General features: G+C 42.8%; 1 protein-coding gene across 1 annotated transcript; it reads right to left on the reverse strand.

Annotated features, from left to right (window-relative positions):
* Window positions 1-20,038: 20,038 nt before the first annotated feature.
* On the reverse strand, window positions 20,039-47,309 carry ATAD1 (ATPase family AAA domain containing 1). The gene is made up of 10 exons (XM_056530056.1): window positions 47,162-47,309; window positions 41,133-41,297; window positions 38,690-38,788; window positions 36,567-36,687; window positions 32,319-32,519; window positions 26,986-27,092; window positions 26,032-26,121; window positions 25,068-25,118; window positions 22,997-23,130; window positions 20,039-20,975 (listed from the first exon to the last, which is right to left on the reverse strand). The coding sequence occupies exons 2-10, from the start codon at window positions 41,292-41,294 to the stop codon at window positions 20,858-20,860; spliced, it is 1,083 nt and encodes a 360-aa protein (XP_056386031.1). The 5' UTR covers window positions 41,295-41,297; window positions 47,162-47,309; the 3' UTR covers window positions 20,039-20,857.
* Window positions 47,310-72,089: the final 24,780 nt, after the last annotated feature.

The raw sequence follows: 72,089 nt of genomic DNA on the forward strand, positions 1-72,089 counted from the left end.
TACAGCAGTTGAGTAATTGCCTTTGTGACAGAAATTATTTTTTACATCGTATTGAGGGACTTGAGATCACAGAAGACACATGACTTTGTACACTTGAAATTAAAAGAAGAATTACAAAAAGATTCTGCTCTCAGCAATTCTAAGATTAGGTTTATGAAGGGTCTGTTGGAGGTGGTGCTTACTAAAAATAATTTTCAATTTGGTGAGGATAATTTTTTACAGTTACAGAGGACATCGATGGGGTCCCCTGTTGCCCCACGTTTTGCAGATATATTCATGGCTAAATTTGAAGAGCTTTTCGTTTATTCTCTGCCACACAGTGTTTGTGTTAAGAAATGGGTAAAATGCGTGGATGGCGTGTTCATGTTATGGACTGGTCACGAGAAAAGCTGGAAGAATATATTGAATCATTAAATGGTTGCCATGAGTTAATAGAATTTACCCTGGAAGCCCACCTCCAACTGAGCCATTATTTGGATGTCGAGGTATATAAAGTGGAGGCTCAACTTGCATCTACTCTTTATAGGAAAAAGTCAGATAGAAACAATCTATTACTAAGACAGAGTTGCCATGCCCCACAGACCTTCAGGGGCCTCCCCAAAGGTCAATTTGTAAGAGCACGAAGAATAAGCAGTACAATAGAAGAATATGTGAAAAATAAAGAAATGTTGATCAAGAAATATGTGGAAAGAGGGTACAATGAGGAGATGGTTAGAAAAGTAGGGGAAGAGGTACAACAGATTCCAAGAGAAAAGTTGAGACAGAGTGGAACAAAAGATAAAAAGGACAAGAGAAGTGATGATATTACTTTTTTGTCTACTTATGATAGCCATGCACAAATGATTAAAAATAACTGTCAAGAAATATTGGGGTCTTTTGAGGGAAGACCCTAAATATAGAAAAATGTTCGAGAAGGCACCCTGATTAATTTACAAGAAAGGGAAGTCATTAGTTAATTGCCAGGTAAGGGCTGATATACAGAAGAAGAAAGTGTCTAAACAGAGATTTTTAAAATCTAAAAAGAAAGGGACATTTCCATACTTGTCCTGTCAGAACTGCAATAGTATTATTAAAAACGATAAGATAATGTTTCTCATCCATTGCGGGGAACGAAATTTCCGGTACATGGATGGTTTAGTTTTAATACTAAATGTAAATGTCCCTGTGGTAGGATTTATGTGGGACAGACGAAGAGGAATTTTTTAATCCGGATTAACGAGCACTGCTGCGCAATCCGGAATTTACTTGCTAAACCGGCAATAGTAAGAGAACAAATGGAGACTGCGACAAGTATGGGGAAACAGGAGTGGCCAAGCACTTTTCAGAATGTGGTCACCAGGTCAGCGAATTACACTGGATGGTAATTGAGAAGGTTCGGGGACTAACAGAAAAAAGGGTTAAGAGAAGACTTCTACAAAGAGAAGTCTATTAGATTGAAACTTTAAAGGGGTACTCCAGCCATAGACATCTTATCCCCCGTCATGCCCCCCTCCCATAGACTTGCATTGAGGGGGCAGGGCGTGACATCACGATCCTCTGGCCCCTGCATCGCCATCAGGCATGGAGCGAAGCTCGCTCTGTGGATCAGATGACAGGGGTGCTTCTGGAGAGATCATGGGGGTTCCCAGTGGTGGGAATCCCCGTGATCAGACATTTTATGCCCTATCCTAGCTGCTGAAAAACACCCTACAGCATGATGCTGCCACCACCATGCTTCACTGTTTTTGGTCAGGTGATGACTATTGGCCTGAAGGAGAAATAGCAAGTTTTTGCTATTGGAAGATGAGGAGGAAAAAAGCAAAAGTGCAAAAATAAAAAATGTCTTTAATGGGTATATCAATTTTATGGGGTATTGAGTGCAAAATAATAGGGAAATTTTTGTTCTTAACACATGGCCCCAACATAACAATATGTGAAAAATGAGAATGAGAAGTTTCTAATGGATAGACAAAGTGGACACCTGTTCTTAGTATATAGGACACTTCCTCTATAAGTTAGCCAGTTACAATTCTCCAACTGTAAAGTGTTGACATACAAACTCGATACAAGCACATGTCCAATGGTGATGGCTCTTCTGATGATAATTACTAGGGACCAATGGTGTTATTATTATATCTGATCATCATAGGTTTGGAGGTTGAAGGGTAAGAGGTTTGCAACCTCCAGAGAGCTAGGTTATCAGAGATATATGCTTGGAGACTGTTCCTGAACAACAGATTTATAAAACTACAAATTACACTAAAGGTGGATCATATACAGTGGGTGAAATAAGTATTAAAGACGTCACAATTGTTTTCACTGTTTCCATGAGACAACAGTACCTGCTAATTCCAAGTCTTTTTGAAACTCTTCACAAGTGTCCTTGGCTCTTGTCTGTCTTGAGACAGCTCTTTGCTTTTACCCATCATGAGATGCGTCTTGTATGACACCTTGGCAATGAGACCTTTTAGTAAGCCATTAGTTGTGACTGAACCAACTGATATTAATTTGCACTGATGTGGAGCTGGATTGCTTTTTATTTACTGACAGATTCCAGCAGTTGTTTTAGCTTTCTATGCCTTTTGCACCTCCCTTTTTCATGTGTTCAATACTTTTGTCTGTGTCATTTTACATTATTACACATACCTTAATTTCTTTGTATTCTTTGTATGCATGGATTACTTGGGTGATTACCAAAATCTGGTGAAAATTTGATGTCAATAGCACCTTTAAAAATATATTTTGAGAGAAAAATTGTGACATGATTCTAAAGAGCAAGGAAACAAACTTTCCTGGTCCAAGGGCCACATTGCCACATTGTACTAGTCCCATGGGCTGCAATAAGACCAACCTATGTTGTAGAGGTGGAATTTTATGTCTGGATGTGTCATAAAAGTCTCAGATGGGCTGTCATAGGGTAAAATGTATTTACCTTAATGAATATATAGTTTTAAACGAATCAAGCTTATTGAAACAAAACATAGCTTCAACCCAGCACAGGTGGAGAAAAAATACAAGGTATAACGGGAACCAAAAACAAGCAGCAGTTGCAGGTAGACAATGGATACAAGTAGGGCGAGTCAACCAAAAATAGAAGATGCTAAATTCTCGTCAGTTCAATAACAGAGAATATCTAAGGTTAGGACAGTGAAAGAAGACATCCAGGGAGCCCACAAATTGTCAAAATGGTCCACTACATCATCCCTCATGGCGTTCAGCTTTTGGAAAAGCATGATAAGATTAACTTTATCAATCACTCTATCGAGTGATAGGCTGGGGCGTTTCCAATTAGTAGCTATGTGTATCCCAGCAGCTAACAGGATAAAGTGGCTTAAGTGATATAATCTATTTGGCAGGATTTTTAGAACATGATGCATGCAAGTCTATTTTAGACGGAAATGCATTGGTGCTGAATTTATCAAGTGCGACTTTTGTGCGACAAGTCGCATCTGCCCAAAATACGCTGAAATGTCAGACCATGTTGGAGCAGGTCTAAATGCAGTTTAAGCTGTAGACCCTGAAGTCTGAGCACAGAATTTATCAAGGGCTGTGAGACCTTTGATAAATTAGGAGCACAATAGACAGGAGACTACCACATACGCTGGTCTATAAGCATACCCAGAATAGACTAGATTAGTAAATGTCCCCCGGTGAGTTTACAATCCGCCTGACCTATCCAAACACCCTACTCAACAGGACAGTTCTGGATGAGAGTTGCCAGGAGTTCCACTGCCAGGGCAAATAAGGTCAGGTATAGTAGACAACCCTGGCGAGTCCCCAGGAAATCCAAATTGGTTGCAGGTCATCAGTTGGAAGCTTCAGATATGCCGAGGGCTGAGAGTAGAGCAGATGAAACAGATATATGAATTCGCCCATAAAGCCCACACAAGACAGAACCCCAAAGAGGTAAGTCCAAGGGATCCTGTTGAATGCCTTTTTTTTTTTATATCAAGTGCAAGGGGTGGGTGGAGGAGATACAGCACCAAAGCATAATGTCAAGGACCTTTCTAATGTTGTCTGGGGCCTGACGACTGGGGATAAACCCCACTTGATCAGGATGGATGAGCTGGGGGTGGAGAGAGTATAACCGATGAGCAAGGATAGAGGTGAGCATTTTAGTGTCCATAAGGGATATTGGCCTGTAATTAGAAATCAGGGTATGATCTTTATTAGGCTTGGGGATGACAGCGATCAAAGCATCTAAGTATTCAAAGGGAAGAGAAGGAGAGGAAAACATATGATTTCTGAGGGAAGTGAGATAAGGGATTAAGAGGGATGATAATTTTTTGTAATACTGAGCAGATAAACCATCCAGGCCCAGGCCTTGCCAAGTTTCTGATGGGAAATTGTATCAGCTACCTCTTCAGAGGTAATAGGGCCATTCAGCATCTCCTTATCAGAGGGTGAAAGAGATGGAAGTGAGATAGAGTTGAGATAGTCAAAGAGCTGAGAAAGAAAATCTGATCAATGATCTGGCTCAGTATAGAGATGGGAGAAAAAATTATGAAAAGCTTTATACATACAATAAGGTTGGGAGGTAAGCAAACCAGATCACAACTAAATGCACATGATTAAGCATTTGTTTTTGTTTCAGCTGGCGAGGTAGTAAATTAGCAGGTTTATTCTCAAATCAATAATACATTGTGCCAGTCCAGCTCAAGGCCTTCTCGACCTGGTGGGAGAGCACAGCACCCAGTTGGATCCTCGTGTTCTGCATGGTTTTGTAGAGGGATTGCATTGGTGTGCAAGTGAAAGTTTTGTCAGTTTACTCTCTAAAGTAGCCTGGTATCATGTTCCTTCTTAAAGGGGTACTCCGGCCCTGAGACATCTTATCCCCTATCCAAAGGATCGGGGATAAGGTGTCTCACTGTATTCGCCACCCACCGCCAGCTCACAAACATGGCGACCATGAGACCGGAGTATCCTGATATCGTCGACTCCGCCCCCCAAGATTGCGGGGGTCCCCAGCGGCGGGACCCTCGCGATGAGACATCTTATCCCCTATCCAAAGGATGTCTCAGGACCGGAGTACCCCTTTAAGACCAGAAGTGACAGATATAAGACAGCCTGCCTTGTGGGCAGACCACACTCAAATCGGATCAGAATCCGGCTGCGTATTAAGGGTAAAATAGGAACGAAGGTAATCAGGAACCTGAGCCTTGATTTTGGGATTGGTAAGTAAAGATTTATTTAAGTGCCATTTAAACGGGGTCTGCCCACAAGGTCCAGCTCAGCCAGCACCATGCCGTTGTCCAATCTTGTCTAGCAGACAATAAAGATGGTAGAGAGGAGGAGTTAGTTGGGAGCCAGTTGATACCGATGTAATGTTGAGATGGGGAGTAATGAGAATATCCCCGGTTAGAACCGTTATGTTCCATCCCCATATCTACAAGGGTTTGAGAGCGGAATGGATCCTGTTATAAGCTCTGTTGCACTCTGGACCTCCTAAAAGGGGCGGTATTGGACTGGTCAAGCTTACTGTTCAGTACAAAATCACAGGCCCATAGAAGGATATCATAAGTAAAGGCTGAGACCCGAGCACTCATGGCACGAAAGAAAGATTAAAGGGTCAGATGTAGGGGTATATGAATTAACCACACACGTTTTACCATAAAGTGAGCCATGCAGGATTATAAACCTCCCATCTGGGTCACTAACTGTCTAGTGGGAATGCATTATTCAACAAACAACAAGTCCTTGACACTTAGATTTAAAGGAAGAGCGAAAAACCATTGAGAATCTAGGATGGATAGGGTAAGAACAGGGAGTAAAGTGAAACTCATGTATACAAATTATATCAGGACGGTGTCTAAGGTAGTTCCTGAAGGCCTTTTTACGTATAGAGGGGGGAATCAAATCGTCTAACGTTATAGGAAATTATCTGACACATAAACAAGGCAAGGGAATATGCAAAAGAAAAATACTGACAGAGCATAAGTGGTTACAACCCCCACCAGTATATCAAGAAAGAAGCAAAGAGGCCCATTGGCATAAGAAGGAGATAGACTCTTGGAGAAACACTGTGGGCCACATTTATCATTGTAGTGTAAGTGAAGCATTTTTTTTACACCTTTTTTTGTGTGCTGGTAATGTGTAGGAGCACCATTAAATGGTCAAAAAGCATTTGATAAATTTTGTGCAGGTCCCATTTTCTGAAATTTCACTCTTCACATACACCAAAAAGCTACACCATGTCTGGGCTGTTGTAGTTTTAGAGACTTTTCAGTGGCTTTTCGCCTTTTTTTGCTCCTTTTCACGCAGGCGCAGTTAATTAAAAAAAAAAAAAAAACTACATGAATAAGACCACAAGTACTAAATGGTATCACCCAGAATCGGGGGATATTGCTCCAAGCAATAAACAACCTGCAACACCAAAACCCCCTTTGGTATATGCAAAAATAATGTACACAAATTCATGAAAAAGTACTAATTTTATTGATAACACAAATTCATTATTCATGAAGAACAGCCCACTGGTTCCCAACCCATAAAAATATATCACATTAGACAGGTTAAAAAACAAACGGTGGAGGAACACCAGTAATATCTTAGTATATTATAATAAACACAATGGAACAACAACACCATATAAAATCATGGCTGACTAGTTCAGACAAATAGCTGCGATCACAAAATATGTGCGCAGTATGATATGCACCCTGCTAGGGAGGTAATGTTACCTAAGTTCACAAAAAGAGATATATCCCAATATTGTAAAACTGAACTGCAGGTATTTAACAATATAGATCACTAGTGCCAAAATACCAACCAATATGAGTCGCAATATGATCTCCGGTGTTCCCCCACCTCACGCTCCACTTCGTCAGGGAGTGATGAGGAGGGGGAACATCGGGAGCTATATATAAGGGGAGCAGTTCATAAAACCCTTCCATATCATGTGTATTACCAAAATAAGTGGATTGCAACTCAAAATCAGCAGAAATGTTTAAACAAAAAGGGGCAAAAAAAGGCTCCTTTTTTGCCCCTTTTTTGACACAAAAAACTGTCTAAAGACAATGATAAATGTGGGCCTGTGTGCACAAAATAGAGATAGCCAGAGAAAGCTATAACAACATTATCTCATGATGTAGGCCTTCATAAATCATCATGCCCAGGAGGAGGGGGAGACGCTTTCTTCTGAGTAGTTTGGGGGAATGGAGTCCAGGAGTGAGAATGGAGGAGTCTATTCTGGAACTTGTAGCCCTGAGGGCAGTAGAACCAGTATCCCCCTCTGAAATAGGAGGGAGGGTGTATTCACCAGTTTTCCTAGTTCCCAAGCCAACAGGCAAGTTCAGGTTAATAATAGATCTCGGGTATCTAAACCAGTTCATTACAAAAAAAAAAATCTGAATGGAGACAATCCGTACAGTGAAGACGATACTTCAGACAGGAGATTTTCTTGCATCCTTAGACCTAAAGGATACATATTTTCACATCCCAATTCATCCTTCTTTCAGGAAATATCTGAGGATTGTAGTGTGGGTTCAAGGATGCCTGTTGCATCGTCAGTTCTGAGTCCTTCCGTTCGGAATTTCCATAGCTCCCTTCGTCTTTACGAAGGTCGTTTCCGCCATAATGGCATATCTTTGGGTGGAAGGAATAAGAATAATTCCATACCTGGACGACTGGCTGCTATCAGCAGAATCAAGAGAGTTATTGGAGAACCAGAATCAAGAGAGTTAATGGAGAACGATTGTTAGTTAAATCGTCTAGGCTGAATAGTAAATCAAGAAAAGTCTCATCTAGTTCCATCCACAAGAGGGTCCTTTATTGGTTACAAGATAGACACGATTCAGATGACCCTACACTTATCTCAAGAGAGGAGAGATCATCTATTAGCGGCTGTGAGGCATCTACTCAGACTTCGCCAGGTTTCAATAAGGACCCTGATTAAAGTTCTGGGTGTAATGTCCTCCTCAATAGAGGCTGTTCCTTGGGCCCTCTGGCACCTGAGACTTGGTCAGTGGAATCGATCTCTTTGCAGCCTAGACCCCAAGATGAGATTGTCGGTGTCAGTTCAAAGCTCCCTAACCTGGTGGACTCACCTACAAGATGGCGTGCAATTAGAGGAGCCAGATTGGATCATACTTACCACAGATGCTTCAGGCAGCGGTTGGGGAGCCCACATGCTTCAAAAATCAGTTTAAGGAACTTGGAAGCAGGCAGAAAGGATGATGTCATCCAATGCCAGAGAATTAAGGGCGATCTATCTAGCCCTATGTCACTTTGCCCCCTGTCTCAAAGGAAAAGCAGTAAAGGTCAGGACGGACAACGTAGCATCCGTATACTACATCAACAAACAGGGAGGCACAAGATCTCAGATCCTACTCAGGGAAGTAGAGAAGATCATGTATTGGGCGGAGAACTGGGTATCAAGGATATCAGCAGTTCACATAAGGGGCATGCACAATGTGCTAGCAGACTGTCTGTCCAGAGACATTGTACTACCAGGGGAATGGTCCCAAGACCCGTTGATTTTTCAAAAACTAACAGAGATGTAGGGCATGCCACAAGTGGATCTCATGGCCACAAGGAACAATACAAAACTAGAAAAATTCAGCTCCCTGTATCCGACGGACAACCCTCTAGCAGTCGATGCCATGACCATCCCTTGGACATTCAGCCTAGCATATGTGTTCCCTCCCGTGCCCATGATTCCCAAAGTATTGAGGAAAATCAAACAGGATCAGGCCTCAGTAATCACAATAGTTCCATTCTGGCCCAAAAGATCCTGGTTTCCCCTGCTCATGAATATGAGTCAGGTAATATATTGGACTCTTCCTCTGAAGAGGAATTTAGTGACAAAAGGAACACGGTTCTGTCACAGTCTCAGATCTTACAATCTGACAGCCTGGAGGTTGATCGCACCCTTTTGATGGCCAAGGGCTATTCAGAAAGAGTTTTGGACACTTTAGCCTGCTCAAGGAGTATGGCTACGAACCTATGCAAGAATAAGAAGAATTTTTCTAGCTTGGTGTCAATCTAAAGGTATCGATCCCTCCATCCCATCTAATCCGGATATTTTTGGAATTTCTTCAAGATGGGTTTGAGAAGGGCCTATCACCAAGTACACTTAAGGTACAGGTCTCAGCCCTCTCTGTTGTCTTTCAAAGAAGACTTGTACTCATTCCTGAATTCAAGGGCTTCATTAGAGCAGTTTCTCGTTTAAGACCCAGGATCTTAAGACCTGTTTCTCCGTGGGACTTACCTCTAGTCCTAAGGAAGCTCTCAGATCATCCATTTGAACCCATTCAGGACATTAATCTGAAATTACTTTCTTTAAAAACAGCATTTTTACTGGCCATAACTTCTGCTAAGAGGGTAGGTGAGTTACAAGCCCTCTCTTCTAGAGCGCCTTATACCATCTTTCTCGAGGACAAGGTCCTGCTGAGATTTCTCCCCACCTTTCTTCCTAAATGTGCTTCTTTTCAGAACACAAACCAAGTTATTGCCTTACCTATGCTTCCTGATGAAGAAGACCAGCTACTGAAAAATCGAGATGTAGTCCGCTGTTTGAGAACTTACCTTAACAGGAAAGAAGAAAATCTTTTTGTTTTATTTCACGGTCCATCTAGAGGTAAAAAAGCTTCCAAACCTACCATATCTAGATGGATCTGTGACTGTATAAATTTTTGTTATACTTTGGAGGGATTAGATCCTCCACCTTTTACTATGGCCCACTATACTAGATCAGTGGGGTCCTCTTGGGCTGAAAGATGTTCAGTTCCCATAGAACAAATTTGCTTATCTGCTACCTGGTCTACTCCTGTTCTATTTTTTCTTTATTACAGGATGCAGACCAGGCTTTCTTCTCAACCGAGTTTTGCAAACTTGGTTATTAATACCTCTAAGCATTGAGGCCATCCCTATGGGGTATTCTCCTTGCTATATCACCATATTGTGCCGCTGAACAGAGACGCTAGGGAAGATTTGATTGATAATCTGTTTTCCCTTAGTCTCCTTAGCAGCACATATCTCCCTCCCTATTGTTTATTTTTTCTTAGTTTTATTCTTTATAATTACTCTGCATTACTCTGCGTAAGTACGCCCATTATATGGGCTATATGGGTGGAGCCATGTTTTATTTGTCATTAAAATTCCTGCGTCCCGTGGGCGCACAGTGGCGTGAGACACCCACCATATTGTGCTGCTGAGGAGACTAAGGGAAAACAGATTATCAATCAAATCAAATCTTCTCCTAGCATTCTCCCAGCCCTCTGGCAGGGAGCACTTGGTAGGTATTCACATTGGTGTGGTTGCACTGTTACTGTGATGTTTTGGTCTGTGATGTTGCGGTCATTGTTACTGTGATGCTTTGTCTGTGGGGTGATGTGGCCTGTAGCCAGGGGCTTGGTCGTGCAGCAGTGGGGCTGCCGGGCCACTGGGTCACTCACCCTGTGGGCATGGTGTTGCGGTGGTGGTGGCCGCTGCCCGGCACTACGCTAATGTTGGGTTAGGGACCCACTCTAAATTGGTGGCCTTGACGTGGCAAGTGGGCTTGTACTTTTTTGATCAAATTGTATACTAACAACCTGTTAGTGTTTGAATTTATACTGAGTAGTAAGTAGATCTAAATACAAATTGTGGATGTGTGGTTGTATTTCTTTTTCTCTATTTTTGTATTTCTAAATGGAGCATACAAGTCCTGGGAAACCCAGTCTATACCGCTACCACCAGGACCTGGCTGTCAGCTAGGCAGCAAAGCCATAATGTAAATGTTACTGGGTAGGACAGAGAGCTTCCAGTCTCAATTCTTTTATTGTGATCACAATGGATGATCCAGAGAAATCAATATTGTTGATACAGACTAGTTTTTATGTTTCCTCAGACACAAGCAAATCATGAGGATGTATAATAGTCAAGTATAATTGTGCTATATTGGGGGCATTTTCAGGCTCAGCGTGCCTAGGATACCATGAGTTATTAATATGGCCCTGTCTTCATCTCTATATTTGTCACTTCAGATTTCTGTAACTAAATAGCATTTATTTTATTTTTTTTACTTTTACAACCGGTCTGAGCAGGGGCCACCACAGGAAATGAGAATTTATTTCTATTAAATCCAACATCTAAAGCTTTTATGGAATGCTGGAGGTCACTGTACTGCTAGGAAGATAAGATGTTCAAATTCAAGTAAGCCATCTAGTGGCTGTTTAAGGTCAAACTCATTTATGTTAAAGTGTACCTGTCATTGACAAACTTTTTATATAATGTAGAAAACAACATTACAGTGGTCCCTCAACATACGATATTAATTAGTTCCTGGAGGACCATTTAATGTTGAGTTATGTACTATGGAAAACTGATAATTGGTTCCAGGATAACCATTGTATGTTGAGTGTATAGGGAGTGTTTAACAAACCAGTGTGCCTCCAGCTGTTGCACAACTACAACTCCCAGCATGCTGGGTTTTGCAACTGCTAGAGGCACACTTGTTGGGAAACATTGATGTATGGGGTGTATTGTGTGCAACGAATGTGATGTGTGACATCACATACAGTACTGTACTGCATTGTAAATACCTGCAGGGAGGACAGAATGTCCTCCATTGCGATTCTGAAGACTACAGCTACACAGGAAGGGGAGGGCAGCCAGCAGCCCATTGAATGCAAGATGCTGCAGTCTATTGGCTATGGCTGGACTTAGGGGGCAGGGCCTGCACAAAGCTAATGGAGACAACAATCAGCACAACCTGCAACTTGTAACAGACTTACAACCCGCTTTTGGAGCTCCACTTCACTCCTCAAAGGCTTAACTGTTCAGAATATAAATATGGGGGGAAGTAGCACAAAAAATAAACAGTTCATATGTAGTACCCAATAGGGCAATCACTCACGGATCCATGAATAATCCGTTTCTGTCAGACGTAGTTAGTATATCAAACTTTCATAAATAGTAAATATAGACAAGGCATGCCACAGAGTCTTTGCCTCTGTCTGACTCTCCCAGCCACGGACGCGACAGCGTTTCGGGGGCAGACCCCCTTAGTCATGCGTATGGAGCTCACAGTGGAGGCCTGTGGGACATGTGAGCAACCGGAGGCAGAACGGGGCATATTAAACGGCTATGCGGCTGCTGAAGCAGTCAGAGCTGTCTGCCATTTTTGTGATGGCCCGACCCACAGAAGCATCGTATGTTGAAACGATCGTATATCAGGAGACCACTGTATATGTATATTTGTATAATACATTAGTTTAAAAAATTTGTATATTTTTGTCCTGTGACGAGACCAAATACAGTGTGAACGGACAAGCAGGGCTCTGCGCACAGCAGGATGATTGACAATTCGGAAGCCTGCACAGAGCCCTTCTTATCCTGCCCTCACTTTCTGTATTTGGTCTCCTCAGAGACACACAGGCAACAGCTGCAGTGACAAAAATATACACATTTATGTTACAAATAAACATATAATGGTATTTTCTACATTATATAAAAGGTTTTTGTTAATGACCGGTACACTTTAACAATATGTGCTTTCCCTTAACACTTTATGGCATGTTTTAATACGTATATCATAATGCCTAGCAAAATGTAAAGCTATATTTTAAAGGATTATTTCCATCTCAATTAACATAGTTGAGCTTGTAGGGCACATCAAAATAAATATTTAGGAAAATAAATATACGAACACACACACCACCTCTTCTACAGTGAAGTGGTGGCCTGTAACCTCGATAACAAGCTGTAAACAATAGGAGAAAAGGAGCAGAAATATCAGGAAAAGGAAGGCACATTAGCCAAATATATGTACTTGCAAATATATTTTACTAGTAGTGACTTACAAGTTTAGTTGAGATGGAATACCCTTCTAACTCCTTAAAGACATAGCCCATTTTGGCCTTCAAAGGGTACTGAACGCAGGAGTCTGGCTGCAGGGACCCCCGTAATCTCCATGCAGACACCCGGCATTCTGAACATTATGTTCAGAACGCTGGGTTGAGGAGGCCGTGTTCTATTTTTTGTGGGTCACTACGGTTAATATGATACCCATATTTACACGCTGTACTATCATTGTACTACTTATAAAAAATAAAAATAAAAACTTTTAACACACAATTAGCATGTTCTAAATCACCCTATTCTGACCCTATTCAAATTTTTTCCACAAACAGGGATGTATGAGGACTAATTTTTTGCACAGTAATCTGTATCTTTTTATTGATACCACTTTTCCAAACATGTGACTTTTTGATCACTTTTTATGGGATGTGACGTGGCCAAAAAGCAGCCATTTAGTTTTTTTTACATTCAGGGAATTCACCGTTCGAAATCATTACCATATATTTTCATAGTTCGGACATTTACGCACAAGCACATACCAGTCATATTTATTTTTAAGCTTTTCTTAATAAAAGGGGCTATATAAACCTTTAGTGGGGAGAGGGACTTTTTCCAATTTTTACTATCTATAGCAATCTTTAAATTGCTAATACTGATCAGTGCTATGCCGATGAGTATAATGGTCAATCCTCTTCTCTGGTCTGCTGAAAAGCAGACCAGAGAAGACCCCGTGAGAGCGGCGGAGGCAGGCGAGTGGATGTCCGTCCTCCATCTTGGCTGATCAGATCTCTGCGGAGGTGCTGCAGGTGATCCGATCAGCTATTACAAGTGCCACACTGCAGCAGATGCAGTGATCAATGGCGGACATCAGCGCGAAAGCTGATGTCAGCCATTACCGGCGGCTCCCTGGATGCTCATAGCAGCAGAGACCTGCTGTGCATGAAGTGAGCACGGCTCCATGGTTCACGTCATGTACATAACAAATATACGTCCTGGTGCGCTAAGTCTCAGCCCATCAGAATGTACATTTACAGTAATGGACGTAAATGTTGACAACTCTGAAATCTTTCAAGAAAATGAAGTATTTCTCACAGAAAAGGATTGCAGTAACACGTTTTGCTATACACGTTTATTCACTTTGTATGTATTGGAATTAAACCGAAAAAAGGGAGGAAAAAAAAAAAGCAAAGGACTTGAGAACCAAAATTGTGGAAAAATATCAACAAACTCAAGGTTACAAGTCCATCTCCAGAGATCTAGATTTGCCTTTGTCCACAGTGCGCAACATTATCAAGAAGTTTGCAACTCATGGCACTGTAGCTAATCTCCCTGGGCGTGGACGGAAGTGAAAAATTCATGAAAGGTGTCAATGCATGATAGTCCGGATGGTGGATAAGCAGCCCCAAACAAGTTCCAAAGATATTCAAGCTGTCCTGCTGTCTCAGAGAGCATCGTTTTTTCGCCGTGAACTATCCGTAGACATTTAAATGAAATGAAACGCTATGGCAGGAGACCCAAGAGGACCCCACTGCTGACACAGAGACATAGCAAGACTACATTTTGCCAAAATGAACTTGAGTAAGCCAAAATCCTTCTGGGAAAACGTCTTGTGGACAAATGAGACCAAGATAGAGCTTTTTGGTAAAGCACATCATTCTACTGTGTACCAAAAAAGGAATGAGGCCTACAAAGAAAAGAACACAGTACCTACAGTGAAATATGGTGGAGGTTCAATGAGGTTTTGGGGTTGTTTTGCTGCCTCTGCCACTGGGTGCCTTGAAGGTGTGCAAAGAAGGCATCATGAAATCTGAGGATAACCATCTGATTTTGGGTCACACTTAACAGCCCAGTGTCAGAAAGCTGGGTTTGCGTCCGAGATCTTGGGTCTTCCAGCAGGACAATGACCCCAAACATATGTCAAAAAGCACCCAGAAATGGATGGAAACAAAGCGCTGAAGAGTTCTGAAGTTGCCAGCAATGAGTCCAGATCTAAATCCCATTGAACACCTGTGGAGAGATCTTAAAATTGCCCTTCCAATAAGAGAGACCTGGAGCAGTTTGCAAAGGAAGAGTGGTAAAACATTCCGGCTGAGAGGTGTAAGAAGCTTATTGATGGTTATAGGAAGCGACTGATTTCAGAAATTTTTTCCAAAGGGTGTGCAACTAAATATTAAGTTAAGGGTGCCAATAATTTTGTCCAGACCATCTTTGGAGTTTGGTGTGACATTATGTCCAATTTGCTTTTTTCTCCTCCCTTTTTTCGTTTAGTTCGAATACAAACAAAGGGAATAAACATGTGTTACTGCAATCCTTTTCTGTGAGAAATACTTCATTTTCTTGAAAAATTTCAGGGGTGCCAACATTTACAGCCATGACTGTATGTCTCTGGTTGTTGAGGGGTTAATGGGGTTTCCTTCATGCTAACCATTCATGGCAATCCACTATCTCAATGTGGCAAATTGTAACAGCAAGTGGATATGCCAAAAAGCAATTGCAATTGTCTTTTTAGGACCTAGAGATGCTTCACCTCTATGGTTTCTGTCAACAGAGCTCTCATACATACAGAAGTCATTCCTAGCAATTCCCAGATATTGGTGCATTCTCTCATCTTTGTATGTATTTGTAGGTCACCATGAAGCAAGCAGCCTTATTGTGTATATTTGAGCCCCATGGCTGGCAGGAGTTAATCATACTAGGCTAATCCCCACAATGTTAATGTAACATGTAACATACTGGCACTACGCAAGCAAAAAAACTAAAATAATTGATCCTGGATACCATTACCCAAATAAAAAGCAATCTGCTGGCCTGCAGCTATTTGCTCTTATATGTAGATGCATCATATTACAGTATATAGCCCATTGATGGGCAGCAGAATGCCATAAGAGACAGTGGATGTTCACATTCAATAATTTGTGATGAACAAATAATATTTTTAACACAAGAGAAAAAAAACTCACATTAAGAACAGCTCAGACACCATACACTTAACTTATGTTTTAATGTACAAGCATCAGTGATACATTCAGGGTGGAAGTTTAGAAAACAAAAAATTTTTTTAATAAAATTCTTTATACTAGCTATGACACATCATTCGCACACAATGAACTGGTCATACAATCTATGCATGCATTCCTTAAACACACAATATATTACCTAGGATTCTGTTTGAGATGTCAGTTCTTGGTCAACGTACATGATATTCATGGGGTTTTATCCTATACAGTCAGAGCTTAGAGGGCGACTGAAAAAGACAGAGCTACCTCATAGTGATGATGGTTAAAGGAGTACTCCGCCCCTAGAAATCTTATCCCCTTTCAAAAGGTTAGGAGAGAAGATGTCTGATCGTGGGGATCCCGCCACTGGAGACCTCCCACGATCACCCTGCTGCACCCGACGTTCGTTTAGAACGCTGGGTGCGTGCAGCCGGGGTCGTGACGTCACGGACACACCCCTTGTGATGTCATGCCACACCTCCTCAATGCAAGTCTATGGCAGATGAAGGACTAAAATGGAAGAAATGTTTTGAACAAAAAAAAAAAAGGCTAGAAGTCGATCTACAGCACTCTAAACCATTTGAAGGTTAAATATTCATAAAAAAAAACCATTAAATGTTTTTATTCTCAAAAAGCAAATTTACCTTCAGCTAGCACCCCTAAAGATAGCCAGTGGAGCAACCCGTTAGTGGCTTTAAAATGGATCTACAGCTTCTATTAAGAGTTTTTGGGTTTCAAAATTCTGTGCTGTACAACACTATGCAGTTAGCTTAGGTTTATTTTCTAAATCTATCTATGCACGGGATTTGTAGCAGAGTATCAGAAGAATGGAGCTTCAACCACTATAAAGATAAAGATATATTAAAGGGTTACTCCAGTGAAAAGAAAACAATTGTTTTCAACTTAACTGGTGCCAGAAAGCTGCTGATCAGCTGCTATATGCTCTGGAGGAAGTTGTGTAGTTCTTTCCAGTCACACACCATTCTCTCTGCTGCCACCTCTGTCCGTGTCAGGAACAGTCTAGAGCAGGAGAGGTTTGTTATGGGAATTTGCTCCTGCTCTGCACAGTTCCTGACTTGGACAAAGGTTGCCGCAGGGAGCACTGTGTTGGATTGGAAAGAACTAATGGGGAGATTTATCAAAACCTATACAGAGGAAAAGAGGAGAAGTTCCACAATTACTAATCAGATTGCTTCGATTTATTGCTTTCATTTTTTCGAGACCTTTTTAAAAATAAGAAGTGACCCTTTGCTCTGCATAGATTTTGATAAATTTCCCCCCTAAATTACTTTTTTATTTTAGTAATTTACAAATCTGTAAAACTTTCTGGCACCAGCTGATTTTTAAAAAAAAATTTTCTCCAGAGTACACCTTTAGGAAATTATGCAGACTTTTGAAATTTTTTATGCTAAAATAATAGATAAGATTGTATTCGTTGTTAAGAATTCATTTTACAGTCAAACTGTCATTCTAGTAATCAAAAACTATTAGGCTGACATCTATATAAAATGTATAGGTAGCTTATCTAAACACACTGTTCTGGCAGGTACTTTAATGTGTGCTCGCTTTTGTCATAACAGGTAAAGCTTTTAAGTGTTAACATTTTAGCACGCATAAACAACTCAAAACGCAGAAACTGTGATCTGAACCGTGACCATAGTATTACCATATACCATTGAAGTCTACATGCACTTAAAGGGTTATTCCGGGCAAAAATATTTTATCCCCTATCCAAAAGGATAGGGGGATAAGGTATCTGATCGCGGGGGGCCTGCTGCTGAGACCCCCCGCGATCTCCCTGCAGCATCCGCATAGAATGCGGGTGCTGCAGGGAGATCGCAGGGGGTCTCAGCAGCGGGCCCCCCGCGATCAGACACCTTATCCCTTATCCTTTGGACAGGGGATAAAATATTTTTGCCCGGAATACCCCTTTAATTTGAAACATTAACTCATTTATTTCTTCTACAGATTCCAACATAAACTATAGTCTTTGATATCTATTTGGTACATAACACAAGCAAGTTTACCAACAATTTTTCACAAACAGGTCATTTTTCATACTTGTTTTTAAGTTTTCCTCTCCTCTCTTAAGAGCCATAAGTCTTACTTTTCCATCTGCAGAGCCATGTGAGTTTTTTTTTTTTTTTTTTTTGCATGACCAATTATACATTGGAACAGCACCTTTCATCTTACCATAAAATGTACAGCGCAACCCAAAAATTTTTTTATTTGTGGGGAAAAACCCTTTATTCTGATAATAAAAAATAAAAATAAAAAAAAAGAACTGTTTGGCCATCAAAGAGCAAGTAAACAAACAACACACCTCAACAGAGAAGCACAGAGGTGGCAGCATTATGTGTGGATACGTTGCTGCAGGAGGGACTGGTGCACTTCAGAAAACAGATGACATGTTGATAAGAAAAAGTACGTGGAGATATTGAAGCCACATCGATATCAGCAGAGAAGTAAAAGCTTGGGTGCAAATTGATCATCCAAATAGACAAGGATCTCAAGCAAATTTCTAGTGTTGTGACAAAATGGCGTAGGGACAAGATAGTGAGGGCAATGAAGCACCCATCAAAAAGCCCTGACCTTGATCCAATAATTTATGAGCAGAGCTGACAAAGCATTGTCTCTAGTATAATTCTGGAATTTCACAATCTTGATATATATTATATATATTCTGGTGACCTTAAATCGGTACTCCATGCTAAACATCCTATCCCCAATCCAAAGGATAGGGGATAAGAAGTTAGATCGAATGGGTCCCACCGCTGGGGACCCCCGCGATCTCAGGTCTGACAGCAGCGGCATCCGGAACATGGAGGCTTGCAGCTTCAACATTCATGACTTCACGTCACACCCCCTCCATTCATGTCCCCCAGCCGCGGGACCCCCCGAACTAACATATTCCCTATCCTTTGGATAGGGGACAAGATGTTTATAGTGGAGTACCCCTTTAACTGGCATAAGTGAGGGAATGTGGACTAGGATTAAATGTCAAAAAAGATGTGGGCTAAGGTGAATGTAAATTTATGGTTTCAAATCTACATCAGGGAACCTTAGGTCAGTACATATTAACCACAATAAACATTAACGGACAACTGTAGTGCAAGACTTTTATATATTCCTGTGCCCAGGCCTCAGAATGAACAAAATAAACTTTAACATACCTTCCTAAGTTTCCTCGTCGGTCCGATACAGGCCTCACGGTCTAGCGGTGCGAACCTTATTCAACTTCCTGGGGACGGGGAAGCCGCAGAGCCGTCGGTGTATCACCGGCTGCAGCAATGTCCCGCCCCGGCCGGTGATAGGCTGAGCCCACTGTCATGTAAGAAGCCATTCAGAGCTCCTTCTATGACAGTGCTCTCAGCCTATCACCGGCCGGGGCGGGACATCGCTGCAGCCTGTGATATGCCGACGGTTCTGCTGCGTCCCCGTCGCCAAGAAGTTGAATGAGGTTAGCCCCGCTGAACCGCGAGGCCTGTACCGTACCGATGGGGGAATGTAGGAAGGTATGTTAAAGTTTATTTTGTTTATTTTTGAGGCCCGGGCACAGGAATATATAAAAGTCTTGCATTACAGTTGTCCTTTAACATGTAATACATTTGCTGCATAGTCTAATTTCTATAATATAAGTATACAGGAGGCTCTGCTGTTCTGGTGAAGATCACCAATCTCTATGCTAGAAATGAAATGTATTTCCTCTTGCCTGCATGAACGCTTATTTATTGAGTACTGCACTTGTCCATGCCCTGACTTCACTATACTCTAGTATCAATGATTTCCTTATGAAAGCAAATTTCAAGTCCTGTAGTTTTACTACAGATTTTATCAAGGACTTAAGTGGACATGAATTAGAAAAATAGAAAAAAGTAACAGCCATGGATTAGTCTACAAGCGTTTGTGTAAGCAAGAATCAGGTACAAAATATACATGTATATATATGGATCATCATCTTATCTATTACTAAAGAAGACAACATTTTAAGGTTTCTGCTGCAGAAAGCTGCCTCCGGAGGCTGAAAAAGCTTAGTCCATCCTCTTTTTTTTATTCACCTTTTGCAATAGAGAAGAACAAAAAGGGAATATCAAAAGTAAAATGATAATATGCTGTTGCTAGTTTGCTATTTTAGTATCCCTTTAAATCAAAGAAATGTATTATTCGAATATAGACGAAAGGAGCACTGGGCACACAGGTTCCGGTCAAGCAGTTTATTTGCAGGTGGAAATGCTCAGCAACAATTGTTTCGCTTCGCGAAACAATTGTTGCTGAGCATTTCCACCTGCAAATAAACTGCTTGACCGGAACCTGTGTGCCCAGTGCTCCTTTCGTCTATATTCGATTTGTGGCAAGCTGTCCTGGTATCTACTGTGAGGACCGGGGGTCAGTGCCGTGAACGTCCGGAGGTTTTGCTGTGAGTTCTTGGGGGATGAAGTGTTGAGCAGTGCCGGCTGCTCTTTCTTATTGGAGTAAAGAAATGTATTATGTTGATCCAATGCAGAAAAGTCAGGGAACGTGTCTAGAACTTGGACCCAAACAAGTGAATTTGTCAGGACTTTTGGAAAGAGCCATAAAAATGGCTAGGTACTCTCAGCATTGCTAGGCCTGGGTTAGAGAACACTACTATAAACAGATGTAGACACCTTGTACAGATGGAAAGTTGTGTTGGTGGCCTTATACTTTTTTTTTTTTTTTTTTTTTTGCAAAAGACCAAAAAAAATGGACTGTACGAGAGCAGCTACTAAATATCTAGTAACCTGCACATTAACTATGAAGCACTCCACTATACTCAACATATACTCCCTTTCAGGAGTTCTACAAATCGTTCATACAGACAAACAATGTCACACAGTAAACATAAGGACACACACCCTTTGATACATTACAGTTGATATCAGCAGCTCACATGACGAGAGAGAGAGAGATACCATTTCTCTCTACAAGGCTCTTTACTTAATAGAGAATAGTAAGAATATTAAAGAGTGGAGGCTGGAGATGATATAATCTGGTCACCGATAAGGTCCATGCTTTACCCCTTTCATCCACTAGATGTCCCTTTCTAGTTATATCAGCTTGGATAGTACGAAGTGACGCAGACATCAGTCCAAACTAACGTGCATTAATACCCCCTGGTTTGTTGCACTTTTGGATTTCTTCATCTTGTCAATAGCTCGCATTAAATCTTGCTGCTGAATCTGTCGGATCTCCTCAGAAGGGCTAAAAGGTAAGATTTAAAACTATTTGTAACTTCATCACAGAAGAAAGATTAGGCATTTATACAGTCATGGTCGTAAATGTTGGCACCCCTGAAATTTTTCAAGAAAATGAAGTATTTATCACAGAAAAGGATTGCAGTAACACATGTTTTGCTATACACATGTTTATTCCCTCTGTGTGTATTGGAACCAAACCAAAAAAAAGGAGGAAAAAAAAAAAAAAAGGAAATTGGACATAATGTCACACCAAACTCCAAAAATGGTCTGGACAAAATTATTGGCACCCTTTCAAAATTGTGGAAAAATAATATTGTTTCAAGCATGTGATGCTCCTTTAAACTCCCCTGGGGCAAGTAACAGGTGTGGGCAATATAAAAATCACACCTGAAAGCAGATAAAAAGGAGAGAAGTTCACTTATTCTTTGCATTGTGTATCTGTGTGTGCCACACTAAGCCTGGACAACAGAAAGAGGAGAAGAGAACTGTCTAAAGACTTAAGAACCAAAATTGTGGAAAAATATCAACAATCTCAGGGTTACAAGTCCAAAATCCTTCTGGGAAAATGTCTTGTGGACAGATGAGACCAAGATAGAGCATTTTGGTTAAGCACATCATTCTACTGTTTACCGAAAATGGAATGAGGCCTACAAAGAAAAGAACACAGTACCTACAGTGAAATATGGTGGAGATTCAATGATGTTTTGGGGTTGTTTTGTTGCCTCTGGCACAGGGTGCCTTGAATGTGTACAAGGCATCATGAAATCTGAGGATTACCAACGGATTTTGGGTCGCACTGTACAGCCCAGTGTCAGAAAGCTGGGTTTCCGGCAGAACAATGACCCAAGACATACGTCAAAAAGCAACCAGAAATGGATGGCAACAAAGTGCTGGAGAGTTCTCAAGTGACCACCAATGAGTCCAGATCAAAATCACATTGAACACCTGTGGAGAGATCTTAAAATTGCTGTTGGGAAAAGGCGCCTTCCAATAAGAGAGACCTGGAGCAGTTTGCAAAGGAAGAGTGTTCCAACATTCCGGCTGAGAGGTGTAAGAAGCTTATTGATGGTTATAGGAAGCCACTGATTTCAGTTATTTTTTCCAAAGGGTGTGTGACCAAATATTAAGTTAAAGGGTGCCAATAATTTTGTCCAGACCATTTTTGGAGTTTGGTGTCACATTATGTCCAATTTGTTTTTTTCCTCCCTTTTTTCGTTTAGTTCCAATAATTTTCTGTGAGAAATACTTCATTTTCTTGAAAAATGTCCGGGGTGCCAACATTTACGGCCATGACTGTATATTGTAGCAACACTATCTAGCCAAGCATGCCGAATAACAAACCTCATAGCCTTACAGTCAATTTGCCATACAAGTCCTACAGAACATTTAGAAAAAGGGAGAACTACAGATACTGCAAAGGAGTGGCAGATAGTAGTGCAATACTGCAGCAACAGATTTGAGATGGGGAATACGTTAGTCTTTAAGTACTGTCATTAAAAACAACTTTTGATAAGTATCTCATACTGATGTCTAGTATATAAAATCAGTGCAGAACAGTATCAAGCAATAATGTTACTTTTATTCTATTGGCCCTAGATAACCGTTTCTAGCTTTACATTTGGGTTACACATTCGTATGAACACCTAAGGATATATACCCTCCTGCCTTAATGGTCTATTCACACGTACAGTATTCTGTGCAGATTTCATGCACAGGATTTTCTGCTGCAGATTTCAATGTAAACTGAATGACTGAACACAGCTTCTGATCCTGCACATCAAATCTGCACAGAATACTGTACGTGTGAATATACCCTAAAAGCGTTACTTGATGTCTAACTCTGTTGTCATCAAAAATTATTTGCATGAGACCAAGCATAACGTTTTGTAATTTTCAGTCACCGCTATAATGTGGCTCTGACAAGCTGGCAGGTTCTATGTTCAATGTAAATCAATAGCACAAACACAGCACGTGGTAAACAGAAGTAGTGCTGGTACAAGCTCCTCTATGTAACACTGTGCTAACCTTTCTTCAGTGTTCGTGATCAGACTGTCCCTGACACACAGCAAAGCTGCATCTCTGCACATTTCCTTCAGGTCACTTCCAGAGAATCCATCTGTACAGTTAGCAATCTGCACCAGATCCACATGTTCGTCCACCTACAACAGAAAAAAAAAAAAAAGACAGATAAGTAACACACAAACAATACCCTTACAACAGTGTTTCCCAACTAGGGTGCCTCCAGCTGTTGCAAAACTACAACTCCCAGCATGCCCGGACAGCCTTCGGCTGTCCGGGCATGCTGGGAGTTGTAGTTTTGCAACAGCTGGAGGCAACATGTTTGGGAAACACTGCCTTACAATATAAGAAGCCAAGTATAACAACATCCCCTACTGTCTTATATTAATTGCAGTATTTTTAGGACTGTGGTATGTTGCTATAGCACATAGCCCAAGGCTGCAATTATATGTGTCTAGGAATTTACTCTGAAGTCTGATGTGCCACTTGACTCTGTTTAATATTTCTGGAGGGTGTTTCATTGGCAAATGAGGTTGGCATCAGGTCCTGTCTGAGCTATTATGCATCAGTGATGACAGGCACAATAGATCTCTAAAGAAGATTTTCTCCAGGGAATGACAGAACTCAAATGGCGCCGAGAGAAGGAATCAGGAAAAAAAAAGGCTTTATTAGGGTGCATTCACACCACGTTTTTGCAATACAGTTCCCGTATCAGGTTTTTGAGGAAAAACGGATTCCTCAAAACCTGACTAAACTGTATCAACAAACAAATTTTAACCCGTATACAGTTAAAAACTGACATCCGGTTGCATCCGTTTTTTAAGAAAAAAATGTATACGTTTTTAACTTTTCACTCCATTTTGAATAAAGTTTTACTTGTTTGATTGAAATTCCAAGAAAAAAAAAAAAACAGTGCAAAGTCAAAAACCGTATGGTGAAAACCGGATGGAACTTACACATACAGTTCTGTATGGTTCCCATTGACTCCCATGTTAATAAAAACGTATACGGTTTAATACAGTTTTTCAACCGGACCTAAAACCGTGGTAGACTACGGTTTTGGGTACAGGAAAAAAATCCTGACAAAACCGTACAGGATGCAAAACGGACACAACCTGATGCATCTTTTGGCATACGGTTTTCAATGGAGAGTCAATGCATACGTTTTCCATTACGGTTCCATACGGTTTTCACATAGAAAACGTATACGGGAACTGTATTGCAAAAACGTGGTGTGAATGCATCCTTACCCAGAATGCAACCCTTTTCCCTGCTAACGGCCGCTTCCTTAGGGATGTCAGGTACAACAGGAGCATGTCATATAAAACAAAGTTAACCACTAACAAACCAGGTAATTAGGAAGTGGCAAACAGAACATACAACAGCAATATAAGACTGGAAAACACCTAATTATATCAGTAAACCTAATCATACGTTTTGTTGATATAATCATGTGCGTTTTTGTACCAGCACCATTTGAGTCCTGCCATTTGCTGGAGAAAAATCTGCTTTGTTATTCTGTTCAAGGACAGAGAGACAACGCCATGGTGCTATACATAGGATTTCCACTTTTGTGCATGGTCTTGCATAACAATCCATGGTAAGCACTGAATCCCACTGAGCATTTATCTAACATTATTTCAGCATGGCGTGCTCTTTATCTTCTTTGTAGTTCACAATAGATCACTGACCGAATGGTCCTTTAACAGTTGGGACCAGGATGCGTTTCCTGGGTAAAACAACCTTATATCCAAGTAAACTGTGGAGTGTGTATGACGGTATAACTTTGCAGATTTGCCATCTAGACTTCATATGGGTCATATGTGTTCCATCTTTCACAAAAACAGGACACAAGAAACCGTTAACAATATGGCAGTGAATGAACGTTAAGAACAATAACCCATATATGTTTTTATTTTTTTAAAGGGTAAAGTTCTTTAATATAAGGAGCTATCTAAGCAGGACAGTCCTTTCCTTCATAACATCCAAGATTTCCCTGTTATAACCACAAATGACCATATGAAATCAAGACTAAAGCAAGAAAGAAATAAGCAGATAGAAAACCTCTGTTACTTACATTCTCATTTCTCAATATGAGGTTCAGTATTGCCTCCCTCTGTCTCATAGACTAGAAAAAAAGGGTAATAAGGTGTTAAAATACAATATTCATAATTATTATGTACAATGTGCATGAATCTTACATAAACTAGCTTGAAGCGATTTTTTTCTATAGATATTTCTAAGACACATACTTCACTAGGGCAGTAAGGACAGCAGTGGACATTCACTTCCCATAGCTTCAATGGGGGAGATTTATAAAAACCTTTGCAGAGAAAAAATTGAACATTGCCTATAGCAACCAGATTGCTTCTTAAATTTTTTTTAAAAGGCCTCTAAAAAGGAAGCAATCTGGTTAGTTGCTATGGGCAATTGGACAACTTTTTCTCTGCAAAGTTTTGATAAATATTCCCCAATATGACAATAAGAAGAAATCCAGACATAAACTCAATATTACTGTAATTACACTTAAAAGTGACTGTTACTGAAAGGGGTTCAGGATTTTTCCCCACTGGAATTCAACACCCATGCATTATGGTGCGCTAATCTTACACTTAAGAGAATAACTAAACATTGCATATTTCTTTTAAATGGATAGTCTATGTTGATTGTATAGTGGTGCTGCTGGGTAATTCACTGAAGTGAATGGAAGCTGAGCTGCAGTTACCCAGTGCCACCGCTATACAATGCATGGTGCAGGGCTTGTGGCATGTTCATTGTATAAGTCGATGTGCCAAAAAGCTGATTGGCAGGGATGGCCAACTGATCAATCATATAGTACCAGAAAACAACCAACTGATCAATAGGGGAGTCAGATTCCTATTAATGTAACTATACTGCCTCAGCAAAGATATATGCTGAAATCACAATATCATAAATCTACCGTTCTGATTTAGGAGTTAGCCTTCAAACGGTGCATCTAATTTTCAGAATGAATTGTTTATTACTTGGTCTAATTCACTCTGAAGTAGGTTATAACGTACTGGCTGGTTGATGTGAAACCTTGTCGGCATTCTTCTCATAATCGCAGTATCCAGGTCCTGAGGACGGTTTGTGGCACCCATCACAATAACCTATGTCAGAATAGAAGAAACAGGATTTATTTGAGTAATGCTTAGAAACCTATCATATTGCTTAGATTTAAAGGGTTACTCTTACTACAGATATTGCTGCATCCAGGTGTGGAATAAATGGAGAACTGGCCATGCACATGTGCAGCTGATTTTCCATTCATTCGCTGCACCACCAGGACAATGACAAGATTAGGAGGACCCCATCCGGTACAGTCCTGTGAGTAGACCATAAATGCCTGTAAAGGGAATAACCCTTCAACTGTACAAATTCCTGGATATTGATTGATAAATATTCTAACATGGGTACTTTTATCTATCATCTCATTTCTGCTTCCATATCCAAGTCATTATTGACTGCATAGTCCATAAGAGTCAATGTGATGTCCAACCTCATGGACGCCCAACTATTTTGAGAATAGAAGGTCTTAGTCCCTGGTTAGCCATGCTAAACAGGAAAGGTAAGGAGTTGTAATTCACATTCCAATTCTACAATCAAGCCTGGTAGCATGGGCATAAATAATTCTGTACATCACCATCTAGTGTAACTACCATGTTTGAAATCCTGGTATAAAGTGGTCTTGTTGATCTGGATTATACAATTAAAGGAAAAATGGACAAATATAAACATAAGTTCTACGTGCATGTCCTGGTTACACACAGAGGAAAATGGGGGGGATTCATCAAAACCTGTGCAGAAGAAAGTTGCTGAGTTGCCCATAGCAACCAATCAGATCACTTCTTATATTTTTGACAAGGCCTCTGCAAAATGAAGGAAACGACCTGATTGGTTGCTATGGGCAACTAGGCAACTTTTCCTCTGCACATGTTTTGATACATCTCTCCTATAATATCTAAGTTGTTTACCTGACAGCTATAGTCAGTATCCAGTCCATCCCAGAGACTCATGAACTGAGCCTTCATCATGGCAGTCGCCTCATGATCAGTACTTGAACGACTCCGAAGGAAAGAATCTTCAATGCAAAAGAGGAGAAGTAAAGTGATCAGACTGCTGTCATTCAGCTAAATTTATATTTAAGAAAATTCCAACAAATGAAACTTTATAAAATACTATGGGGAAGATTCTCAAAGAATTTTGCGCAAAAAAACAACCCAACTATTTCACGCCAAAATTTTGGCACGGAAAGTATCAACCACATTTTCACAGAGCTTTGTGCCGCGGTTTACACTGTTCACGTCAGTTTTGTAAAAGTGGGCGTGTCCACGCATATTTTCTGCTTTACATGATATTTTCAAAGGGGTGAGAGTCCAGATTACATCAAACATTTCACACCAGAAATCACAGAAATGGTTTATTGTTTTTTTTTTTTTTTCTTTGTTTGGGAAAAGGTGCTAAGTAATTATTAACAAAATAAATTATTATTATTGAAAAATGTTTTTAATACATATATATATATATATATATATATATATATATATATATATATATATATATATATATATATAAAAACAAAAGATATTGCAGCACGACTCAAAAAAAATATATAGTGGGTGCCAAGCAAACCGGGCCCGATCAAGGCCAACAGATACTAGAACAAAGCAAAAGGTGCAGCACTCCAATTCCGGTAGAAAAAGATTTGTGTATTTATTCACCACATCTCAAAAATACAGCAACGTTTCAGCTCAACAATAGAGCCTTTCTCAAGCTTAGTGACAACTGCTAGGTAGGGGGTTTTTATACCCAATCAAGTGTGTACAATCAACAAATAATTAAAACAATCCAAAGTGTATAATTCATAATCAATACAGTGCAGTGCATTAATAAAGTGCTCATTCAACATATCACAAAGAGTACTATTACAGTACATAAAGTGCTGGATGATTAAAAGCGTATACATAGATAAAAATGCTTGAAACTCTAGACTCATAGTTAATAACATAATTAGTAATATGCGAAACATCTGTAGTAAACATGATTATATATTATAGTCGCATGGAAGAACTCACCCGCTCTGTATGTCTAATGGCGCTGACGGCTTGTGGTGTTCGGCTGTGCGCATGCGCCAACCTTCTGACGCGGCCGGCTCGTACTGACTTGCCGGACGCATGCGTCAGAAACCAAAACAAACGAGTCATGTGCCGAAGCACATGACTTGTATGTCAGCTGACCCGTTGCCACGGTTACCTCCGACGCAACAAGCTGTCGCAGGTGTCCGAAACGGGAGATTTATAATGGGTACATAGAATAACATGTGGTGGATGTGACATTACTGGTATGAGGCATCACTAGTGCGTAATATTAACAAGTTAGTACTAGAATATAACTAATACTAAATGGTGCATGGTATAACACCTGTGCAAAAGTACTCAAAATTTGAATACATAAACATTCTATAAACATACATTATAGTGTTATTCTGTGTGATTATATAAGGATTCAATTGAATCTAGAGTGTGTTCCACCCATACAAAGGGTCATAGAGGAAGAGGACACCAGGGGATGGTCAGGGATTCTCTGGGTCAAAACTAATAAAAAAATAAAAAATAAAAAAGTAATAAATAAAGAATATATATATTTTTTTTTTTTTCATATTTCTTTATTACATTTCTTTACTTTTTTATTTACTATACCTCGGTGGTCTACCCTAGAACAGGTTGGCATGCATGAGGGATGGTGTGTTATATGTGTCCTAGCAGGTGCTGCTGGAATAGCGGGCACACTCCCGTTTTGGCTGTAGGTGGAGTTTCTCTGGAGGTAGGGGACTTTTGTTCCCTCTGTACCGGAGAGACTTCTGGTGGTGTTGGTGGGGCTTCTTATTAGGTGGCTCAACCAGTACCCTACAAACCAGGGAGTTAAGTGACACACACACCAGTCCCTTTGCCTTCAGTTGGAGATCATGTGACCACAATATGTATCCTATTTAATTATTTGTTTCTTTATTTAATTTTGTTCAATTTTCCTTTTAAAAAAACTTTTTTACTTGATGATGGTGTTTAATTTTATTTATATTTATTTGTTTATTTTTTCTTTTCATACATTTATTACATCTTCTTTATTTATTACTTTTTTATTTTTTATTTTTTTATTAGTTTTGACCCAGAGAATCCCTGACCATCCCCTGGTGTCCTCTTCCTCTATGACCCTTTGTATGGGTGGAACACACTCTAGATTCAATTGAATCCTTATATAATCACACAGAATAACACTATAATGTATGTTTATAGAATGTTTATGTATTCAAATTTTGAGTACTTTTGCACAGGTGTTATACCATGCACCATTTAGTATTAGTTATATTCTAGTACTAACTTGTTAATATTACGCACTAGTGATGCCTCATACCAGTAATGTCACATCCACCACATGTTATTCTATGTACCCATTATAAATCTCCCGTTTCGGACACCTGCGACAGCTTGTTGCGTCGGAGGTAACCGTGGCAACGGGTCAGCTGACATACAAGTCATGTGCTTCGGCACATGACTCGTTTGTTTTGGTTTCTGACGCATGCGTCCGGCAAGTCAGTACGAGCCGGCCGCGTCAGAAGGTTGGCGCATGCGCACAGCCGAACACCACAAGCCGTCAGCGCCATTAGACATACAGAGCGGGTGAGTTCTTCCATGCGACTATAATATATAATCATGTTTACTACAGATGTTTCGCATATTACTAATTATGTTATTAACTATGAGTCTAGAGTTTCAAGCATTTTTATCTATGTATACGCTTTTAATCATCCAGCACTTTATGTACTGTAATAGTACTCTTTGTGATATGTTGAATGAGCACTTTATTAATGCACTGCACTATATTGATTATGAATTATACACTTTGGATTGTTTTAATTATTTGTTGATTGTACACACTTGATTGGGTATAAAAAACCCCTACCTAGCAGTTGTCACTAAGCTTGAGAAAGGCTCTATTGTTGAGCTGAAACGTTGCTGTATTTTTGAGATGTGGTGAATAAATACACAAATCTTTTTCTACCGGAATTGGAGTGCTGCACCTTTTGCTTTGTTCATATATATATATATATATATATATATATATATATATATATATATATTCTCTTTTTTCTTGGTACCTGCACTCACATTTAAGCTCAGAAAGGGCTCAGAAATGTTTTATTTATACAGTTATCGGTTGTCTGGGCACTGGTAACCATGGAATATTTCCTGAGATTTTTCCGCCAGAATTTTCTGCAATGTAAACTTTGGCGCAAAAATCGGCAATTTTGGCGACAAAAAATCCAATATGGCTGCAACAAAAAATATTTTTTGCTGCGAATAGAAAAAAGTGGCACGAAAATGAATTTTCACATATTTTGATAGCAGCACAAAAGACCTTTGAAAATGTGAGTAGAAAAAAAAAAAAGTGTGAATAATATCGTTGGAACAGAAATTACAGTAGTTTTTGAGAATCTCCCCCTTTGTGTTTCAATCTTTTATTTAAAGATATCTGGTGTCTTCTAGAGAATGAAATCTTACTTAACTATAGGCTGAAAACCTGACATGATCATGCCAAAGTGACTACAAGAGACAGCTCAGATGCACCAGACCAGGCGTGCGTCTGCATTATATCGGGTTTTCAGCCCCTTAATCAATGGGACTATTATGTCTGACACTTATAAGCACTGATTCCAGATGGCGCAGATCCGCTGAGGAAATATCTCGCTGAATTTACTCAGTGTGCATGGGCCCTAATCAAACATTCACCTCAGATTAGAATACCCTCCTAAACACTGTATAAATGCAAAGATGCATAGCTTTCTTCTGTAGACCTGTTTACTTTTGGTGAATAACGTGTTCAGCAAACACCTATGTAACTAGACTGGACAATAGAATACAATGATACAAAAGAGACAATGTTACACTAAAATGTACACAGCACGCTTAAAAGCTCCTAAATAGAAAGAATAATATATTTAACTTTCATTAGTCAAACTATGGAAATATCAAAAGAAAAACAATTAAAAACAATTAAGTCTCGATATTGGGGAAACAATGTACAGTGACCCCCCCGACCTACGATGGCCCCGACATATGATCATTTCAACATACGATGGCCTCTCAGAGGCAATCGTATGTTGAAGGCAGCATCAACATACGATGCTTTTGTATGTCGGGACCATCGCATAAACGGCTATCCGGCAGCCCAGACTGCTTAAGCTGCCACCGGATAGCAGTTTACAGTGCCCCATGTGCTCCGCCGACGATCACTTACCGCTCCTCGGGGCTCCGGCGCGTCCTCTTCGGGATCCTCTCCATCGTCGTCATCACGTCGCTGTGCACGCCATCCCGTCATCCAATAGGAGCAGCGTGGGTAGCGACGTGATGGCGGCGACAGAGAGCGAGGATGCTGGGGAAGCAGAGGCCTTGCCGGAGCGTTGGGGACACCCCGGGGATGCAGCGATAGCGAGCGACATCAAGGGTAGCGGTGACGGTCCGGAGCGGCGGGGACATGTGAGTACAACCTCCAATAACAGTGGTCTTCAACCTGCGGACCTCCAGATGTTGCAAAACTACAACTCCCAGCATGCCCGGACAGCCAACGGCATGCTGGGTGTTGTCGTTTTGCAACATCTGGAGGTCCGCAGGTTGAAGACCACTGTCCTATACTTTACATTGCACGGATCCCTCAACATACGATGGTTTCAACAAACGATGGTCCATTTGGAACGGATAACCATCGTATGTTGAGGGACCACTGTATGTAGAAAAGATGAAGGGACGAAAGACAACAATGCATAATGTGGTCCACATACATGTACAGCAACCAGAAATATAGCAACCAATATGTGTTCCTGGCGACCATAATGATCCTCAGTAAAGATGACCCCCTCCGCTGACCTACTAGACCGATCTACAGCCTATAATAAGTATACAGGAAAAATCACATGTGAAATAACATTGTGAGGACTAAAGGAACAGCGAAGACAGGGGAATGTGAAGCCTGAAGACATTTGCCCCCACCAAAGCCCCTTGACTTCTATTGCCTATACAGCAACTTCCTCAGGGGAATAGAATACAACACTTGACAACAGAAAACACTGTAGAAAACTTTTACTTTTGTGCCGGTGATCCTGATTTAGCTCATGGAGCATTGTCTAAAACAGTTATAACTGTATCCACCACTTATCTGAGACAGGGCTACGTCTGCAGGGATTTGCTCACTTTTACTGACAGCAAACTAATCTCTCTTAGTGACAGTAAACAGTTACATGCATTTGTCTTACCTATTTCATCAATGAAAATGATGGACGGCTGTAGTTTTACAGCCAGAGAGAACACAGCGGCGGCGAGTTTCTGGGACTCTCCGTACCATTTGTCGGTCAGAGTAGACGGCTGCAGATTGATGAAGCGACATCCGGCTTCTTTAGCTGTTGCTTTAGCAATCATAGTCTTGCCACATCCTGGTGGTCCATAAAGCAGCACACCTTATATAATGGAAGAATACCATGTTACTCAATGAGATTTCAGTAAGTGGTTTACCATGGACTATATATGGGCACTGAAGGCATTCTAAATGTTAGGGATCGGCAGATAGCGATTTTTTAGGCCCGATACCGATAATCTGTCAACTTTCAGGCCGATAGCCGATAACTTATACCGATAATCCGATACCCCCCGGGAGGGCAGAAGCCGCTGCAGATCAATGATTTAAAGTGGGCGCTTTAAATCAATGAACTGCAGTGGCTTTTGCCTGGCCAGAGATCGACGCCGCCACCCGCTTCTCTCCCCATGCCTGTCCTGAGTCTAACCACCACAGTTGCCCCATTGCCTCCCCCCCATCCTCTGCCCACATACTACCGCCGCCCCATCGCCTTCCCCCATCCCGGGTGTAATAATTACCTGTTCCTGGGGTCCGCGATTCTTCTGGCTCAGTCGGCGTCCTGAGCTGTTGCTGTGCGCACTGACGGTGACGTCGCGTTGGGGACGTCACTCGTCATTGCGCAGCGCACTGCAACAGCGCAGGAGCCAGAAGGATTGCGGACCACCCCGGAAAAAGGTAATTATAACACCGGGGATAGGGGGAGGCGATGGGGCGGTGGCGGTATGTGAAAAGAGGATGGGGGGCGGCAGTATGTGGGCAGAGGATGGGGGGAGGCAATGGGGCAGCGGCGACGAAGGTTGTCTCTGGCCAGGGCATTATCTGCATATCGGCAAGGTAATTGCCGATACCGATAATGTCCAAAATCGTGATTATCGGCCAAACCGATAATAGGTCGATCACTACTAAATGTAACTAAAATGTAAAATAAATAGCAAATAAAAAACCACAATTGGCCATACATCCTCTTATCCCTATACCTGACATAAGATATATTTTTTTATTTCTTTGAGATGAAGTTAGAACTTTTTTTTTTATGTTAGAGTTAGTTCTGCATTAACAATAAGCAGTTTGTCCTGCCAGCATTTGTTTTGCTCCACAGGATATCGGTCTATTTTCTCTTTGGCAGAGAATAAGATAAATTTGTTCTGAGCCTTACTTCTGGGTAAATTATTCCAAGAATCGAAACTTCTCAGTATTGAGCAGCCCCTGCTTAAAGAGGAAATGGCTTTATCTTGTTCAAGAAAAGTAAATGCTTTCATATGGAAGATGATTTATTTATTTTATATTTTTTTGGGCTTAAAGAGCTCATTTGTTTAAAGTTTCCCTCTTCCGCAGTCAGCAGGGATTTGTGCTGCGGTTTTGTACTAGACAACATCTAGATGCATTTCACTGTCAGCAAATGCTTTTTCATACTTCATAAATGCACGTCTTACTTAGGAGTAGGGCTGGGCGGTATGACCAAATATGTGTATCACTGTATTTTTTTGTATGGTTCCACGGTATATAGCGGTATTTTCACCCCCCCCCAAATCATGTGACCCGTGCGAAGTGTTCCGCGACACCCCCCCCCCCAAATCATGTTACCCGACAGCACTGTTCTCTGTTCTGCTCCCCCCAATTAATGATCAGCCCAGCGGGTTACTACTCACAGATGTCACCTTCAAGCACTGCCCTCCTCCTCTTTGTTGTGGCCGCTGGCGCTGGAACTCACTGTACGCCAGTGGTCTCCAACCTGCAGACCTCCAGATGTTGCAAAACTACAACTTCCAGCATGCCCGGACAGCCAACGGCTGTCCGGGCATGCTGGGAGTTGTAGTTTTGCAACAGCTGGAGGTCCGCAGGTTGGAGACCACTGCTGTACGCTGTATCCCTATGCCCGGGCTGCAAAAGATACAGAAAATAAACTTTAAACTCAACCTACATTGGCCACACGCTGGGGACTGGAACGCCGGACAGCCGTCAGCCTATCACCGGCTGGTGCGATGTCTCGCCCCGGCCAGTGATAGGCTGAGCCCACTGCCATGTAAGAAGCCAGCAGCGTACAGCAGTGGTCTCCAACCTGCGGACCTCCAGCTGTTGCAAAACTACAACTCGCAGCATGCTGGGAGTTGTAGTTTTGCCACATCTGGAGGTCTGCAGGTTGGAGACCACTGGCGTACAGTGAGTTCCAACGCCAGCGGCCCCCAACAAAGAGGAGGAGGGCAGTGCTTGAAGGTGACATCTGTGAGTAGTACCCCGCTGGGCTGATCATTAATTGGAGGGGGGGCAGAACAGGTCACATAGGATTAGTTCCCCGATGTGGGGACAGCGCTGCGCTGGGCTGATAATACATTCCCGAGGGTGAGGGGCCCAACCGATATTGCGGTATGGGGGAAAATTCATATCGTGCAGCCCAAACAATTCGGTATTCGGTATGAACCGGTATACCGCCCAGCCCTACTTAGGAGTTCTTAACATTTTTATATAAACAAAGTTTAATCCATGTTGTGTAAAGAATAAAGTCTGTATGAGCTTTCAGATGGAATTGGAATATTCAATTTATTGCAAAAGCTGAACCTGTGCTACAAAAACACGTCTGCCTTTAGCCCTGGATTAGGGGTCTGACCCATCTTCCCTACATTCATCAATTAGATGTAGATATGGACTGTGTGGACTGCACCTTTCCCTAATACTCGACTGTACAACATTTGGAAACAATAATCGCCATCAAGGCATTTCTGTAGATAACTGTGAGCTTCTTGAACCTGTCTACTGGTAGTTTCTTCCACTGCAATTCTCACAAGCTCTTGAACGTTGTTGCCCATAATAACCAATTGTTTCTATTCTTTTTAAGGTTTCTGAGAAATAAAAGAAGCAATCTGATTAGTTACTTTGAGCAACTGCATCACTCTTCCTCTACACAGGTTTTGATGACTATCCCCCATTGTTTTTATTTAACCCCTTTCCAACCCATGACATACATGTACATCATGGGTTGGGTGATCAGACATGACCCGGGCCTGTATCATAACCGGGAGATGCTTGCTGCTGTCAGCAGAAGATATCTGACGGTAATGACGAACACTGGAGATTGCTCTGATGTCTGTCATTTAACTGGTTAAATACCATGATCTATACAGATCACAACATTTAAATATTCAGTGCCATTCTACTTAAATTCTTATGGGAGGGTAAGACACGGGACTTGGGGGTGGGCGTTCTGTATCGGTGGGTGGGGGGGGATGAGGTTTATAGTTCTGTTTGTCATCTTTTTGTAAAATGCTAAATGTTCAATAAAAAATTTCTGATTAAAAAAAAAACTAAAAAAAACATTCAGTGCCTGGTGTCTAGTGGTCCCAACGCCCCTGCCCCTGTTGCTAGGGAAGCCTTACCTCAGCTCCTTAGGCTTCCCTGGCTCGGTGATTGCTGAAGGCAGCCTTTGGCGCAGATAGCATAGATCAATGTAATACAATAGCATTGTTTATGACTTATGATAGGCCCCTAATGGGGGCAATAAATGTGTAAAAAGAATAAAAAAAAATTTTTCTTTTAAATAAAAAAAAGAATTCAAAATTAACATATTTGGTATCGCTGCATGCATAATTGTCCAAACTATTAAATAAATTATGTTACTGATCCTGCACAGTGAACGGCATAAGCGCAAAAAAATTCCAAATGGCAAAATTGCACATTTTTGGTCACATCACATTTCAGAAAAAAACTTTATAAAAAGTGAAAAGTCACATATATGCAAAAGTGGTACAGTTAAAAACTACAGCTCATGGTGCAAAAAATAAATAAATAAATAAACCCAAAAACTGCTCTGGAGGTTGAAAAAGAAAAAAATTATTGGAGGTCAGAACATGGCACTGAACATCTTTTTTTCATTTTCAAGTTGTCTATTTTTATTTTTTACCATAAAAGAAAAAAAATATGATATATATATCCAAGTTTGGTATCAATGGAATCTTACTGACCCTCAGAATAAAGTCAGATTTACCGTACTGGAAATTCAGAAAACATTTTTTATTTTGTTTTGCGTAGATTAAAAATAAAAAAATAAAAAGATGTAAAAACAGTTGGCATCAGAGACAACTCCAATCGTGAGCATTTCTGAGGGAGGTTTAAAGTTTGTAAACATAAAATTACAGCAGTAAAAAAAAATCGGTACCTTTAGGAGGCTGAAGAAGTCTTGAGTTTTCAAATAAATGTTTTTTCCTTATTGGGAGGATTACGGTGTCTTTTAGGTCTGTTATGACATCATCTAGGCCAGCAATGTCACTCCATGTCACCTGATGCGATAAATTATTATACCATTACTAGTAGTACAAGTGAAGACCTTAAATAAATGTATCATTTGCAACTTTTCCATCACAATTTTCTAGCTTGCTCATTCTTCAATTGTCAAAATGTAGGATATTAGCGTGTGATGAATTTATGTATATTCCCAACACACTTTTTTGCCTTGTGAATATAATGAATGGGTTAAAAACTTGCTTTTAGTTTCAAACATATCAAATTTTATTGAAAAACAATAGCAAACACAGGCAGTACAAAGCAATATAGTTCCTCTGTCTGGAGACACTGGCAACTAGTGAAACAATAACAGCCAGAAAATGCCAGGGATGCCAAACTTTAAAGAAGAGGTCCATGGTACCAACACAGATGGCCGACAGCTTTTCAGCTAACATCATTTTATTTACTCTGGCGACAACAGTGGGGAAAGGCAGGTGTGGTGACCAGCACTTGAAGGCAATGTGTATTCTCGCAACCCAAAATAAGTTGTGTCAATTTAAACGGAGCATAGCACATTGTAGAGGGCCTGTCACCTAAGAGACCAACTGCTGGACGCAATGGGCACCAAGTGCCAAAGAATCACTATTTCTTTTTTTAAACATGCTCTAGGGATGGCCCAGTCTGCAAATGCTATTGTTACCATTAAAATACTGAAGCCCTCAGTTGTAGTCAATTGGGCCTAGTGTCAGTTTGGATTCAATATCAGATCCATTGCAGCCTCAAGGCTTTTGTTATAAATGGAAACCATGATTCACGATTAAATATAAAATGGCAAGTCACAACCCTCTCACTCACGTAACCTTTACCATTTTATTGATCCCATAGCTCCAGCAGGCTGTGAATCAGTCCAGAAGATACGTTTCTCAGAGACGATATGACTCACAGCCTAAAGTTGTGTGGGAGTACAAAAGTGCGCTAATTCGCTTTAGCTAGGAAAGTGCTGAAATCTTCGAAATGTCAGACAGAAATTTTGATCAAGGATCAGAACACTGCAGGGGTGTCTTAACATGTCCCTGCACTTTCTATGATAAAACTTTTTGCCGCAACTTCCACATGCAGGACAACTGCATCAATAGCAGATTACCCATACACATCAGGGCAGCTTAGTGACCAAGATGATGACTGGCTATCACAAGACATACCAGCCTATTTTGGGATATGTGAAGAATGGAAATACAGGGATTTCCAATGTTGTCATATCATAAAAATCGCAATATATTGGACACATATACCCATTCAACCCTTCTAGTCAATAGGGCAAATAAGTCAAATGATTAACCATTGTACGAATTTTAAAAGCACCAGGCCGGCATAGAACTCTGGCGTTGAAGAGAATTCTGGCATGTTGTACTAATGGCTTATCTACACTACACATGGTATGTAGGGTCATTAATCCTTTGGCATAGACCATTTTACTTCAAGGAACTGAGCTGCAGAACCAGACACATCTGCAGGGTTGTTGCTGTATCAGGAACCCCAGCAAGTGCTCAATCTGCTTATCAGTATGGGCCGAGGAGTAGGACCCCCACCCATGACACATTGAATTGCATATCTTAAAGGGGTACTCCCACCCTAGACATCTTATCCCCCTATCCAAAGGTTAGGGGATAAGATGTCTGACCACGGGGGTCCCGCCACTGGGGACCCCCGCAATGTTGCATGCCGCACCCACCTGTTTCTTGTCCGGAAGCGCTGGAGGGTCTCGGTCGCAACTATGGGAACGGAAGTCCATGATGTCAGGACTCCGCCCCCGTGTGATGTCACGCCCCGTCCCCTCAATGGGAGGGGGCGTGACAGGATTAGTTAATATCCAAACCTTGTTGTGGCTGATTTCAGATCATTTAATCCCTGCTCATGTACACTACCTGGCCCAGCTACTCCACATCCTAAAACCCAATTTAGGCTGTGTGTTTAAAAGTTTAATGGCAAAAATGGTGCTACATAAGCTACAAAAGAAATTCTTCTCCATGGAATATATAATACTGGTCTAAATCTCACCAGCATACTTAGCGGATCAACCAGATGGGCCGCGATGCTCATTTCATATTCTGTTAGCTTGACATTCTTCACACCAATCTGTCTCATCAACTTCTCAGCCTGAACAAAAATAGAGATAAAAGAAATTATTTTTCCAACAAAACCCTTGCAGGAAGTAATATACAGCATCATATACACAGCAGCAGGAAGATACATTTAGATTATCACAATTGTCACTGTTCTTCCCAATTTTTGCATCTTAAATATTAAAAGGACCTGTTTTAGTAAAAACTGTGGATCCAACTGCAGTGATCTCAGCTGTTGGATAGAATGAAGTCAATCAGATCTAAAAAAAATGCTGAACCATTTCATCTATGAAGCCCCCAGAAAAAGATGGTGGAAAGGATATAAAGAGGAACGGCATTCTTGGGGCATGTTCACACGGTGCAATCTGTGCAAAATGTCTGCACAGGAAACAGTCAGGCACTAGGGCCGCTCAGAAATGCTCTGTCTTACAGATATCAATGCATTACCAAGAGAAATCCAGAAAAAGAATAGACATGCCTATTCTGTTTGTAGACGATGGAATCGGGATTTCCGCGGCAGAAAAATCTGCTGAACAAATTCTACCGTGTAAATAGTGCAGCAGAATCCCACAGAAATAAATGAGACTCTGATGCAGTGGAACATTCCTGCAGAACGCCACACGGACATTCCACTGTGTGAACATACCCTTATACTGTCACTTCATACTAGCAATCTATGGGGGTCAAAGTGGTCAGACCTCCACCAAACTAATATTAATGGTAAAACCAAGCAACACATTTTCAAAGTGTGTACTTAAGCCACCCCTATAAATGTTATCTGAAGAGTGCACTCAAAGATTACCTATCACCTTCCTAGTACCTCCTGAATTAAAAGACAAAAGTATAAAGAAAGAAAGAAAAACACTTTCTCCAATGTATTTAATCAGGAAAGGTAAAGCATTTCCTCTCTAACTTGGTAAAAATATACTGGCTCTTTAATAAAAGTAGCATAGAGGAAAGTAGCATAGAGTTGGTATAAAACAAGAATCACTATCTTGACAGCTCTGACAGGCTTTCTGCTTCTATGCTGTAAGAGTCCATCATTGTGTGTGTGGGGATGCTGCTCTCTTTATTCATATTGGCGGATATTATCTAAGGAGCAATGTAAGATGAAGGAGTTCTGTGTATTAGGGAGCAGCAGGAGGAAAAGGAAAATCTAGAATACCTGCAGCAGTAACAGAAGTAAACTCTCCACTCAGATTAACTCTTTAACAGTTGTTTCCTCTGCTAGCAAATGTCCTTGTCTAGCAGATTAACCCTTTACAAGCAGCGGTGTCCTAGAAAATAAACCCCTGACAAAGTCTGCACCCCCCCCCCCCCCTTAGCAGTAGTGCTGGGCGGTATACCGGTATGAAGCGGATACCATTTTTTTCCCCCACGGTATGGATTTTTGCCCATACCGCTATACCGGTCGGGCCCCTCCCTCACCCTCCGGATGAATTGTAGAGCCCAGTGCGGCGCCCTCACTTGTCCCGGTGTGCTTCTGTGGCCCGATATGTCAGCCAGTGCCCCTGCGAGCACGATCAATCCCCACCGCTAGAGGGATCCATGTGCCCACTAGCGGTGTCAAATGTGCCCCCCGCGATCGCTACCATCACCGCTACGTGCGAGGCTTTTAAATCTGTTCCCGTACCCTGAGAGCTGACAGGGACGGGGAACAGAGCCGCGCTCGGCATTCTTGTGACACCGCTAGTGGGCACAGGGACCCCGCTAGCGGTGATGGTAGCGATTGCGCTCGCGGGGGGCACATTTGACACTGCTAGTGGGCACGGGGGGGAAGACAGACAGAAATACCGTGATACTGCGATAAAAAAAAAAAAAAATACCGTGATATTCATTTTAGGCCATACCACCCAGCACTACTTAGCAGTGCATACATCCCAGGGAAGAAACACCAGATTTTGATCTCTTACCTATAATACTAAGGGAAATCATCAGATTTACTAATCATATGTATTCAAGAAAATACTTATTTAATTTACTGTCATTTATGGTATGTTTCTCAGAACTGTTCTTTAAGACAACATCAGACTGGTATAAGACACAAACCGACAATCTATAGTCACATATCCTACCTGTGCACTATAAAAAGCATTGCTCAAAGACAATGCATATCTGTAATGGTGTATAGCCATAGGATATATAAAACATGACTGGTTGGTGGGAGGCCTTCATTAGGGACCCCACTAACTTGGTGAATAGTGGTCCGTACTTTGCTGCCACTCTGTACCAGGAGCAAATTAGATGGCAGTATTTCTGATGTGCATGTCTGTAGCAGTCTCTAGAGCTCTCTCGGATAATGCAGTCTCTAGTATACAGTTATGTGTTTTATTAATCATGGCTTATAAAACAAAGCATCATGGTCATATGCGTCTCACCTGCTTCTGGGCTTCCATTTTCTGTTTCCTGGTGGGATCTATAGCATCTACCATCCATTTAATGGTAAAATAGGTGACAGCACCAAATATTGTTAACCTAAAGATGAGACCCACAACTTCATTTCTGCTCAATGGGCGAGAAAAGGCTTCCGCGTGCACCATTTTCTAAACCAGGAAAAAAAAAAACACATTACATTAATTAACTTTTTTATTTTTTATTTTACTTTTGATAATTTCACTGTATTAAAATAAGAAAGAAAAAAAGTTAATTTTAGAAAAGTCACAGAAGACTCATGCGGATCTTAATGATATTCTATGCAGTCAGTTGGAGTCCTGATTCCCAGCACCTACACAGAATGATTCACAGCTTTTCCCGTATGCATATATAGCTCAGTGAACTCTCTGTAGCATCCATAAAGGTCCTCACTATAAACAATACTAAAAGAAGGATTGTGAGGTGCCTGAGGAACAATAGCACTGAAGAACTTTAAGGGGTTCCCCCGGAAGAAGAAAAAAGAAAAAAAAAAGTTTTAAAATCTGGTGTCTGAGAATTACCGTATATGGATTTGTAAATTACATCTATTTAAAAAACTTAACTCCTTTAATACTTATCAGCTGTTGCATGTTCCACGGGAAGTTGTGTAGTTCTTTCCAGTCTGACCACAGTGCTCTCTGCTATGACCTCTGTCCATGTCAGGAACTGTCAAGAGCAGGAGAGGTTTGCTATGGGGATTTGTTCCTGCTCTGGACAGTTCCTGACATGGACAGAGGTCATAGCAGAGAGCACTGTGGTCAGATAGAAAAGAATTACACAACTTCCTCTGCAGCACAAAGCTGCTGATAAGTACTGGAAAGATTGAGATTTTTAAATAGAAGCAATTTATAAATCTATATAACTTTTTGACACCAGTTTCCCCTTAAAGTACTGGTACGTCATAGCTTGGGTGAGGGGTATACAGGTTGGGTTCATGTTATAACCGGCAGATGTCCACTGCTATCAGGAGCTTATTCTTAAAAAGTCACCTAAAATGACAGGTACACTTTAAAGGAGTACTCCACGATCTGAAAACTTATCCCCTAAGTGTCAGATCGCGGGGGGTGGGTTTGACCGCTGGGACCCCACGCGATTTCCCGTACGGCGCCCCAGCAGTCCGCACAAAGGGCGTGTGTCGTCCATCGAACAAAGCGCCAACAGACACGTCCCCTCACTGCAGCACTATGGCAGAGCCGGAGACTGACGAATGCCGTGCTCCAGCTCTCCCATAGCGTTGTATTGAGAGAGCATGTCGGCCACTGCTTTGAGCGGTAGTTAACACGCTCCCTTTCTGCAGACTGCCAGGGCCCTGTACAGGGGATTGTCCCCTTAGGATAGGGGGATAATTTTTCAGATCCTGGAGTTCTCCCTTAAAGGGGTACTCCGGTGAAAAACTTTTTCTTTTTTTTATCAACTGTTGCCAGAAAGTTAAACGGATTTGTAAATAACTTCTATAAAAAAAATTATAAATCCTTCTAGTACTTATTAGCTGCTGCATACAACAGAGGACATTCTTTTCTTTTGGGATTTCTTTTCTGTCACGACCACTGTGCTCTCTGCCGACAACTCTGTCCTTTTTAGGAACTGTACAGAGCAGCATATGTTTGCTATGGGGATTTTCTCCTGCTCTGGACAGTTCCTGACATGGACAGAGGTGTCAGCAGAGAGCACTGTGGTCATGACAGAAAAGAAATCCCAAAAGAAAAGAATTTCCTCTGTAGTATACAGCCACTAATAAGTACTGGAAGGATTAAGAATTTTCAATAGAAGTAATTTACAAATCTGTTTAACTTTTTTGGCATCAGTTGATTTAAAAAATATAAGTTTTTCCGCCGGAGTGCCCGTTTAAGGTTGATTAGGGATAAGTCTCTGTGCTTAAAGGGGCACTCCGGTGGAAAACTTAAAAAAATAAAAATAAATAATAAAAAAAAAAGTTTTCCACTGGAGTGCCCCTTTAACCCCTTCATGACCCAGCCCATTTTCACCTTCAGGACCTGGGCATTTTTTGCACATCTGACCACTGTCACTTTAAACATTAATAACTCTGGAATGCTTTTACTTATCATTCTGATTCCGAGATAGTTTTTTCGTGACATATTCTACTTTATGTTATTGGTAAAATTTCACTGATATTTGCATCCTTTCTTGGTAAAAAAATCTAAAAATTTCATGAAAATTTTGCATTTTTCTAACTTTGAAAGTCTCTGTTTGAAAGGAAAATAGATATTCCAAATAAATTACATATTGATTCACATATATAATATGTCTACTTTGTGTTTGCATAAAAAAATTGACAAGTTTTTACTTTTTGAAGACAGCAGAGGGCTTCAAAGATCCGCAGCAATTTTCCAATTTTTCTCAAGATTTTCAAAATCGTACTTTTTCAGGGCCCAGTTCAGGTTGGAAGTGGATTTTAAGGGTCTTCATATTAGAAATACCCCATAAATGACCCCATTATAAACACTACATTCAGTTAGTGTTTTAACCCTTTAGGTGTTTCACAGGAATAGAAGCAAAGTGAAGGAGAAAATTCTAAATCTTCATTTTTTACACTCGCATGTTCTTGTAGACCCAATTTTTAAATTTTTACAAGGGGTAAAAGGAGAGAAATCACCCTAAAATTTGTAACCCAATTTCTCTCGAGTAAGGAAATACCTCATATGCATATGTAAATTGTTCGGCGGGCGCAGTAGAGGGCTCAGAAGGGATGGAGCGACAATGGGATTTTGGAGAGTGAGTTTTTCTGAAAGGGTTTTTGGGGGGCATGTCCCATTTAGGAAGCCCCTATGGTGCCAGAACAGTGGACCCCCCCACATGTTACCCCATTTTGGAAACTACTCCCCTCATGAAATTTAATAAGGGGTGCAGTGAGCATTTACACCCCACTGGCGTTTGACAGATATTTGAAACAGTGGACTGTGCAAATGAAAAATTTTATTTTTCATTTTCACAGACCACTGTTCCAAAAATCTGTCATACGCCAGTGGGGGGTAAATGCTCACTGCACCCCTTATTAAATTCCGTGAGGGGTGTAGTTTCCAAAATGGGGTCACATATGGATATTTATTGTTTTGCGTTTGTCAGAATTGCTGTAACAATCAGCCACCTCTGTGCAAATCACCTCAAATGTACATGGTGCACTCTCCCTTCTGGGCCTTGTTGGGGAGGGGGTGTGTGTAGGGGTATGTGTATATGTAGTGTTTTTTACTTTCTATTTTAGGTTAGTGTTAGTGTAGTGTAGTGTTTTTAGGGTACAGTCACATGGGCAGAGGTTCACAGCAAGTTTGCCGCTGGAAGTTTGAGCTGCAGCGCAAAATTTGCGCCATCTCAAACTTGCAGCACTCACTGTAAACCTCCGCCCATGTGAGTGTACCCTGTACATTCACATTGGGGGGAGGGGGCAAACATCCAGCTGTTGCAAACTCCGAGCATGCCCTTTGCCTGTCCGTGCATGCTGGGAGTTGTAGTTTTGCAACAGCTGGAGGCACACTGGTTTGGAAACACTAAGTTAAGTAATAAACTTTCAAGTGTTTTGCAACCAAACTTAGTGTTTCCAAACCAGTGTGCCTCCAGCTGTTGCAAAACTACAACTCCCAGCATGCATGGTCTGTCAGTGCATGCTGGGAGTTATAGTTTTGCAACAATTGCAACAGCTGGAGGCACTGAGGTAGGAAATGGACAATGTTTCCCAACTAGTGTGCCTCCAGATGTTGCAAAACTACAACTCCCAGCATGCCGACGGATCAGATGTTGCCGAACTACAACTTCCACCATGCTTGGGCAGTCTGGGCATGCTGGGAGTTGTAGTTTTGCAACATCTGGAGGTCCACAGTTTGGAGACCACTGTATAATGGTCTCCAATCTGTGCTCTTCCAGATGTTAGAGAACTACAACTCCCAGCATGCCTGGACAGACTGAGCATGCTGAGATTTGTAGTTTTGCAACATCTGGAAGAGCACAGTTTGGAGAGCATTATACAGTGGTCTCCAAACTGTGGACCTCCAGATGTTGCAAAACTACAACTCCCAGCATGCACAGAAAGCCAAAGGCTGTCTGGGCATGCTGGGAGTCGCAGTTTTGAAACTCCCAGAGGCAGCAGTGAGATCGCTTTACGGCGATCTCACTGCTGCCAATGAAGATGCCGCCCTGCTGCCGGAAACTCACCGCTGGGACGCACCACCGCCGGGACCTCCTAGAGGACGCCGCTCGCCGCCGGGACCGCTCGGGACACCAAATGGCCGGGTAAGTGACGCCGGGGGACGGGTCAGGGACACTTATCAGAGCGTTGTGTGTCCCGATCCCCGTGATCCGGACTCACACACCGCGCTGCTAAGTATTCTCATAGCGAAACGCTGCTATCAGCTAGTCAGATTTGACCAGCTGATAGCAGCGATCGCTGGGGGGGGATGAAATGGTCGCATGGTAAGATGGCTGGCTATCAGTGATAGCCACCATCTTTCCGGGCGCTGCGGGATGCCGCGAGTAGCGGCAAAAATGTTCATGATGTACCTGTATGTCATGGGTCGGGAACACCTTCCCACTCATGACATACAGGTATGTCATAGGTCGGGAAGGGGTTAAGCACAGAGACTTATCCATCATGAACCTTTTTTTTTTTTTTTTTTTAAATCAACTGGTGACAGAAAGTTAAACAGATTTGTAAATTACTTCTATTAAAAAATCTTTATCCTTCCAGTACTTATTAGCTGCTGAATACTACAGAGGAAATTATTTTCTTTTTGGAACACAGAGCTGTCTGCTGACATCATGACCACAGTGCTCTCCGCTGACATCTCTGTCCATTTTAAGAACTGTCCAGAGTAGGAGAAAATCCCCATCGCAAACATATGCTGCTCTGGACAGTTCCTAAAATGGACAGCAGAGAGAACTGTGGTCATGATGTCAGCAGAGAGCACTGTGTTCCAAAATTAAATAATTTCCTCTGTAGTATTCAGCGGCTAATAAGTACTGGTAGGATTAAGATTTTTTTAATAGAAGTAATTTACAAATCTGTTTAACTTTCTGGCACCAGTTTATTTAAAAAAAAAAAAAAGTACCCCTTTAAACCATCAAAATGTTCTATAGAACAGTGTTCACCCCCCGATAGCTCTTCAGCTGTAGCAAAACTACATCTCCCGGCATACCCTGACAGCCAAAGTCTGGCAAAACATGCTTAGAGATGTCTTTTTTGCAACAGCTGTGAAGCTGGAAATCATTATTTTACAGCATCAAACCCCTGGTGGCAAAGTTCAGACCCCTCAATCTTTTCTGGTCTCAATGCGCAACCATGTACACAGACCCCCCCCCCCCCCCCCCCCCTGCTCTCCTGAAAGGTAAGGACTGTATAACAACTGCTGGACAGCCCTGTCCTTCCATCGTTGGCCAGCCACATATGGCGATTGTTATAGAGCCCGGCGCTGGGACGCACCAATGAGCTTATCACATAGGTCAGTAGTCTCCAAACTGGGGACCTCCAGCTGTTGCAAAACTACTACTCCCAGCATGCCCGGACAGCCAACGGCGGTCCGTGCATGCTGGGAGTTATAGTCTTGCTAAAGCTAAAAGGTCCACTGATATAAAGCACAGGCCATAAATGTCTAATAGTGGAATAAAATAAATACCATTATCATACTTAACATAGTACTGCCCATTATAGTGTCACCGTATTATATAAAATAAAAGGTAAAAAGGAGAAAAAAAATAATGGGAACAATTTCTTTTCATAAAGATAAGAGATTAAATATAACCCTCCCTGATCCCCAGGCTCAGTCATGACATCTAATACATATATAGACCCTGTGCACACTGCTGCGGTAACTGTGACAGTGTGTCCAGCATGTGACCTTCCCCAGAACACTGCCCTCTCTGCCCGGTCCCCAGCCCTGAGCACAGCCCGTCTGCCCTGTACTGGGGGGGTGGGGTGTCATAGTAACAAACATGGCCGGAGAGCAGGGCCCCCGTCAGCCGTGACCCCGGGCACACACACATTACTCACCGGCTGGATGACACTACCGATGCAGGAAGTGAAAAACCAAAAGCAGAGGCTTCACATTGCAAGGTGCATTCGTGACACCTTCCGGCGGAAACGATGTAACTGAAGGACAGTTCCGCCGCATAATCCCCGGGGCTAAAACTAAAGTTCTATGATACTCGTAGGGCTGATGTAATAGAGATGAAACCAGATCTACAGAGATCTGCAGCGGTGGTGAACAGGAACCAGTCACGTGTCTTTTATTTTGTACTTTAGGAAAATGAAAGCTGAATTTTGATTGATAGATACGTACGGTACATGTTATAGGGACACCCGAGGCTGGTACATTATTATGGGGGGCATCTATGGCTGGTATAATGTTATGGGGGTGTCTGTGGCTGGTACATTGTTATGGGGACACCTGTTGCTGGTACATTGTTATGGGGGGCATCTATGGCTGGTATAATGTTATGGGGGTGTCTGTGGCTTGTACAATGTTATGGGGGTGTCTGTGGCTGGTACATTGTTATGGGGCACCTGTGGCTGGTACATTGTTATGGGGGGCATCTATGGCTGGTATAATGTTATGGGGGTGTCTGTGGCTGGTACATTGTTATAGGGACACCTGTGGCTGGTACATTATTATGGGGGGCATCTATGGCTGGTATAATGTTATGGGGGTGTCTGTGGCTGGTACATTGTTATGGGGACACCTGTGGCTGGTACATTATTATGGGGGGCATCTATGGCTGGTATAATGTTATGGGGGTGTCTGTGGCTGGTACATTGTTATAGGGACACCTGTGGCTGGTACATTATTATGGGGGGCATCTATGGCTGGTATAATGTTATGGGGGTGTCTGTGGCTGGTACATTGTTATAGGGACACCTGTGGCTGGTACATTATTATGGGGGGCATCTATGGCTGGTATAAAGTTATGGGGGTGTCTGTGGCTGGTACATTGTTATGGGGACACCTGTTGCTGGTACATTGTTATGGGGGGCATCTATGGCTGGTATAATGTTATGGGGGTGTCTGTGGCTGGTACATTGTTATGGGGACACCTGTGGCTGGTACATTGTTATGGGGGCATCTATGGCTGGTATAATGTTATGGGGGTGTCTGTGGCTTGTACAATATTATGGGGGTGTCTGTGGCTTGTACAATGTTATGGGGGCGTCTGTGGCTGGTACATTATTATGGGGGACACCTGTGGCTGGTATAATGTTATGGGGTGTCTGTAGCTTGTACATTGTTATGGGGACACCTGTGGCTGGCACATTGTTATAGGGGGGGGGGGGCATCTATGGCTGGTAAAATGTTATGGGGACACCTGGGGCTGGTACATTGTTATGGGGGCATCTATGGCTGGTATAATGTTATGGGGTGTCTGTGGCTTGTACAATGTTATGGGGTGTCTGTGGCTTGTACAATGTTATGGGGGTGTCTGTGGCTGGTACATTGTAACGGGGACACCTGTGGCTGGTACATTATTATGGGGGGCATCTATGGCAGGTATAATGTTATGGGGGTGTCTGTGGCTTGTACATTGTTATGGCGACACCTGTGGCTGGCACATTGTTATGGGGGGCATCTATGGCTGGCATATTGTTATGGTGGCATCTGTGGCTGGTACATTTCAATGCGGGAGCCTGTGGCTGGTATATTGTTACATGTTATTATGGGGGCACCTACTACGGCTGACACAATTTGGTGGGAAAAATAAGACACTTAAGGAAAGATTTATCAAAACCTGTCCAGAGAAAAAGTTGCTGAGTTGTCCATAGCAACCAATCAGATCTCTTCTTTCATTTTTCAGAGGGCTTTCCAAAAATGAAAGAAGCGATCTGATTGGTTGCTATGGGCAACTCAACAACTTTTCCTCAAACAGGTTTTGCTAAATCTCCCCCATAGTTTTTAGGATGACATTTGTTTCATACGAATGGCGGGCTAATCTATACTTGCAAAAAATGTTTCTGACTTGTTTGTTAAGGCTATGTTCACTAGGCAGAATTTCTGCATTGCTTATGAATATTCATGTTCTCCCTCATCATCTCCCTCTCCTCCCCGCTGATTTCAGGACTCCACTGCGCATGTGCTGGATTCCTGTCTACACCCAGAAGCCGCTTCAGCGCCGCGGAGTCCTGAAATCAGCGGGGAGGAGAGGGAGATGATGAGGGAGAACATGAATATTCATAAGCCGGGCGGCGGTTACGTCACAGTGCCATGGTATATATCAAACTAATCAGCATCCCCCGCACTACCAACCAGTACCGCTCCTCCTTACATTTTAAAAATCATAATCCTTTCAATTTTGCACCTAAAAATCCATATGATGGCTTATTTTGTGCGCCACCAATTCTACTTTGTAACAACATCAGTTATTTTACCCAAAAATCTACAAAGAAACGGGAAAAAAATGATTGTGCGACAAAATTTAAGAAAAAACACAATTTTTTTTATTTTTGGGGGCTTCCATTTCTACGCAGTACATTTTCGGTAAAAATGACACCTTATCTTTATTCTGTATGTCCATATGATCAAAATGACACCCTACTTATATAGGTTAGATTTTGTCGTACTTTTGGAAAAAATCATAACTACATGCACAAAAATGTATACATTTAAAATTGTCCACTTCTGACCCCTGTAACTTTTTTTTTCTGCGTATGGGGCTATATTAGGGCTCATATTTTGCGCCATTATCTGAAGTTTTAATCGGTACCATTTTGTTTTGATTGGACTTTTTGATAGCTTTTTCTTCATTTTTTTTATGGTATAAAAAGTGACCAAAAATACCCTATTTTGGACTTTTGAATTCTTTTGCGCATACGCCATTTACCGTGCAGTTTAATTTAAGAGGTATTTTTATAGTTCGGACATTTACGCACGCGGCGATACCACATATGTTTATTTTTATTAAGTTTCTATATTTTTTATATGGAATTTTGGAAAAGGGGGTGTTTTAAACTTTTAATAAGGAAGAGGTTAATGTGTGTTTTTTTATTTTTTTACTTTTATTAAACTCTTTTTTTACACTTTATTCTCGATTCCTCATACAGATCAATGTGGCTCCATAGAACCACATTGATCTGTGTGATCTGCACTCAATTGATAAAGCCTGGTCCAGCCAGGCTTTATAAATGCGAGAGCCGGGACCTGCACGGAAGCAGAGGTAAGCCCTCCGGCTACCTCCACAGTGGATCACTCCCCCCTGCGATCGCGCTGCGGGGGCGGCGATCCACCCCACTGGACCACCAGGGAGCGTTTAAAGGGTTCTTTAGATGCCACTGTCAACTTTGACAGCAGCGATCTAACGGGTTAATAGCCGGCCGCGGCGATCGCTGCATGTCGCCTATTAACGCCGGCCCTCAGCTACAAGAATCAGCTGAGGGCCGGCCGGTATGACGCGGGCTCGAGTAGGGAGCCCGCATCATACCCAGTTAACGGCACATGGACGAGTATACACGTCCATGGTCGTTAACCAGTTAATGGAATTCCACTGTCCCATTCACACAGCAGTATTTGTGCTGCAGAATTGGCTATAAATTCATGCAGATTTTCCATGCAGAATTCTATGCAGAAATTCTGCCATGTGAACATAGCCTAACTCTTGAGATTCCTATATGTTACATAAGGCTAGGTTCACACTACTAGAATTTCTGCTGGAGATCGAGCCCATAGACGGCAGTGCATTTCTGGGTGGATCTTTTGGGAGATCTGCTCAGAAATGCATTGGCATGTATGGGGACGGCAATGCAGTCTGTGCGGTCCTAGTGCCGCTGGCTTGATCTCTGGCAGAAATTCTGCCCAGAGATTGCACACTGTGAACCCAGCCTATGAGGCCTGTGGTTTAAAGGGGTATTCCAGGAAAAACCTTTTTTTATATATCTACTGGCTCCAGAAAGTTAAACAGATTTGTAAATGACTTCTATTAAAAAATCTTAATTCTTTCAGTACTTATGAGCTATTGAAGTTAAGGTTGTTCATTTCTGTCTAAGTGCTCTCTGATGACACGTGTCTCGGGAACCGCCCAGTTTAGAAGATGTTTGCTATGGGGGTTTGCTTCAAAACTGTGCGTTTTCTTGAGACACATGTCATCAGAGAGCACTTAGACAGAAAAGAACAACATTAACTTCAGAAGCTTATAAGTACTGAAAGGATTAAGATTTTTTAATAGAAGTAATTTACAAATCTGTTTAACTTCCTGGAGCCAGTTGTTACGCCGAGCGCTCCGGGTCCCGCTCCTCCCCGGAGCGCTCACAGCGTTCTCCCATTCGCAGCGCCCCGGTCAGACCTGCTGACCGGGTGCGCTGTGATAATGTTCCCAGCCGGGATGCGATGCGGGACGCGCCCGCTCGCGATGCGCATCCCGACCCGCTTACCAGACTCGTTCCCCGTCTGTGCTGTCCCGGCGCGCGCCGGGTCTTTGCGATTTAAAGGGCCGCTGCGCCACTGATTGGCGCATAGGTTTTAATCAGTACCTTCAGCTGTGCACTTCCCTATTTATACCTCACTTCCCCTGCACTCCCTTGCCGGATCTTGTTGCCATTGTGCCAGTGAAAGCGTTTCCTTGTGTGTTCCTAGCCTGTGTTCCAGACCTCCTGCCGTTGCCCCTGACTACGATCCTTGCTGCCTGCCCTGACCTTCTGCTACGTCCGACCTTGCTTTTGTCTACTCCCTTGTACCGCGCTTATTTCAGCAGTCAGAGAGGTTGAGCCGTTGCTGGTGGATACGACCTGGTTGCTACCGCCGCTGCAAGACCATCCTGCTTTGCGGCGGGCTCTGGTGAAAACCAGTAGCAACTTAGAACCGGTCCACCGACATGGGGGTTCCCCCTGGGCGATATGCCGGGATGCCTGCTGAACGATATCAGTAGGCATCCCGGTCCGGAATTCCCACGGGCGTATCCATACGCCCTCAGTCCTTAACCTGCGTCCTTGCGTCCTGGTACTTAAGGACGAAGGGCGTATCCATACGCCCGTGGGAATTTCGGCCCCTGCCGCGCGCCGGGCGGGGACCGGGCCGGGGTGACTGCTGATATCTATCAGCAGGCACCCCGTGCAAATGCCCAGGGGGGTCATTAGACCCCCCCCCCCATGTCGGCGATCGGCGCAAATCGCAAGTGAATTCACACTTGCGATTTGCGCCGATTTCGGATCATTACGGGTCTATGGTGACCCGGTGACCCGGAATAGAAGGGGGATCGCGGGTGTCTAAGACACCCACGATCCCCCTAAAGCGATAGGAGTGAGGTGGCAGAGTTGCCACCCCTCCTATCTCTGCTATTGGTGGTCTAGACGCGACCACCAATAGCAGATCTGGGGCGGAGGGGTTTACTTTCGTTTTCCCCGTCCTGCCCACCCACAATAGGCGGGGCAGAACGGGGAAAACGAAGAGGAGCGGCGCCGGAGTCCACTTACCCCTCCAGAGGCAGCGGAGCGACGGGGATCGGCGGCGGCGACGGAGATCTGCGGCGGCGTGCGGCAGAAGAGGACGGCTCCCGGATGCGACGGAAGCCGGTGAGTAGTTGCCTAGCAACATCTAGAGGGCTACAGTCTGAGACGACTATAGTGGTCTCTAGACTGTAGCCCTCCAGATGTTGCAAAACTACAACTTCCAGCATGCCCAGACAGCTTTTTGCTGTGTGGGCATGCTGAAATTTGTAGTTTTGCAACAGCTGGAGGTCTGCAGTTTAGAGACCACTGCACAGTGATCTCTATACTGCCCTCTAGATCTTGCAAAACTTCAACTCCTAGCATGCCCACACAGGCTGTTTGCTGTCTGGGCATGCTGGGAGTTGTAGTTTTGCAACATCTGGAGGTCCACAGTTTGGAGATCACTGTTCAGTGGTCTCTAAATTGTAGCACTCCAGATGTTGCAAAACTACAAATTCCAGCATGCCCACACAGAAAACAGCTGTCTCGGCAAGCTGGGAGTTGTAGTTGCGTACCTCCAGCTGTTGCATAACTACATCTCCCAGCATGCCCTTCTGTGATCAGACATGCTGGGGATTGTAGTTTTGCAACAGCTGGAGGCACACTGGTTGGAAAATACTGAGTTAGGTAACAGAACCCAACTCAGTATTTTCCAACCAGTGTGCCTCCAGCTGTTTCAAAACTACAACTCCCAGCATGTACTGACAGACCGTGCATGCTGGGAGTTGTAGTTTTGCAACAGCTAGAGGCTCACTGGTTGGAAAATACTGAGTTAGGTAACAGAACCTAACTGAAGGTTTTCCAACCAGTGTGCCTCCAGCTGTTGCAAAACTACAACTCCCAACAGGTACTGACAGACCGTGCATGTTGGGAGTTGTAGTTTTGAAACAGCTGGAGGTTTGCCCTCCCCCCCCCCCCCCCCCCCCATGTGAACGTACAGGGTACATTCACACGGGCGGGTTTACAGCAAGTTTCCTGCTTCAAGTATGAGCTGCGGCAAATTTTTCGCCGCAGCGCAAATTCCTAGCGGGAAACTCACCGTAACCCGCCAGTGTGAATGTACCCTAAAAACACTACACTACACTTCACTAACACCTAATAAAGACTAAAACACTACATAAACACCCCCTTACACTGTCCCCCCCCAATAAAAATGAAAAACGTATTGTACAGCAGTGTTTCCAAAACGGAACCTCCAGCTGTTGCAAAACAACAACTCCCAGCATTTCCGGACAGCCACTGACTGTCCAGGCGTGCTGGGAGTTTATCAACAGCTGGAGGCACCCTGTTTGGGAATCACTGGCGTAGAATGCCCCTATGTCCACCCCTATGCAATCCCTAATTTAGTCCTCAAATGCGCATGGTGCTCTCGTACTTTGGAGCCCTGTCGTATTTCAAGGAAACAGTTTAGGGACACATATGGGGTATTTCCGTACTCGGGAGAAATTGCACAACAAATTTTGGGGGGCTTTTTCTCCTTTTACCCCTTATGAAAAGGAAAAGTTGGGGTCTACACCAGCCTGTTAGTGTAAAAAAAAAATGTTTACACTAACATGCTGGTGTTGCCCTTTACTTTTTATTTTCACAAGAGGTAAAAGGAAAAAAATACCCCCAAAATTTGTAACGCAATTTCTCCTGAGTACGGACATACCCCATATATGGGCGTAAAATGCTCTGCGGGCGCACAACAAGGCTCAGGAGTGAGAGCGCACTATGTACATTTGAGGCCTAAATTGGTGATTTGCACAGGGGTGGCTGATTTTATAGCGGTTCTGACATAAATGCAAAAAAATAAATACCCACATGTGACCCCATTTTGGAAACTACACCCCTCACGGAATGTAATAAGGGGTACAGTGAGCATTTACGCCCCACAGGGGTCTGACAGATTTTTGTAACAGTGGTACGTGAAAATTAAAAATTTAATTTTTTTGTTTGCACAGCCCACTGTTCCAAAGATCTGTCAAATGCCAGTGGGGTGTAAATGCTCACTGTACCCCTTATTACATTCCGTGAGGGGTGTAGTTTCCAAAATGGGGTCACATGTGGGGGGGGGGTCCACTGTTCTGGCACCACGGGGGGCTTTGTAAATGCACATGGCCCCCGACTTCCATTCCAAACAAATTATCTCTCTAAAAGCTCAATGGCGCTCCTTCTCATCTGAGCGTTGTAGTTCGCTCGCAGTGCACTTGACGTCCAAACATGGGGTATTTCCATACTCAGAAGAAATGGGGTTACAAATTTTGGGGGGCATTTTCTCCTATTACCCTTTGTAAAAAAGTAAAATTTGGGGAAAAACCAGCATTTTAGTGGAAAAATATATTTTTTTTCATTTACACATCCGACTTTAACAAAAAGTTGTCAAACACCTGTGGGGTGTTAAGGCTCACCGTACCCCTTGTTACGTTCCTTGAGGGGTGTCGTTTCCATAATAGTGTGCAATGTGGTTTTTTTTGCTGTCCTGGCACCATAGGGGCTTCCTAAATGGGACATGCCCCCCAAAAACCATTTCAGAAAAACTCACTCTCCTAAATCCCATTGTTGCTCCTTCGCTTCTGAGCCCTCTAGTGCACCCGCCGAACACTTGACATACACATATGAGGTATTTTCTTACTCGAGAGAAATTGGGTTACAAATTTTAAGAGGATTTTTTTCCTTTTACCCCTTGTAAAAATTCAAAAACTGGGTCTACAAGAACATGCCAGTGTAAAAAATGAAGATTTTGAATTTTCTCCTTCACTTTGCTGCTATTCCTGTGAAACACCTAAAGGGTTAAAAGGCTGACTGAATGTCATTTTGAATACTTTGAGGGGTGCAGTTTTTATAATGGGGTCATTTATGGGGTATTTCTAACCAGAAGACCCTTCAAATCCACTTCAAACCTGAACTGGTCCCTGAAAAATTCAGATTTTGAAAATTTTGCGTAAAATTGGAAAATTGTTGCTGAACTTTGAAGCCCTCTGGTGTCTTCCAAAAGTAAAAACTCATCAATTTTATGATGCAAACATAAAGTAGACATATTGTATATGTGAATCAATATATAATGTATTTGGAATATCCATATTCCTTATAAGCAGAGAGCTTCAAAGTTAGAAAAATGCAAAATTTTCTAATTTTTCATGAAATTTTGGAATTTTTCACCAAGAAAGGATGCAAATATCGCCGAAAATTTACCACTAACATAAAGTAGAATATGTCACGAAAAAACAATCTCTGAATCAAATTTATAAGTAAAAGCATTCCAGAGTTATTAATGCTTAAAGTGACAGTGGTCAGATTTGCAAAAAATGCTCCCGTCCTTAGGGTCATAATGGGCTCCGTCCCCAAGGGGTTAAAGGGGTACTCCTGTGGAAAACTTTTTTTTTTAATCAACTGGTGCCAGAAAGTTAAACAGATTTATAAATCACTTCTATTAAAAAATCTTAATCCTTCCAGTACTTTTTAAGGGCTGTAGGCTAAAGAGAAATCCAAAAAAGAAATGCATTTTCTCTGATGTCATGACCACAGTGCTCTCTGCTGACCTCTGCTGTCCATTTTAGGAACTGTACTGGAAGGATTAAGATTTTTTAATAGAAGTGATTTACAAATCTGTTTAACTTTCTGGCACCAGTTGATTTAAAAAAAAAAAAAAGTTTTCCATGGGAGTAACCCTTTAAAGACTTAGGACGTATGAGTACGTCCTAAGTCCGGTCCCTGTCTATAACGCGGGGTCCCGGCGGGACCCCGCGTCATAGTGGGATGGTCCCGGCGCCTATTTACAGCCGGGACCCGCGGCTTATAGCGCGCAGCCGTGATCGTTCGGCCACGTGCTATTAACCCTTCCGATGCGGCGCTCAAAGCTGAGCGCCGCATCGAAAGTGAAAGTAAATGTTTCCCGGTCATCGCGATAAAATTGCGATTCCCCGATCAGCTACCCGGAGAGAAGAAGGTCCCTACCTTCCTCCGGCGGCGTCTGGGCTCTGATTGATTGCTCCATGCCTGAGTTACAGGCTGGAGCAATCAACCGCCGATTACACAGCTTGTTGCCATGCAACGGCAAGGCAACAATCTGTGTATGCAATCAGCCATTGCAAGCTCATAGGTCATTTTAACTGTATGGACCTACAGAAAAGAGAATGTCATTTTTACCGAAAAATGCACTGCGTAGAAACAGAAGCCCCCAAAACTTGCAAAATGGCGTTTTATTTCAATTTTGTCTCACAATGATTTATTTTTCCATTTCGCCGTAGATTTTTGGGTAAAATGACTGATGTCATTACAAAGTAGAATTGGTGACGCAAAAAATAAGCCATCATATGGATTTTTAGGTGCAAAATTGAAAGGGTTATGATTTTTTAAAGCCATGGAGGAAAAAACTAAAAAGCAAAAATGTGAAATCGCTCAGTCTTTAAGGGGTTAAGGACACGGGCTTTTTCCGTTTTTTCATTTTCAATTTTTCCTCCTTAACTTTAAAAATCATAACCCTTTAAAATTTTCACCTAAAATTCTATATGATGGCTTATTTTTTGCATCTCTAATTCTACTTTGACATTAGTCATTTTACCCAAAAATCTACGGTGAAACGGGAAAAAAAATCAATGTGCGACAAAATTGATGAAAAAACACTATTTTATAAGTTTTGGGTGCTTCCGTTTTTACACAGTACATTTTTCGGAGAAAATGACACCTTATCTTTATTCTGTAGGTCCATACGGTTAAAATGATACCCTACTTATATAGGTTTGATTTTGTATCACTTCAGAAAAAAATCATGACTACATGCAGGAAAATTTATACGTTTAAAATTGTCATTTTCTGAGCCCTATAACTTTTTATTTTTCTGTGTTCAGGGCGCTATGAGGATTCATTTTTTGCGCCGTGATCTGAAGTTTTTAGCGGTACCATTTTTGTTCTGATCAGACTTTTTGATCACTTTTTATTCAAAAATGCGCTATTTTGGACTTTGGAATTTTTTTGCGCGTACGCCATTGAACGTGCGGTTTAAAAAGCGGTATATTTTTATAATTCGGACATTTCCGCATGCGGCGATACCACATATGTTTATTTTTGTTTACACTGTTTTTTTTTTTTATTCTTGGAAATGCCGGGTGATTCAAACTTTTATTAGGGGAAGGGATAATTGAAAGGGTTAATGATTTTTTTACACTTTTTTAATGCAATATTATAGCTCCTATAGGGGCTGTAACATTGCATTTACTGATCTTTTACACTGATTGATCCATCTCCATAGGAATGGATCAATCAGTGTTTTCGGCAATTGATTGCTCAAGCCTGGATCTCTTGAAGCATTCATTCGGCGATCGGACTGCAGGAGGGAAGGTAAGAGACCTTCCTCCTGTGCTACAGCTGTTCGGGATGCCGCGATTATACCGCGGCGATCCCGAACAGCTCCCTGAGCTAGCCGGGCACTTTTACTTTCGTTTTTAGCCGCGTGGCTCAGCTTTGAGCGAGCGGCTAAAGGGTTAATAGTGCGAGGCACCGCGATCAGTGCCGCACGCTATTAGAGGCGGGTCCCGGCTTCACTATGACTCCGGGCCCGCCGCGATATGATGTGGGGTCACACGGTGACCCCACGTTATATCGCAGGACCGGGACTCAGGGCGTAAGTTTACGCCATGGGTCCTTAACAGGTTAAGGACTTTAAAATGGGGCGTATAGATACGCCCTCCGTCCTTAAGAGGGTAAGGTCCAAGAAAATCCTTTAAAGATGGGAATAACCATTTAATAAAAGTACAGTTATTGTTGGTTCATTAGGTTCCGTTTAGTGCTTATATACCTGTAGTATAGCTCTATTTCTAGGTTATATACAGGTTTAGATTCATGTTTAGGTTTGTATTATTGTTTCTAAGTTGGTGTAGGTTTAATGAAAGATTCATTATTGTCTCTGGTGCAGGTAGTAATTATTGTAGATATGCCTTTTTGTAGTTTATATGTGTTCAACTAGGTGGCACCCTTGCATTATTTGTACTTTAAAAAAAATCAGAACTCAGAAATGTAACCACTCCGCTTTTCTCATATATATTGCTTCTATGAATTTTTTCTTTTTTTTTTGCTACGTGTCTGAACTAGGCCTTATTCATGTGGTCGTTGGGCTCCAAAAGGAAGCTTCATCACTCCATTCGTTGGAAGTACGGGAGTTGAACAGAGAAAAAAAATACTATATGTCTTTAGGTCTGTGATTGGGAACTCTTGGCCATCAAGCTTGCTCTGGAAGAATGGAGTCACTTGTTAGAGGGAGCAACTTATCCTATCAATATCTATACGGACCATAAAAATCTTCTTTACTTACAGTCCACACAATGTCTGAACTCCTAGCAGGCCAGGTGGTCACTTTTCTTTTCCCGGTTTAATTTTCTCATTCATTTTCAACCTGCACACAAGAACGTCAGAGCCGATGCCCTCTCTTGAGCTTCCGATGTGGTGGGCCAACTCGCCTTAGGATTAAGATGCTGAACTGGGGACATTCTTCTTTATTGTCCGACCACCTTGGAATAGGGAAAACAACTTTGCTCATCATCCGTTCATTACTGGTGGCTGAACCTGGAGCGCGATGTTGTTGACTATGTCCGTTCCTGTGCAATTTGTGCCCATGACAAGATACCCCGTAGCAAGCCTGCAGGTCTCTTACAGCCTTTACCCATCCCAGAGTTTCCATGGACCCACATTGCCATGGATTTTATGACTAACTTGCCATCCTCATCTAATTGCACACTCACTTGGGTGGTCGTTGATCGGTTCTCTAAGATGGCTCATTTTGTACCTCTGCCTGGACTTCCTTTAGCTCCTCAGTTGGCAGATACATTTTTCCGATATATTTTCCGCCTGCATGGTCTACCGCTTCACATCGTCTCTGACAGACGATGTGAAGTACGTTTCCAAGTTTGGGCAGGCCCTCTGCTGTAGCCTCAAAGTCAAATTGCACTTTTCATCAGTGTACCATCCGCAAACCAATGGCCAGGTAGAGCTGGTGAACCAAGTTCTTGGAGAGTATCTTCGCCATTTCGTTTCTGTCTGGCAAGATGACTGGTCTAATCTGTTACCCAGGGCTGAATTCTCTTATAATCATCGTGACTCTGAGTCTACAAGTACCTCTCCATTTTTTATTGTTTATGGTCATCATCTTCGTCCTCCTCTATCTCTGCTCGCTTCTTCTGGAGTTCCAGCAGTTGATGTTTTGGTTCAGGATTTTTCAATCTATTTGGCAGGAAACACGGGGTTCTTTAGTTTTTGCCTCCTCCCGCATGAAGTCCCAGGCTGATAAGAAGAGGAGGTCTCCACCAGTCTTTTCCCCCGGAGACAAGGTTTGGCTCTCTGCAAAGCATGTTCGTCTGAAGCAACCTAGTTACAAACTGGGCCCATTGTTCTTGGGTCCTTTTAAAGTTCTACGCCGCATTAATCCAGTTGCGTAAAAATTACATCTTCCTCCTTCTCTATGCATCCCGAACGTCTTCCATGTCTCCCTCCTCAAGCCGTTGGTCCTTAACCGGTTCTCTCAGAAGAATATCTCACCTACCCTTGTTTCTGGGGCCTCTGATGTGTTTGCACTCAGCCCTCTGCTCCTTACCTCCCCCATCGTCCTGTCTCTTCTTTGTGCTTCCTGCTCACCGGCGTGCGCGTCTCGGCCTCGTAGGGCACGTGTGTGCCGGCTCTGTGAAATTTAAAGGGCCAGTACATAATTAATTGGTTCTTGCTGCCCCATGACCCTGTAAGTATAGGCACTTCCTTCTGACCCTTGCTGGATCTTTGTGCCCTTGTGCCTTGGAGAAAGCGTTACCAGAATTGTGTCTAGTCTTACTGTGTACCAGTTCCGCCTGCTTCGATCCCTGACCACACATCATTGCCGCCTGCCCTCTGACCTCCTTGCTACGTATCCTGACATTGTTGCTGTGCCGCCTGCCCTGGTCTTCTGCCTGTCCCTGACTATGAGTTTGTCTCGGCTACCTTAGTAGACCTGCGAGCCGCCTGCCACAGCAAGTCTATCCCGCGTTGCGGCGGGCTCCGTTGAAAACCAGTGGCTTCTTAGACTCCAGTCGCTGGTACGGCTCAAGTCATCATCCACACAAGGTAAAGCGGATCCACATCTCCGGTCATAATAATATTCCCTTTTAATTCAATCATAGAAAACCCCAGAAAAAATTGTATAAATAGAGCATGCTGTGGAATATCAAAGCTGTGGCAGGATCTTTGGGTGGTGTATTACTATAATGTCAAAACAAAAAACAAAATACATAAACATGGCAAAAATGTCTCTACTACAATTACCCTTTCCAACTCGTATATACTGTATATTAAAGAAGGGCATGTATTATGAGTAATTGAGATGCCATGAAAAAATGAGGAAGTGAGAACGACCAGGTGTTAAGCTGTCTAAAAATAGAGAAAACACACAGACTAAAATGTTACTTTTTCAGATATGATTGAACTCTGTGATGTTATTTATGTAGAGTAAGTACTGACATCTAGCGTAAATTACACTCTGATAATATATATTTTTTTACATAGTTAACAGACACAGTTGCATGGATAAATAAATAAATAAATCACCTGCTGAAAACTACTATCTTGGTGCTACTAATGATTAGATTTGGAATGTTTTTATGCTGGATGTGACGAAGCCGATCATTATGACCATAGTAAAGAGGGGGTTGTCTCTTTCCTAATGCAACTGAGACACCCCCCCCCATGATCAGTTGTTCTAACCGTAGGGACTTCTCAGATTTACTTTTTCCTAGTCTGTCTAGCAGTACCCAGAAGGGCAGTACATTGCGTTTTAAAGGGGTACTCCGCCCCTAGGCATCTATCCCCTATGTCTCATTGCGGGGGGTCCTGCCCCTGGGACCCCTGTGATCTCTGGCTCGGCACACTGGCATTCTGAACATTTATAACCACTGCTGTTCTGAACATGAAAAACCCCTCCCCTTGGGCCCCCCGCGATCTCCCTGCTGCAACCAGCATTCGTTTAGAGCAGGGGTCCTCAAACTATGGCCCGCGGGCAATATGCAGCCCGCCGCTGCCTGGGACATCCCTGTGTTCCGAAATATGTTTTCGGGACACAGGGATACGCTCTCGGAGGCCCCGCGTTTACTTTAAAAACGCAGGGGCCGCCGGGAAGGTGGCGCACGCAGGGACGTCGCTGACGTCCCGTGCGTGTGTGCCCATAGCAACGGAGCGCGGAGGAGCGGAGCAGTGATGAGGACGTGCGCTGGCCAGCTTGGTAAGTGTTACCAGTGGCACGTCAGCTTCGGTGCTCCGACCACCGCTCCTTCGGTCCCGGGACTTACTGCTATGTCCGGAGCGGTGGTCGGAGCACTGAAGTGGGGCAGAACACAGGCATACAGCCTCCAGCCATACACTGTATGGCTGGAGGCTGTATGTCTGTGGGGGAACATACTGCACCTAATGTGGGGGAACTATACGGCACCTAATGTGGGGGAGCTGTACTGCACCTAATGTGGGGGAACTGTACTGCACCTAATGTGGGGGACTTGTATTGCACCTAATGTGGGGGAACTGTACTGCCAACCCAAATGTGGGGGAACTGTACTGCCAACCCTAATGTGTGGGAACTACAACCTAATGTGGGGATCTATACTGCCAACCTAATGTGGGGGGAACTGTGCTGCATACTTAAAGGGGTAGTCCACTAATAAGATATATGTGTGCATAGGAATTTGTTCATGTTTTTTTATCTATAGTCTGGCCCTCCAACGGTCTGAGGGACCGTGACCTGGCCCCCCGTTTAAAAAGTTTGAGGACCCCTGGTTTAGAGCATCCGGTACAGCGGCAGAGGCTAGTGATGGCCACACCCCTCAATGCAAGTCTATGGGAGTGATGTCACAAGCCTCCGCCCCCATTGCCAGTCATCTGGCATGGAGTGAAGCTTGCTCCATACACCGGATGTCTGGGGTGCTGCAGCCGAGATCGCGAAACATTTTATCCCCTATCCTTTGGCTAGGGGATAAGATGTCTAGGGGTGGAGTACCCCTTTAAGTGAATGTGTCAATTTTTGTTTTTCACTTATACTGCAACACAGATACAGCACAATGTTCTTTTTTTTTATCGTTTCCATTTTCTAATTGTAATTTTATTTTTATTTTTAGTACATTATTAATAAGTCAGTTATCTTGCTGTTTTTGAGCTGTTTTTAACAGCATTTAGTGATATGCTTTACAGCAAGCCCCATGGACATAGACAGAATGAGCATCTTCAGACCCTATTCTTTGTATGTGGTAGGTTTCTTAGCATGCTCTGTGACTTGTTGAGAGATCATTCTACAGGGAAGTAGAGACTAAGCTCTTATTGTCTTCTCTATCTACCGGTGTCACCTTTCACTATCATGCTGTTCAGATCACTTTCCAGCAGCCTCCTTCTTAATATCACAGACATCCAGTAACAGGTCTCAACTTAGTCGTAGGTGTCAGGATCCGGACTGTTATGCAGCGTGGACACTGGTGGTGGATCCTCTGTGTCAGTGGGGTGATGGCGTGGGCCGTACCAGGCGAACGGAGTCTAAGGGGTTACTGGTTTTCACCAGAGCCCGCCGCAAAGCGGGATGTACTTGCAGCGGCAGGTAACCCCCAGGTCGTTCCACCCGATAGCGACTCAACCCCAGCTGACAGCTGAGACAGGCGCGGTACACAGGGACAAGAGCAAGGTCGGACATAGCAGAAGGTCAGGGCAGGCAGCAAGAGTCGTAGTCAGGGGCAACAGCAGAAGGTCTGGGTACACAGGCTTGGGAACACACTAAACGCTTTCACAGGGCACAAGGTAACAAGATCCGGCAAGGACAGGAAGAGGAAGTGGGTTTAAACATACATAGCACAGGTGCAGGTACTGATTGGACCAGTCAATGGTGCACTGGCCCTTTAAATCTCAGAGAGCCGGCGCGCGCGCGCCCTAGAGAGCGGGGCCACGCGCCGGGACTGAACAGCCAGAGGACGGGGCAGGGGAGGAGATTGGGATGCGACCCGCGGGCACGCGTCCCGCTACGCGGATCGCATCCCCGCCAGTGACACCAGTGCAGGGCTCCCGGTCAGCGGGTCTGACCAGGGCGCTGCACAGAGACGAACGCCGCGAGCGCTCCGGGGAGGAGCAGGGACCCGGAGCGCTCGGCGTAACAGTAGGCTTAGTGAACAGAATGAAAACAGCAGAATGAAAAGATTTCAGGATTAAAATATTTAAATAAATTAAGAAATCACCCAAAATTCTTAAAAATTCTGTTTAACATAAAACCTTAATTTAAACAAAAGGTAATTTTGTGATAATACATTCCCTTTAATCTCCCTACTTCTTCTGCCCAATCCCACTACTCCAACATCTGTTTGTTTGCAGCTACTCTATGCAATACTTTGGCCTTTTCCAAACCTAAATCCCTCAACAGCTATGTATGACCTATTACTGTGCCCCCAATAATGAGGCTACTACACTGCTCAATAACACATCCTAGATCGGAATGAATGAACTAATCATATGAAATACATTTGTCTTTACATAGTTGAATGAGCTGACAACAAAATCACACAAAACATATAAATGGAAATCAAATTTATCAACCCATGGAGGACTGGATATAGAGTCACACTCAGAATCAAAGTGGAAAACCACACTACAGGCTGATCCAACTTTGATGTAATGTCCTTAAAACAAGTCATAATGAGGCTCAGTAGTGTATGTGGCCTCCACGTGCCCGTATGACCTCCCTACAATGCCCGGGCATGCTCCTGATGAGGTGGCGGATGGTCTCCTGAGGGATGTTCTCCCACACCAGGACTAAAGTATCCGCCAACTCCTGGACAGTCTGTGGTGCAACGTGGCATTGGTGGATGGAGCGAGACATGATGTCCCAAATGTGCTCAATCGGATTCAGGTCTGGCGAATGGGCAGGCCAGTCCATAGCATCAATGGCTTCCAGGAACTGCTGATACACTCCAGCCACGAGGTCTAGCATTGTCTTGCATTAGGAGGAACCCAGGGCCAACCGCAGCATATGGTCACACGAGGTCTGATGATCTCATCTCGGTACCTAATGGCAGTCAGGCTACCTCTGGCAAGCACATGGAGGGCTGTGCTGCCCTCCAAAGAAATGCCACCCCACACCATTACTGACCCACCGCCAAACCAGTCATGCTGTAGGATGTTGCAGGCAGCAGAACATTCTCCACAGCGTCTCCAGACTCTTTCATGTCTGTCACATGTGCTCAGTGTGAACCTGCTTTCATCTGTGAAGAGCACTTGGCGCCAGTGGTGAATTTGCCAATCTTGGTGTTCTCTGGCAAATGCCTAACGTCCTGTATGGTCTTGGGCTTTAAGCACAACCCCCACCTTTGGACGTTGGTCCCTCATACCACCCTCATGGAGTCTGTTTCTGACCATTTGATTGGACGCATGCACATTTGTGGCCTGCTGGAGGTTATTTTGCAGGGCTTTGGCAGTGCTCTTCCTGCTTCTCCTTGCACAAAGGCGGAGGTAGCGGCCCTGCTGCTGGTTTATTGCCCTCCTACGGCCTCCTCCACGTCTCCTGATGTACTGGTCTTTCTCCTGGTAGTACCTCCATGCTCTGGACACTACGCTGACAGACACAGCAAACCTTATTGCCACAGCTCGCATTGATGTGCCATCCTGGATGAGCTGCACTACCTGAGCCATTTGTGTGGGTTGTAGATTACGTCTCTTTTTTGAGCAGTGTATAAATATTCATAAATGGATCAGTGAGAATCATACCTAGGCAGAGAATTTCCCATTCCCTCTATGGTAACTGCTCTGGTCGCAAACAGCCAAAGCCTCCTCCTGTATATCCTATAAGGAAAACATATATAGATTAGCTTCTCCACGCACCTTTCACAAATTGTTCCACCAAGTTATTCCTGTGTTGTTTCTAAGAAGCTGCTTCCTCCAATACATTTTTGGGGGCTTGGGCTACCCTCTATTATTACTAGAGGGGAGTAAGAATCCTTATTGGGGAGGTCCTTGGTTGCATGCTTTCTATACATGCTAAAACATTTATTTTAAATATTCCTCCCAAATGGATGTGTACACCCTTTGTCAGACTACTCTTACACATCTTGGCTGCAATCAAGTGCTTGGTGACCTCCTACTGGCAAGGAGAGACCCACCTATACTGCTTACACTTACTGATAGACTTTCTAAATTACATTGAATGGAGTACCTCATGGCATGTAATGATAATTTGGTGGATTTCATCCATGCTATTTGATCCCTTTTAAATGAGGTTAACTCTTTAGGTTAGTTATCTAGGTGTATGAATGATCTGGAGTTAGTGTTTGGGATTTTTCCCTAAAGTTACTCTAGTTGAATTCTAAATGGGGAAAAATAATCACACGTGTTTCTGTCTGAGAAAGCATATATTCAAAACTACTATAAAGATATAGTTTTAAAATGTCTTTGTAAACCGCACTATATATATATATATATATATACAGTCATGGCCGTAAATGTCGGCACCCCTGAAATTTTTCAAGAAAATGAAGTATTTCTCACAGAAAAGGATTGCAGTAACACATGTTTTGCTATACACATATTTATTCCCTTTGTGTGTATTGGAACTAGACCAAAAAAGGAAAAAAATTATATAAACAAACTCCAAAAATGGTCTGGGCAAAATTATTGGCACCCTTTCAAAATTGTGGAAAAATAAGATTGTTTCAAGCATGTGATGCTCTTTTAAACTCCCCAGGGGCAAGTAATAGGTGTGGGCAATATAAAAATCACACCTGAAAGCAGATAAAAAGGAGAGAGGTTCACTTAGTCTGCATTGTGTGTCTGTGTGTGCCACACTAAGCATGAACAACTTGAAGAGGAGAAGAGAACTGTCTAAGGACTTGAGAACCAAAATTGTGGAAAAATATCAACAATCTCAAGGTACCAAGTCCATCTCCAGAGTCTAGATTTGCCTTTGTCCACAGTGCACAACATTATCAAGAAGTTTGCAACCCATGGCGCTGTAGCTAATCTCCCTGGGTGTGGACGGAAGAGAAAAATTGTTGAAAGGTGTCAACGCAGTATAGTCCGGATGGTGGATGAGAAGCCCCAAACAAGTTCCAAAGATATTCAGGCTGTCCTGCAGGCTCAGGGAACATCAGTGTCAGCGCAAACTATCTGACAACATTTAAATGAAATGAAACACTATGGCAGGAGACTCAGGAGGACCCCACTTCTGACACAGAGACATAAAAAGCAAGACTACATTTTGCCAAAATGAACTTGAGTAAGCCAAAATCCTTCTAGGAAAACATCTTGTGGACAGATGAGACCAAGATAGAGCTTTTTCATACAGCACATCATTCTACCGTTTACCGAAAACGGAATGAGGCCTACAAAGGAAAGAACAGTGCCTACAGTGAAATATGGTGGAGGTTCAATGATGTTTTGGGGTTGTTTTGCTGCCTCTGGCACTGGGTGCCTTGAATGTGTGCAAGGCATCATGAAATCTGAGGATTACCAACAGATTTTGGGTCACACTGTACAGCCCAGTGTCAGAAATTTGGGTTTGTGTCTAAGATCTTGGGTCTTCCAGCAGGACAATGACCCCAAACATACATAAAAAAGCACTCAGAAACGGATGGCAACAAAGCGCTGGAGAGTTCTGAAGTGGCCAGCAATGAATCCAGATCTAAATCCCATTGACCACCTGTGGAGAGATCTTAAAATTGCTGTTGGGAAAAGGCGCCTTCCAATAAGAGAGACCTGGAGCAGTTTGCAAAGGAAGAGTGTTCCAACATTCCGGCTGAGAGGTGTAAGAAGCTTATTGATGGTTATAGGAAGCGACTGATTCCAGTTATTTTTTCCAAAGAGTGTGCAACCAAATATTAAGTTAAGGGTGCCAATAATTTTGTCCAGACCATTTTTGGTGTTTGGTGTGACATTATGTCCAATTTGCTTTTCTCCTCCCTTTTTTGGTTTAGTTCCAATACACACACAGGAAATAAACATTTGTATAGCAAAACATGTGTTACTGCAATCCTTTTCTGTGAGAAATACTTCATTTTCTTGAAAAATTTCAGGGGTGCCAACATTTACGGCCATGACTGTATATATGTGTGTGTGTATATATATATATATATATATATATATATATATATATATATATATATATATATAAATCTGAATGAACAGCTGAAGATATTTCGATAAAGCTTGGTACACATCTTTCATATGTCAACTACAAATAGAACATTAAATTAACCATAACCCACCCCCATTTGCAAGGGTTGAGGTTTTTGTTTAAAATCCCATTCAAGTCTATGGGAAATGTATGTTACAGCATAACTTTAAAATACACAAAGAAAAAAACATAAAACAGAATCCTGAACCGAGGATACTGTGATACACATTACCCTATGTGCCCAGGACAAAAGAGAAAAAATTCAGATGAAAAAAAACAGCCCTGCTAGGTTAAGGATATGAAAATGAAAATAAAAGAAAAGAAAGACAAGGGGAAATATGTCCAATAGATTAATTTACAATTTATTTAAAATATACTATGATGTCCCAGTACAGGACATGGTCCTATACTACCCTTAGGCCCTGTCAGGTTGAGACCCTCAGTGACCTGGAGGCTCCCCTGCATGGTTCCCCCTGTTGTTCCATATCGTTGTGTATATCACTTTAATGCCTAGACAGTATCCTTATTTATAGGTAGTACAAAGGACCTGATTGAGGTCTCAAGGACCTGTGTAAGTCTGTCACATGTTATGCAGTCACATGATTTGTTGTCACATGTTCTCCCAGAGAGCACCAGCTTAACCTATGACCCACAGCTTTACCAATGGGCTTTAGTCCAGCCCCCCACTATAAAGGGGCGGCCATTACAATTCACTCTCCTCTCTCTGAGATTCCATCTGCTACTGAGCACTGCAAACACCAGAGATCTCAGTGCAAGTGATCTGCATCTGGAAGACCCCAAAAGCTACAGTCATTCCAGTAGGTCTCAAATCTATGTCTGCTGTCACTGAAACTAGTCAAGTCCTGCATATAGTCAAGTCCAATCTCAAGTCTAGTTAATTACAAGTATATTGGTCCAGCAAGCTGCAAGGTCCTTTTGGGTCCAGGCCACCTCTCATACAGGACTGTGTTACTGAAATGTGTCTTTACTGTGGCACTGACAAAGTATGGGGGAGGTGAATAATACTGTACTGTCGGTTGTAAAGAAGTCTGCAAAAGTTGGATTTACAATGTGCAAGATTAGAACAGAAGCCATGTTGCGCGCCAAAATGTCTGTTGTACCTGCAAGGGTTAAAGATGTGCTGGAAAAGCACGCCAAAGGTTCCCGCCAGAGCCAGCATGCCTCCCCCGGGCGTGGAAACAATATCGTGGTGTCCAGCCCAAAATGGAACTTGAAAGGTCTGCCCCTTGTTGCCAGGGGGGCAGATGAAGAGGATGCACCACTGAGTCACTTCCGTTCCCAGGCCCCACTGATGACATCCTTCTGACTGGCGGCCATATTGTCGGAGACCGATATAAAAGGTGAAATGGAGCCCGACCTCTTCAGTCTACAGCAAGTGCTGGCAATGAGCAGTAACATGGCGGAGTCACAGCGATCCATGTGCACCGGAGTCCCTAGATGGAGTTGGAGGATCGGATGTTTGCCGCAGTGGCGGCGAAGATGTTCCACGAGTTATCAGAGATGAAGGTGCCACTACCGGAGGATGATGGCGATTGGGCTGCAATTCCAGCAAAGGAGACAACGGCAGATTCCAGAGGGCCGTCGCCCATGAGATGGTCGCCTCACCACCGCAGCTGGGGTTCCTGGGCTGAGATCCCGACGGAGGAGTCTGATGTGAGTTCCCCGGCTGAAGCCGATTTTTCTACTCCCTCCTCCATTTCCAGCCCTGAGCCAGCACCCCAGGCCCCACAGCCCACAGCATGCCTTCAGTCCCCACAGCCCTCAGCATGTCCATGGTCACCACTGCTCCCTAAGTGGCTGTTCGGTGATGAGCCGAGACTCATCAAGTATATGCAGGAGCACCTCCTTCCCTTAGTCCTTACCCCAAGTTCCTCTGGCCCTGTCCGAAAGGGCTAAGAGGGACACAGAGGTGGCCGCCATCATGGAGGAACTGCGGGCCCAAAAGTTACAGAGGTATGGGCCTAAGCCGTTGCCCTTTGAGGAAAGGCAACTATTGCAACAGGACACAAAACAGAGGCCCTGTACATCCGTCGATTGGAGCATCCCGAGAGGGTGAGCCACCCCTCGAGTGCCGACGCATTACATTAGTTAAATTTGACCATGTCCGGGGATTCGGCACCATCATGGACTGTCACCATGGAGGCATTCTCCTAGTCAACAGGAGAGCTGTATAGAAAGACTATGTCCCCCCAGAAAAACACTCTTTAAAGAGTGGGGAGATTATTGAGTACACTCAGTAAAGAGCTTGCGAGGGGAATGGGCAGCTGTGGTCACCAGACCCAAGAATTCCACTCAAATCCTGTTCGCCTATTTCACCTCTGAAGATTGGGACACAGATCCCTTTTGTCTCCTCCCTCCAAGTGTTAACCCCTTGGGGACGGAGCCCATTATAACCCTAAGGATGGGAGCATTTTTTGCAAATCTGACCACTGTCACTTTAAGCATTAATAACTATGGGATGCTTTTATTTGATTCCGAGATTGTTTTTTCATGACATATTCTACTTTATGGTAGTGGTAAATTTTCATTGATACTTGCATCATTTCTTGGTGAAAAATTCCAAAATTTGATGAAAAATTTGAAAATGTTGCATTTTTCTAACTTTGAAGCTCTCTGCTTGTAAGGAAGATAGACATTCCAAATAAATTATATATTGATTCAGAAATACAATAAGTCTACTTTATATTTGCATCATAAAGTTGACATGTTTTTACTTTTGGAAGACATCAGAGGGCTTCAAAGTTCAGCAGCAATTTTCCAATTTTTCACAAAATTTTCAAAATTGGAATTTTTCAGGGACCAGTTCAGGTTTAAAGTGGATTTGAAGGGCCTTCTTATTAGAAATACCCCACAAATTACCCAATTATAAAAACTGCACCCCTCAAAGTATCCAAAATGACATTCAGTAAGTTTGTTAACCCTTTAGGTGTTTTCTAGGAATAGCAGCAAAGTGAAGGAGAAAATTCAAAATCTTCATTTTTTACACTCGCATGTTCTTGTAGACCCAGTTTTTGAATTTTTACAAGTGGTAATAGGAGAAAAAGCCTCCCAAAATTTGTAACCCAATTTCTCTTGAGTAAGGAAATACCTCATATGTGTATGTCAAGTGTTCGGCGTGTGAAAAGTGTGAATTTTGTTGAAATGGTTTTTAGGGGGCATGTCACATTTAGGAAGCCCCTATGGTGCCAGAACAGCAGAAAACCCCACATTGCATACCATTTTGGAAACTACACCCCTCAAGGCACGTAACAAGGGGTCCAGTGAGCCTTAACATCACGCAGGTGTTTGACGACTTTTTGTTCAAATCGGATGTGTAAATGAAAAAAATATTTTGTGCAGTTCTTCCCCAAATTTACCATTTTTACAAAGGGTTATGGGAGAGAATGCCCCCCAAAATTTGTAACCCCATCTCTTATGAGTATGGAAATACCCCATGTTAGGACGTAAAATGCTCTGCGGGCGAAATCCAATGCTCAGAAGAGGAGGAGCACCATTGAGCTTTTGGAAAGAGAATTCGTTTGGAATGGTAGTCAGGGGCCATGTGCGTTTACAAAGCCCCCTGTGGTGCCAGAACAGTGGACCCCCCACATGTGACCCCATTTTGGAAACTAAACCCCTCACAGAATTTAATAAGGGGTGCAGTGAGTATTCACACCCCACTGGCGTTTGACAGATCTTTGGAACAGTGGACTGTGCATTCACATGGGGGGACAAACCTCCAGCTGTTTCAAAACCACAACTCCCAGCATGCACTGACATACCGTGCATGCTGGGAGTTGTACTTTTGCAACAGCTGGAGGCACACTGGTTGGGAAAACCTTCAGTTAGGTTCTGTTACCTAACAGTATTTTCCAACCAGTGTGCCTCCAGCTGTTGCAAAACTACAACTCCCAGCATGTACTGACATACCGTGCATGCTGGGAGTTGTACTTTTGCAACAGCTGGAGGCACACTGGTTGGAAAACCTTCAGTGAGGTTCTGTTAGCTAACTCAGAATTTTCCAACCAGTGCCTCCAGCTGTTGCAAAACTACAACTCCCAGCAGGTACTAATCGCCGAAGGGCTTGCTGGGAGATGTAGTTATGCAACAGCTGGAGGTTACGCAACTACAACTCCCAGCATGGTGAGACAGCTGTTTGCTGTTTGGGCATGCTGGGATTTGCAGTTTTGCAACATCTGAAGGGCTACAGTTTATAGACCACTGCACAGTGATCTCCAAACTGTGACCCTCCAGATGTTGCAAAACTACAACTCCCAGCATGCCCAGACAGCAAAGAGCTGTTTGAGCATGCTAGGAGTTGTAGTTTTGCAAGATCTGGAGGGATACAGTTTAGAGACCACTATATAGTGGTCTCAAACTGCAGCCCTTCAG

Source organism: Hyla sarda, chromosome 7, assembly GCF_029499605.1.
Source record: "Hyla sarda isolate aHylSar1 chromosome 7, aHylSar1.hap1, whole genome shotgun sequence".
Taxonomy (NCBI): Eukaryota; Metazoa; Chordata; class Amphibia; order Anura; family Hylidae; genus Hyla; species Hyla sarda.

Bases quoted from the DNA above. Each gene is read 5' to 3' on its own strand.
- ATAD1 (XM_056530056.1), bottom strand. From the start codon at position 41,294: ATGGTGCACGCGGAAGCCTTTTCTCGCCCATTGAGCAGAAATGAAGTT. The intron at 38,789-41,132 runs GTGAGACGCATA...ATTTTTGTTCAG, and splicing joins AAATGGAAGCCCAGAAGCAG to GCTGAGAAGTTGATGAGACA. The intron at 23,131-25,067 runs GTAAGTAACAGA...TTTCTGTTGTAG, and splicing joins TCATATTGAGAAATGAGAAT to GTGGACGAACATGTGGATCT.